The sequence below is a fragment of the Triticum dicoccoides genome, chromosome 3A (genome assembly GCF_002162155.2).
Source record: "Triticum dicoccoides isolate Atlit2015 ecotype Zavitan chromosome 3A, WEW_v2.0, whole genome shotgun sequence".
In the NCBI taxonomy this organism is placed as follows: Eukaryota; Viridiplantae; Streptophyta; class Magnoliopsida; order Poales; family Poaceae; genus Triticum; species Triticum dicoccoides.
Window position 1 is genome coordinate 362,292,169 of NC_041384.1, and position 72,089 is coordinate 362,364,257.

The following is a 72,089-nucleotide window of genomic DNA, read 5'->3' on the forward strand; positions in this document are numbered from 1 at the left end:
CGCTCAGGGCGGTCTCGAACCAGGAAGGTGAGTGTGCTGCCTTCGCCTTGTCGGTGGCCATCTGCTACAGGCTTGGGGGAGATTTCGGCACATCTAGGGCTCTCTGGGAAAGGAGGAGAAGGGGATCTGGAGCAAGATGACAGGAAGGCAATGAAAGCTCTCCAGCAAGCACCAGCCCTTTTGGCAGCTAGGAACGTTTGCCGACGCGGCATGGCGAAGCGGAGGCTCCCATGTCTCGTCAATCTCCATGTGTCGACCAAGGCCACAGGCGGTTGAGGCCCGCGGTGCTCTGCACTTGCCCTTAGGCTTCGCCTCGAAGCTAAGCTCGAGCGCGCCTTGGGCCCGGGGGCTACAATCGGCATCCTAGGAACGGGGGTACCCAGACTTGCCTGCCTGCAGCCCAAGGTGTGGCTCCATCAGCGGTGTGGTGCAGCCCAGTTTCGGCAGCAACAACACAAGACCCTCGCGAGGGACCAAGCCTCGCGTGGCGGACGACACGAAGACCTCCATGGGGGCGGCTTCACTAGGCTGGCTCCTGAGGAGCAGAATATATTAATGCAAGGTGCACCTCACGATGTTCACATCATGTGAGCCATGACGACCAAGGCCAGGCGAGCGCCAGCGGGCGCAGCGTACCAGTTTCCCCTTTGGTGCCAAGGAGGCAAGCGCAGGCGTGGAGTCCCGAGGAATGAGGCAAAGGTTTCCATATTGGTTCAACAAGACCAAGACCGCCACGATGGCAAGACGGAGGTCATCGCGGAGCCCACTACAGCGTCACCACCAGAGCCTTTGTAGTCGAAGACTACTTTTGTCAGGATAACTTGTACTAGTTATCTCCCTTTGAATTTGGCCATTGTGGGATCCCTTCTCGCCTAAATTTGGGGAGAGGAACAAGACCACTATAAATAGGACTTAGCCACGACTCGAGAGAGGGATTAGATCATTCAGACCATCCTCACACCCACTGGCTCATTGAGCTCAAGACCACCCCACCTCCTGAGGTTGTTCAAGCAATGTACTAGTTCATCCTCAGCCCCTCGAGGCAATCCACCACAAAGCTGGCGTAGACTATTACACCACAAGGTGGCCCGAACCAGGGTAAACTATTGTGTCACTTGTCCCTTGGGTTCGTTGAGCTAGGCTATGGAATCATTGGGCCAGCAGGTTGGGGAAAAGGAGTTCTTCGTACGCACCCAAGTGTTTGAACCTCTCAAGGGTCTGCGGAGCCCAGCATCCGACTAAGATAAGTGCCCATGATGCCTTTGCCCTTGTCCATCTCCTTCAGGATTTTACAGGGAGGGACCAAGGAAGTAGGAGGCAGGCCCGGCTGGGATTCGGCGCCTCCCCAGGATCAGGATGGCGTTGTCCCCTAGTTGGGAGGAAGGAACCGAACGGTAGGGGGACGGTGGTACTGAAGGAAGCCCAGACGGGGGCGGCAGAGTCACCGGCAAACACGACTCGTCGGAACGGTCTCCCCATTATTGGCGCGTCGTGGGTTGCTGCTACTTCCTGTACCACTGCCGTTCGAAGATCCCATCACGGCAGCCGTGTCGGGCACCATGCTCTCCGGGCAACCCCACAAAGAGCATGGTCGTCCCCGATGGCCGTGATATTAGGAGCCACCATGCATCGAGAAGACACGTGTCGAAACAAAGAGCCCCCTGTACAACGAGCGGACGATGCCGGAGGAGATTAGGTCCACCCTTTCAAAAGTGAACCCATTCTGCGACCCCCTCGCCAGCGCCGCAGGAGAAGGAGGAATGGGCCACGATCGACTACCGCGCCCTGCGTCCATCACGAACCTTGGCACGGTGTCGCCTATGTCACCCCCACTAGAATTGAAGTCTCGGGTGGCTCAGCAACAAGCAAACCAGAGTTGCCACCTCCTGTGCTACCGCTGCGCCGCCCGCACATCCTCCTGAGACTTACAGGGAGATGGGGAAGAGACCCCGCCCCAACAAAGGCACAACCATGCCTCCTCTAGAGTAGGACTAGACTCACTCCCCAAGCATCAGCACGAGCATTAGACACAGCCGACCTCAAGCTACCGCCTGGGGCCTAGCCCCAGGTTCTCTTCTTCAGCATTATCAGCAGGAAGTAGAGGATCGAGGAGAAGGGAGGCAAGGATGAACGACTTCGCTCCTCCCCCGCCCCTCCTTTTATAGGCGGGTTGGGGGAAAAGAGCCGATCACTTGGTGGGTGACCGCCGCCCTCCAACACCAATTCGAGAAGACATGCCCCCGCCTTGATGCTCTCCCATGCCACGCGCCTCCGTTACCTACCCCGCGCGGTGGATGCAGCATACATGGCTAAGGATAAGGGCGTGGTGGGAAGAGTGAATTGGCAGTTACTCCCTCGTGCGCTAAAGTCATTCACGGGCCATTACAAGAGTGGCCCCACCACGATTGGCTTTGCGCAACACGCGGAAAAATCAGAAACTGGCCTGGACTCAAGTAATGAAGAAGCGAAGAAACCTCAAGGGGCCAGCCATTTCCATGCCCGTGCATCTGCACTTGTTAGGACATACCCCGACAAGGCCTGGCAGCACATTCGGGCCAGGCCCAGGGGACTTCTGTCGGTGCAACAAACCCTGGGTCCATTTCCTAGACTGTGCACAGGCACGGGAAGAAGACCACAACTCCAAGATTATATTGAAGCATGAGTGATCAGCTCTTCGAAGGACCAACATGCCGATCAAGAAGAACAAGGAGAGCCAGGGAAGCCTTCCTTGCCGGGCAAGAGGGCCTGGCGAGGACGGGGTTACCCTTGGAAGCTAGCTTCCAGAGCATCCCTGAAGACCTGCCAAGACTAGCGGGGGCGAGCCATGCCACCGCTCCACCACACCACAACCCAAGTCATTAATCAATGCGATGTCAAGCTCTAAGGTGACTAAGTGGCTGTTATTCGCCACTTGGTAGCCACTTCCTATAGAAAATACCTCCAAGTGACACATGTCCTACGACGTGTCAAGCAAGCAGGTGTGGAGCTGGCAAAATAGCCTGGCAGGGCCTGCTAGGCAAGCTGTGATGTGACGTCGAGCGGCGCATTTAATGCGCTTTGTCAGCCTACAGAGTTAGGTATGAGCGCACTGTTTACTATCTAATTAGTGTATAATGACTGATTTTCCACTGTGGTGACCCCTTAATCTATGAAAGGAGGCCCAAGGCAACCGTAGAAGGGGTTGGACACTTGGGTAGCTCATCCACCCCCTAGCATATCCATACGCGCAACCGCTCCGGCCTCATGGTAACCCTGCTGGGCAAGCGCGCTGCACTCACCACCATTTTTCCACCATCAATCCACCAAATCAGGAGTAGGGTTTTACGCTCGGCGGCCCAAACCTGGGTAAAGATTTCCCGTGTGAACCAGAAAGGGACTCTCGGTCCCATAGGTGTCCGTGGTTTTCCACGACAGATAGCCAGTCTATACTACTTTCCCTCCCTCCTTTCCTCATTGAACCACGTCCTAGATTCATGCTCCACCCCACCCCACCCTTGTTTCCTCTTTGAACCAAGATCTAGATTCAACTACATAATCGAAAAATATCTGCATGCAGCTAGAGCAATGACGGTTTCAAAGAAAGTTATACCTTAGGGTCATCAGGATGTGGCTAGGCGTGCAGCAAGAGGCCGGATCTGTCTACACTACGTATGCCAGTGAGGAAGAAGGGGTCGGAGCCCCTCCCGCACAGGCGCTAGGTGAAAGAGAATAGCGCAGCCGGCAGTGGATTGCCTCCCTCGCCGAAGGAGATAGAGTGAACGCTGCACCTCGTTCCCTTCACGGTGCGATGGGATCCGAACGGCTCCTTCACCAGTTGTGAGGGGGGAGAGAGACAGAGGCCAACGCAGTCTTTTTTAGATCTGGTGAAGAGGGTGAGTGACTTTGAATAGAGAAAACCCTAGCAAAGGAATGTTGAGCACCAGCATGTATATATATATATATATATGTAGTGCAGTGAGAGTGCGAAGAGTGCAAACCCTAGCGAACAAGTGTTGAGGCTCCAGCTTATATAGTACTCGTGTATAGAACTAATATATTGGAGTGGTTTTCTTTTTCTCTCCATAGCAATCGTTTTAAATTGTGTATGAAATGGAACTCTTTATTTAACATACCAGTGAAGAAAACTACTACGATCAACTAACGATCCACGCGTCCTGATCGCACTTCTTTTCCTTCACAGGCGGTACACTACACTCTGTTAATTGAACAACCACACACATGACAAATTATCAGAAAGGTGTGAGAGTGTGTATGAATATTTCAATTATCGGAATGTGTGAGATATGTATAGTTTGCCTCTCTCGATTATGATGGTTTGTTGTGTTTGACCTAAACTTGGTCAAACTTAACAAAGTTTAACTTCAGTCAAATCTAATATGCAGAGTAAATAAAAACGGAGGGGTACTACCTCCATCCAGGTTTTCAGTCCGCACCATGTTTTTATCAAAGTTTGACCACATATTTAGTTAAAATTTGGATAAACAAATTTACTAGGTAGCTGAAGACAAAGTTGTGAGAGGCTTAGAAATCAATACCGAACTTTTGCTCTTAGTATCAACGTCGATGCTTCTTCGAGGAAACATTTGGTTCACATCCAATTGTGTGATAAAATTGCGCCAACGTAAACAACTGCTCCAAGATGAACTGGTGATGGATATTGTCTTTGTGGTAACAAGCAAAGGGCATTGATGAAGAGAGCCCGTTCTTCATTGGCCATTGATCAGCTTCACCAGCCCATGCAACAATGAGACGCAACCATGAGCATCGATAGCTCATCATGGTGTGATGCATCATCAATTTTGGCATCATGTTTGGGTCAGGTACCAATGAAGTTTGATAATCCTCATTGTGGTTTGTTTCTTCTCGATAATCAAGCTCGAGAAAGAAAGAACTGAGCAACAGTGGCCATCCAATTTTCCGCAGTTCCACTAAAATTGAGGAGGACATGCTCGGATATGGAAATACGCATCCCTGTTTCAAAAATATAAAAAAAATGATATTTAAGTAGTGTCATTTCTTTGTTTTAGCAGTTGAACAAGATTAACAGCGACATCTTAATTGTCAATAAGAATTAATGAAACATACACCAAAAAATAGAAGCATCATGATTATGTTGATGGGAACTAAAGTAGGATACCCAAAAAAACTAAAGCAGGACAGAAGCATTTATCGACGCCTCTGCATGGGCATTGCTTCATTTTACCAGTGGTAGTTTTAGATTACCAGACGCAATAGGAGCATATGGATAATGACCGTGCAACCACCATGTACTTTTTGTCGAAAAAAACGTGTATACCTCCACCGATGCATAAATGATAAACCAGGACAACTTTTGGAGTGTCCTTTCCTCTATAATAGTAAAAAATATGTGATGTTGGACCAGCTGACGAACCCTAGCTACCGTACATGGGGAGCTGGGGAGTAGTGGTATAGAAGGAAACCCGATTGCAGAGTACAATGAAGCATGAATCCAAAAGAAGATATACCTCACGTGGGCGAGATGTGGCTTAGGTGGGCGGGTGGGATCGGCCCACATGACGGTAGCGATCAAGGGCACGGAGGACCTTCGTCCGCGGCGATGCCGGCTTAGAGAGGACGGTGCGCATCGGCTTCCTCCATCGCCGACGGCGACAACGTCAACGCTGGAACTCCTCACCTACCACACCGAATGGGATCCGGCCGGATATGTGACCACTGGTCAGGAGAGAGATAGAGTGGACACTGTCATCTTGTTCAGACTAGCAAGAGGCCCATGCATTCCACGGAACATCAAGATGCATTTATACGAGTTGTCTATCTTGTGGGAGACAAAGATGAACAAGGGAAGGACTTATTTACAAATGTGCAGAGGGGTGCGGGTATCTTTTTACAAAATTGCCATAATTTGCTTTCTATCCCTCAGATATAGATCGGACGGTCTATATTGCAGGATGGCAGGCACACCAGCATCACCAACTCGTTTTTTATAAGAGTATATAGTAGTAGAGATATAGTAGAGAAGTAGAGATAGAGATATGGAGAGGGTGAGACAGCGAGACGCAACAAACCATATCAAACAAGAGGATATATATATAATGGAGTAAAAAAATCTCTCCATACTAGTGGTTTTAAATAGAATAGTAGTGGTTTTAAATAGAACTCGATCAATAACACGCCCTCGCTTCCAGGTCGCAGTTTGTATCACTCACGTGTGGTCCCCGACCCTCCATTATTAAGTGAACAAATTAAAGGGTCAAATTATTACGTACATAAGCTGCCTCTTCGTGTACAAATGTGCTCCATCGTGTACTCGTGGGTATGTCGGAGGCAGAGTGAGTGTGTGTACATTTCTTCTTGTATGTGGTACTCCATTTATCTCACTTCATATTGTTTCCCACTCCTATGATATTCCTATCCTAGGAACAAAATGAGGTAGTACTAAGTTTGTGTGTGTAGGGAGAACGAGACATCGATGTTGTGTACGAGTAGTCGCTAGAGTCGTCACTATGTGTGTGAGCGCACACACACACATAGACATGCATATCCATGTTTACGTAAAATTCTTACTTTCATCTCCATCTCCATCTCCAATCATATTTGTCCAACTGGCACATTATTTACGTTATTAATTACGTACAAATATTTACGTACATCTAGCCTGACTGCCCTGGCCAACCCGAACCCTCTTAGTCACCCACGCGCGGTTCCTGCCCGAAATGGTTAGTGCCGCATTCATGCCCGGCCAGAGCGAACGCGGCCTCTCACTAGTGCCGGCATTGAAGCGGTGTGCCGGTCGAGGGAGCGCCGCCCGCGCCGCTTCCTGATGAACGCGACTGCTCCGCGTTCAAATGTCACCATGGTCGGCCACAACAATCATGTAAAAAAGTTCATGGGAGTCTGTGATACAGCTAGCTGTCCTCCCCCTCCTCGTCTATCTCTTCTAGTGGTGAAAATAATACTTAAAATACGGTATATAACTAAGAAATTGAGATGAGCCCAATAAACCAGAAAGGAGGAAGTACATTTTACAACATGACCCACCAGGCCACCATACACTCTCACATACTACCTCCGTCCTGGTTTATTAGTCCCCTATGTAATTTATGCATGATACTAGTATATGATACTCCCCACTATTAGTAGCCTTATACGCATACAAAAATGGACTGGAGGGAGTACGAAGCCTTCTCAGATTTTGTTTCATCTATGTATCCTGACTCCAAGATTTCCCAGTTAAAACATTCCATCAAATACAAAGGAAAACTAACATGCATGCTGATGCATCTCAATGATTCATAGATCATAGCCAATATTTAATTAACAACTAAAGAAAAAAGTTGTGAGAGTGTGTACAAAAAAACTACTGATGGGTCTCTATGACTTAAACCCTAAACATGATTTTATTTCCTGGCTAGGTACAAACTTTCAAAGGAAAGAAGCCTAGCACCCTCGAATCATACGATGCTTTTGTGCAGTTCCACTAAAATCGAGCTGAGCATCCCTGTTGGCAAAGATATTTGACGAAGTGTGATTACAATAATAGTAGTGGCACTAGTTGATGAGACATAAACTCATCACAAATAGAAACCGTTAGAAGTAGAGAAAGATCCACATGGAGTTGGAGCTACGTGGGGACCTGCGGCAGTGGAGCAAGCCGGCTCCAAAAGGAAGTTGTACCTAGGACATCAGGGTGTAGCTAGAAGGCCAGTGGGAGGCCGCATCAGACCATACCGCGGGGTGGCGTAGGATGAAGGTGGTCTCTCTCAAACAACCCTGCAGTCAAATACAAGAAATATCTTGTGTCCCCAACACACCCAATACAATGGAAAATTGTATAGGTGAACTAGTTTGGTGAAGAGATGGTGATAAAAGTGTAATATTGGTGGTAGAAATATATTTTTATAATCTGAATAAATAAAAACAACAAGGTAGCAAATAGTAAATGGTCACAAAAACGGTATTGCAATGCTTGAAAATGAGGCCTAGGGTCCGTACTGTTGCTAGTGCAATCTCTCAACAATGCTAATATAATTGGATCATATAATCACCCCTCGAAGTGCGACAAAGAATCATTCCAAAGTTCCTATCTAGCGGCAAACATACGAAGAAATCGTTTGTAGGGTACGAAACCACCTTGAAGCTATTCTTTCCGATCGATCTTTCCAAGAGTTCATACTAAAATAACACCAAATAATTTCAGATTCATAATACTCAATCCAACACGAAGAACCTCAAATTGTTCCCCAATATTTCTACCGGAGAAACAAAGACAAGAACATGCATCAACCCCTATGCATAGATTACCCCAATGTCACCGCGGGAATCTGCAAGTTGAGTGCCAAAACACATATCAAGTGAATCAATATGATACCCCATTGTCACCACGAGTATTCATAAGCAAGACATATATCAAGTGCTCTCAAATCCATAAAAGTATTCAATCCGATAACAATGAAATCTCAAAGGGAAAAACTCAATTCATCACAACAAGATTGAGAGGGGGGAAATCCATATCATCTGACTATGTTAACAAAGCCCGCGATACATCAAAATCGTGACATCTCAAAAACACGAGAGATAGATTAAACACATAGCTACTAGTACAAACACTCAGCCCCGAGGGTGGACTACTCCCTCCTCATCATGGTGGCTGCCGGGATGATGAAGATGGCCACCGGTGATGATTCCCCCCTGCGGCAGGGTGCAGGAACAGGGTCTAGATTGGTTTTCGGTGGCTACAGAGCCTTGCGGAGGCGGAACTTCTGATATAGGGTTACCCCTAGGGTTTTTAGAATATTTGGTAATTTAAAGGGCGAAGAGGGGGTGCGGGAGGCCACCGAGGTTGGCACAACCCACCTGGGCGCACCTGGGCCCCCAGGCGTGCCTTGGTGGGTTGTGCCCCCTCAGGGCACCACCCAGGTGCTGCTCTGGCCCATCGGGAGTCTTTTGGTCCATAAAAAATCCACCAAAAGTTTCGCGGTGTTTGGACTCCATTTGATATTGATTTCCTGCGATGTAAAAAACAAGCAAAAACAGCAACTAGAACTAGGCACTGGGTCAATAGGTTAGACCCAAAAAATGATATAAAATGATTGTAAAACATCCAAGAATGATAATATAACGGCATGAATATTTCAAAAATTATAGATGAGTTGGAGATGTATCAGCATCCCCAAGCTTTATTCCTACTCGTCCTCGAGTAGGTAAATGATAAAAGAAATAATTTATGAAGTGTGAATGCTAGTAAAGTGCACAAGTTTGATCAATGACAATTTCAATCAGTTTTCCTAGCATCATAATAGCAATTCTTTCTTATAAAACTCATCATGACAAAGTAGCAACCAATTCACATGTTAAGGTTCAAATAATGAATTCTCTTGAAACTCAACAACCTACATTAGTCACCAAACAATTGCAATTCAACTTATTCAACAGAGTCTAAGTAAGAGCTCCACATACTCAACCATCATATAGTCCTCTATGATTGCTAACACTCATCGCATACACATGAGCAAAACGTTTCAACCGGACACATAGAAAGATAGGGCCTTAAAATTTCGCCTCCCAATGTATTCACCTCAAGGGTGATGTCAAAAATAATAACTCATGCTACCCATATCCTACTGGATATATGTGCCTAGATATTTCCTCACCACATCATGCTTGGCAAAAGAGAAAAATAAAAAGGAATAGAGAGAAAAACTTTGACTCTTTGCATAAAAGTAAATACTGAAAAGTAAAAGATAGGCCCTTCGTAGAGGAAAGAAGAGTGCCATGCACTTATTTGTTTGTATGCTCAACCCCTTAGTGCAAAAGAACATCACGTTATATTGCCCCTTATGATAGCAACATTTATTATGTCGTCGGTCGCTTCTATTCTTTGCCATCACAAGTTCGTACAACGCTCAATTTTCTCTTACATTAAATGATCTAACACTTTTAGAAGCAATTTTTTTTGCCTTATTGCACCGATGAAAACTTACTTGAAGGATCTTTCTCAATCCTTAGGTAGGTATGGTGGACTCTTGAAAATAAGTTTTGGGTTTAAGGGTTTTTGGATGCACAAGTAGTACCTCTACTTGGTGCAGAATTTTTGGCTAGCAAAGATGGGGGGCAAGCACCAAATTAATTTTGAAGGATCTTTGACAATATAACTTCTATGTGAATATGAACAAACATAAACCATTACGTTGTATTCCTTGTCCAACGTCAACAATTTTGGCATATAATATTTTGATGGGGGCTCACAATCACAAAAGATTTCCATGACAGTGTATTTGCATGTGAAAGTTCTCTTCCTTATACTAATTATGCGTGAATTTCTTGTATGACCAATACTGTGATTGTGAAGCCTGAAAAGATTCACTTTCTAAACCCAATGTGAAGCTACCACTAGGCATGATATAATTTCAACTTCATGATATTCAATTCCTTCAACATTTACTCATAGGATAAAAGTGAAGCACAAGAGTAAATGACGAGCTACTCCAAAAAAGATATAAGTGAAGATCAAGAGAGTAGTTAAGTAAATAGGTAGGTATTTGAGGACTCTCTCTTATTCAAAAAATTTCAGATCTAAGCATTTTATAAAAATAGCAAGCAAAACAAAATAAAATGACATTCCAAGAATAGCACACATCATGTGAAGAAGCAAAAAACTTCGGCTCAACCGATACTAAATGATAATTGTTGAAGAAGGAAGGTAGGATGCCACAAGCTTAGATGCTTGAGACTTTTTGAAATATTACCTTGGGATACCTTGGGCATCCCCAAGCTTGAGCTTTTGCGTCTCCTTAATTCTTCTCATATCACGGTTTTCCTAAATCTCAAAAGCTTCATCCACACAAAACTCAACAAGGACTCATGAGATAAGTTAGTATAAACCAATGCAAAAACCTTATCATTCTCTACTGTAGAAAATCACTAAAATTATTCTTCAACATTGCACACTAAATGCCTCTGCATATTTAATACTCCTATCCTCAAATGGAATCATTAAACAAGCAAACATATGCAAACAATGCAAACATAACAGCAAACTGCCAAAACAGTATTGTCTGTAAAGAATGCAAGAGTATCAATACTTCCCTAATTCTAAAAGTTATGTAAATTTTCCATACTGTATAAAATTTAGCAGATCTCATATTGCAAAAAGTTTCAACATTTTATCGCATTCTGACTTTTCTAGGGATTTTTTGCAACAGCGGTAAACTTTCTGTTTTCAAACAGCAACATGTATACTTGCAAAATAAGCATGGCAAAGGCTATCATTGCCAATTTTATTGAAATAAAAGATGCGAAACATTATTATGAATAACAGCAAGAAAATCCTAACAAAATAAAATGACGCTCCAAGTAAAACTCATATCATGTGACGAATGAAGACATAGCTCCAAGTGAGGTTACCGATAATGTTGAAGATGAAAGAGGGGATGCCTTCCGGGGCATCCGCAAGCTTAGTTGCTTAGATATTCCTAGAGTATTACCTTGGGTTGCCTTGGGAATCCCCAAGATTAGGGTCTTGTCACTCTTTATTCTCCTCATCACACCCAAAACATGAAAACTTCAATCACACAAAACTTAACGGAACTTTGTGAGATAGGTTAGTATGATAAAGAGCAAACCATTTTACTTTTGGTACAGTCAAAGACAAGATTCATAATTGTTCTCCCACAATGCATACTGTAGCATATCATTTCCACAATTTATATTGAGAAATATAAGCCATGGAAATTAGAAAACAAGCAAACTATGCATTGAAAACAGAATCTGTCAAAAACAGAACAATCTGTAGTAATCTTTACTCCAACCATACTTCTACTACTCCAAAAATTCTGAAAAAATAGGAAAACCTGTGATATTTGTATATCAATCTTCCGAAAAAGAATAAGATTTTATCACGCTTTTGTTAAAAGCGATAATTGTTTTCCTGAGCGAAAAAGTTTTTGTTTTTCTGCAAGATCAAATCAACTATCACCGTAAGCCATCCCAAAGGTCTCACTTGGGACTTTATTGAAACGAACACAGCAAAACATGATTACTATAATTGCCTAATCATGTGAACACACAAAAACAGTAGGTAAAAGTGTTGGGTTGTAGGATCGAAAGTATGTCTAGAGGGGGGTGATTAGACTACTCGACCAAATAAAAATCTAGCCTTTTCCCAATTTTAGTTCTTGGCATATTTTAGCAACTTTGGACAAGTCAAGCAATCTTAACACAATTCAAGCAAGCATGCAAAGAGTATATGAGTAGCGGAAAGTAAAGCATGCAACTTGCAAGAATGTAAAGGGAAGGGTTTGGAGGATTCAAACGCAATTGGAGACACGGATGTTTTTGTCGTGGTTCCGATCGGTGGTGCTATCGTACATCCACGTTGATGGAGACTTCAACCCACGAAGGGTAACGGTTGCGCGAGTCCACAGAGGGCTCCACCCATGAAGGGTCCACGAAGAAGCAACCTTGTCTACCCCACCATGGTCATCGTCCACGAAGGACTTGCCTCACTAGCGGTAGATCTTCACGAAGTAGGCGATCTACTTGCCCTTACAAACTCCTTGGTTCAACTCCACAATCTTGTCGGAGGCTCCCAAGTGACACCTAGCCAATCTAGGAGACACAACTCTCCAAGAAGTAACAAATGGTGTGTTGATGATGAACTCCTTGCTCTTGTGCTTCAAATGATAGTCTCCCCAACACTCAACTCTCTCTTTCACAGGATTTGGATTTGGTGGAAATAAGATTTGAGTGGAAAGCAACTTGGGAAGGCTAGAGATCAAGATTCATATGGTAGGAATGGAATATCTTGGTCTCAACACAAGTGTAGGTGGTTCTCTCTCAGAAAAAAAAGTGGAAGTGTAGGTTCATTCTGATGTCTCTCTCCATGAATGAAGAAGTGGTGGAGGGGTGAGGGAGTCCTGGATTAGGGGGTCTCCGGACAGCCAGACTATCTCCATTGCTCAGACTGTTAGATTATGAAGATACAGGATTGAAGACTTCGTCTCGTGTCCGGATGGGACTCTACTTGGCGTGGAAGGCAAGCTAGGCAATACGGATATGTATATCTCCTCCTTTGTAACTGACCTTGTGTAACCCTAACCTCTCCGGTGTCTATATAAACCGGAGGGTTTTAGTCCGTAGGACAACATAAAATCATACCATAGGCTAGCTTCTAGGGTTTAGCCTCTCTGATCTCGTGGTAGATTTACTCTTGTACTACCCATATCATCAATATTAATCAAGCAGGACGTAGTGTTTTACCTCCATCAAGAGGGCCCGAACCTAAGTAAAACATTGTGTCCCCTGCCTCCTGTTACCATCCGGCCTAGACGCACAGTTCAGGACCCCCTACCCGAGATCCGCCGGTTTTGACACCGACATTGGTGCTTTCATTGAGAGTTCCTCTGTGTCGTCGCCAGAAGGAAGGATGTATCGTCTCGTCTTTAAAGACGGTACTACTGTTGGGGGAGCTTTGGCTGCCGGCCAAACTCTCCATTTAGGCGGGTTCATCTTGACCGCCTCTTCGGCTGCCGTGCCGACGATGAGCTCTCAGGTCATCGAAAACAGCCTCCACGTCAAATCAGCACTCGGTGAACAGATGGATCCAATGTAGCTCTCCTCCTTAAACGAGCTCTTGGATCGTACCGCCGCCTTGGGAGTTGCTACGGACTATGATCGGATAGGGCTTAAACCAGATCAAAGGGAGATTAACTCTCCACCGGTCACCCATCATATTGCAGTGGTGGAGGAACAATGCGACGACTTTTCCTCTATCCTGAGGACCAAATATGTTCGGATTCCCGAGCTCTCCGAGCCGGACACCCGTTCGCAGGAGGACAACATCCAATCCTTGAACTTAGAGTCAGACAGCGGACCAGGATTAGCGGGTAACACCTTAGAACCAGAACTTCCAAAATTGGAAACTCCTCGGCCCCTGGATCCCAGATCGGGTAGGGGTTCGGATCTAATTCCACCCACCCACCCAAACACAAGCGATCTTTCCCATATCAGGCAATAGCCCCACGAAACAGTACATCATTACTGGGCCAGATTCCTCCTTGCGATGAACAAGGTTAAGGACTGTCGCGAGGAAGACGCAATCTTATTTTTCTGCAATAATTGCACGGAGAAGGGTATCCTTAACGCCATAAATCGCCGTGAGATAACACGCTTCGCTGACTTGGCATCCATAGTATGAAAGTACTATGCGATGGAAAGTGCCTGGAAAACCGAAGGAAACTTTTGGGATAATCTGACCTTGAACACAAACCTAGTCCGAAATAAAAGGGTGCATTATCACAATACAACCGGATCAACTACCAAAAAGCAAAAACCCTCTACAGGGCAAGGAACCGTACTGGAGGGATGGCTCAACGGACCCTGCAAAATTCATAGCACGGCGGATATAACACCAACACACAGCCTTAGAGCATGTTGGATACTCCGGTAGGTGGCCAAAAGTGGTGAGGATCTTCTTATCCCACATACCACAGAGCACAATCCAGTGGATAACACTACGGTGTTAATAGTGTTCGAGACCTTTGCGTCAAATAATAGGCGCAAACGAACACTCCGCAGCACGGCTGAAATCTGCCACGTAGCCGCAACAAATCCATGGAGTGATACAGCTATTACCTTCAATGCCAGTGATGAACACAAATTCCGAATAGCCCAAGCACCAGCCGCACTGGTCCTCAGTCCAATCGTGGACGGCTTTCGACTCACCAAAGTACTCATGGACGGCGACAGCGGACTAAACCTCATCTATGAGGAAACTCTTCAAAAGATGGAAATAGACTAGAACCGCTTCGAGCAAAGTAGCACAACCTTTAGAGGAATTATCCCTAGTCGGGAAGCACGCTGTGATGGGAAAATCACACTAGATGTGGTATTCAGCACGCCAGACAACTACATGTCCGAAGAAATTACATTCCAAGTGGCCTCATTCAGCAGCGGCTATCACGCTCTCTTAGGATGGGAGGCGTTCACAATCTTCCAAGCCGTACCCCATTATGGGTACATGAAGCTTAAAATGCCCGGGCCGAATGGAATCATCACTATCGCCAGTGATCCGGACATAGCACTCCGCGCCAAAAACACAACAGCGGCATTGGCCCTCGAGGCATTATCCGAAGCCTTCTCGGCCGAGGAGTTAACCACACTACGCTCCACAGTGGACAGGGACGATGTGATACTCGACAAGAGATCCAAGTCCACCTCTTTTAAGCCAGTGGATGAAATAGTCAAATTCCAAGTCCACCCAACGGACCCTACCAAAACAGCCTCCATCGGGGAAAAGTTAAACCCCGCCGTGGACGACGCACTATGAGAGTTCCTGCGCGAGAATTGGGACATATTCGCCTGGCATCCCTCGGACATGCCAGGAATCCCACGCAGGCTGGCTGAGCATAGCCTCAATATCATAAAAGGATTCAAGTCGGTCAAGCAAGCTCTTCGGCGTTTCTCCGAACCTAAAAGACAGGCCATGGGAGAAGAACTAGCCAAGTTATTGGAGGCTGGATTCATCAGAGAAATAAAACATCCGGACAGGCTAGCAAACCTGGTGATGGTACCAAAGTGTGACACTCCAAAAAATTTATTTGGTTTTCAGCAAAAACTTTGTTGGTTTTTGAAAAGAGGCCATTTAAATTTTTTCCAGAAAACCTTCCTCTTAAAAACTTCTTTGGCAAAGATTTTTATTTTTGTATCTTCTTCAAACTATGGTGTTTGTCTTTTAAAACTCCTTCTCTGATGGTTCCCTTCTCAAAGTATATTTTTGGAAATTATTCTTTTTCTTATAAAAAGAACTCTATGAATTTTGAGGTTTTTCTTATCTTGAAACCACCCATGGTTTTACCATGTCTCCTGCAGTAAATCTTCTCAAAGTCCCTCCCTCCACCTTTGAACAATCTAAATTCTCTGTCTCAACAAGTCCAAACAAGTTTTGGATTTTATTTCAATTATTTTATCTCTCAAATCATTTCTGCCAATTATTTTGAGCCTAAGTGATTTTCAAAGCAAGTACCTCATTGCCTTTGAGTTTTCACCTCAAACCAACTCCCCTGGATTGTCTTTAGTACCCACAACCTAGAACCATCTTGATCCACTCTTCTTCTTTTAAAAAATTTCAAATTTCACTCACTGCAAGTTTGGACCAGAGTTGCCAAATTTGGTGAAATTCATATCTCCTATTCTCCAAAAATTCTACCAAAATTCAGGCAGCCTCCTGGTGCAATGAGAGGCCACCCCACCAAAATTCAGCTCAAGGAAATTCTCCACATGCCAAAATCATTTCGTCGAACACCTGGCCGGCACTGTTTCCGTAGACTTTCAGAAAAATTCAGATTTTCAGAATTCAGTCAGTGTCGTTTTTCGTCAGTGACTTGTCATCCATCACCAGTGCCCCCTGGCGCGTTGCGCACGGCCTCTCCTCCCTGGCCAGAGCACCGCACGCACGCTTGGCCAATTCCTGGCGTCGGTGGCGACGAGCCTCGCCGGCGTTGGAAGCTTCTGCGGTGGCTGCGCCTCCCGTGGCGGCCAGCGAGGGCCCGAGCCCGCTCGCCACGCCACCCGGCGCCGCCCAACGTCCCCTGGCTCTCCGCGTGTCCCTGCCATGCCAGCGCACGCCCGTGGCACCGTCGCCGTGGCCCGGCAAGCACGGAACGTGCTCCCTGCCGCCGACGGGCCCGCGCCGCCCCGTTCCGTCGAGCTCGCCCAAAGCACCCTAATCCAAGCTTGTTTAGCACCTAAATGGAACCGGTGGACCTCCACGATGACGCCCAACTCCCTAAACCTCCCCGACCAAGCTCTGCGCCGCCGTAACCTTCGCCGGAGATCCCCGTTCACGGCCACCGCCTCGGATCGCCTATAAAAAGGACCCCAAGCTCGCTCACGAGCACACACCTTCACTGCACCTCTCCAGGACCCTGCCAAGCCACCAGGAGGACCTCGAGGAGGTCTCCTCCCCCAACTCCGGCCGCCCCGATCCGCCTCGGCCACCAGCTCGATTCGCTCCGGTGAGGCCGTCCCCGGCGCCCAAATCTCGTCTATAGCCTCCTCTAGCACCCAGTGAGCTAACCCCAGCGTCAATTTGGCCTTCATAGCTCTCTCCGACGAGGCCCTCGACCACCCGAACCGCCGCCCGCCGGAGCAAGACTCGCCGTCGACGTGGTACTCGCCGGCGACCACCACCACCACCAACCGACGCGGAATGGCGCCCTGAACATGGAGGTACCCTCCGATCTCCCTGCCTCGCCGTGGATCACCGCCGGCGACCACCGCGGCTCTCGGGTACCGTCGAGCTCTGCCGCCCCGTTTGAAAATTCAAACCTGATGTGCGGGACCCGCCTGTCAGCCTCTCTCTCCTTTCTAAGCGAAACGTTTTCTGAAAACGTCTTCTGCCAAAGTACGTCACCCCTCTGGGCCGGCGTATTCTTTATCGAATCGTTTTCTGTTTTTATAAGTTAGCCCCTGGAAGTTTTCTGTTTCATTACAGATGGGTCCTTGGGTTAAAACCCTTATAACTTTTTAACAGAAAAGTATTTTTGATTGATTCTTTTTCTGTTCTCCTTAAAATTTTGTCTAGTTTTTTATCATATTTATTTGGAAAAATTTGGAGAAATTTTTGTGCACCTCACGGTATTCACGATAGCGCGTATAATTTCTTTATGCCATAGATACCGAAGGAAGTGACGGGACCGCAAACTTCACCGAGCTAGGCTCCGACTACTCTGAAACAGGCAAGCATGTTTGAACTTTTGATATGATGATTGTCTTGGCATGTTTGCATTAAGTAGTTTCATGGCATGTTGATGAGCATACCGACGGATGTCATGTTACATGCAACAATGAGACAAGTGAGTTCCGAAAATCCATAAGTGGATGAATGTGAGTATGCATGGCCATGTGTTGGCATGAGGATGGGTAAGATGGCAGTGTTGTAGCATGCCAGTCTTATGCCAGGCTATATGACTTCAGTGTCAAACCGTATCATTCCAGTTCCTTCCATTCTTCCTTCCCTGTACTACAACATGTTTTCCACAAGGAATATGGCTTAGTAAGTTGTAAACCGCTTTCCTGGTACACACCAAAAAGGAGAGGCCGTGATGATGGTTCCATGGCCCTGGATTAAAGCCAGTCATCCGGTCAGGGGGCATGGGTGTTTCGGATTGGGACCGAGAGGGGGGCACCCCTTAGAGCGCGCGTATATAAATTTGATCCCATGCTATTCGAGATTGTCATCTCCCCGTCTCAAAAGTTTTTCTTGGACGATGTCTAGGGTGATTCCTAGCATCGAGAGGTAGGATGGGTGTGTACTGGTTAGCTGTGTTTTCTTCCGAAATACCATAAACGGAACTAGTCCTTCATGACTACGGAAATCCGTTGGCTGTGGGAAAAATTTTCGTACAAACTCTGCAGAGTCATATATTTCTTTGAATCATCTATTCCATGTCCAAGTTCGGTATTATCTTATCCTGACAAAATGTCAGTTTTGATGACAGAGACTCCGGTGAATCACATGAGTGCTAAGTCCGGTTAAATGTTTATTCCTGTGGATGGACTAACCCGTTTATTCTCATGAATTGAATATTTATTATGAGTATTATTTACTTGTGAATAAAAGCCCTTTCTGTGATGTCGCTCAGACGTCCGACTGTGGCAGTGTTATATTTTACTTTCAATGAAAGCCCTTTCTGCGATGTCGCTCAGACGTCCGACTGTGGCATTTCTTTTAAAGCCCTTTATGTGGCGTCGCTCAGACGCCCGACTGTGGCATTTCTTTTAAAGCCCTTTATGTGGCGTCGCTCAGACGCCCGACTGTGGCATTTCTTTTAAAGCCCTTTATGTGGCGTCGCTCAGACGCCCGACTGCGGCATGATTTATTTATTTATTTTCCTATCGAGGTGTTGCTTCAGACACCCGATTGGGTTTACAGTTATTTTGTTGGGTTTCCGAGCGGACTACCGCCGACCCCCTTTTTACCTGTCTCGTTTTTACGAATTAATGTGCCACTGTTAATATACTCATGACGCATCCATGCATGCATTTGTTATATCTTACGTCCGAACTGTCTTGCGAGTACTTTCAAAGTACTCACCTGGCTTGTTGATTTGGCCAGATGCTGACGAAGGCGATCTCATGGATGAAGAATTTGATAGCGAGTCCGACGCCTAGAGGAATCCCAGTCAGTCTCGTGCGACCCTGGATTTGGTCACTGTATTATCTCCGCTTCCGCTACCAAATAAATTCATCGAGCCTCACCTCGACGCTCGATGAGATGCCAGTTTTAGAGTCATGTATCTCACTCCCCGCTGTGTTTTTCCACCACCGCCCTATCCTCGAGTCAGTAGTATGCCTCCACACCACTGTGTCATGTCCGCCATTATGTATAATTATTGGCGTGCTTGTAATAATTTGGTTGAGCAACCGTAGCTCGACCCTGTAATATATTTTATGCTACTGGCTTATTGTATCAAGAATTTGTCTACCGATAAGGAGGATTTTTCTCATACTGGATTCAAAGATTGGTTTTGTCAATAAACATTTTTATTGAAAAACCGGTCGTGACACAAAGAAGGACAAATCCTGGCGCCTTTGCGTCGACTTCAAAGACCTCAATAAAGCTTGCCCAAAGCATCCCTTCCCTCTCCCACACATCGATCAGATCATCGACGCTACTGCAGGACACGAGTCATTGTGTTTCCTCGACGCATACTCCTTTTAAAACCAAATCAAGATGGCGGAGTCCTACCAAGCCGCAACGGCATGCATCACACCATACGGTCCCTTCTGTTTCAACACAATGCCTTTTGGGCTCAAAAACGCCGGCGCAATGTATCAGCGCATGATTCAGACATGCTTAGAGAAACAAATTGGCAAAACAGTAGAGGCATACATAGACGATGTGGTCGTCAAAACCAAACACGTCGACTCTTTGATAGACGACTTCAGGCTCACATTCGACAACCTCCGAACATATGACATCAAGCTCAATCCGGAAAAATGCGTTTTCGGCGTCCCAGCCGGAAAGCTCCTGGGATTCATTGTCTCTAGTAGAGGTATTGAAGCTAATCCGGCCAAAATCTGAGTGTTGTCACAGTTGGCTATCCCAACAGACCTCAAACAAATCTAGAAGTTAACTGGATGCGTGGCGGCTCTAAGCCGCTTTATCTCCCGCTTAGGAGAAAAGGCTTTACCCCTTTATCGCCTCCTTCGGCGCACCGAACACTTCGAGTGGACGGACGCGGCCACAGCTGGATTGGAAGAAATAAAGGCCATCTTGGCAACCAACCTGATCCTGGCCGCGCCAAACATCGGCGAACCAATGCTATTGTACATTGCGGCAATTCATCAAGTTGTAACCGCGATGCTCGTTGTCGAACGGTAAGCGGACGGACACAAATTCCCTCTTCAAAAGCCGGTATACTATGTATCCATTGTCCTTACTCCATGCAAATCATGGTACCCGCACTACCAAAAGATAGCATATGCGGTATTCATGGCATCATGGAAACTACGACACTACTTTCAAGAGTGTTCGATTACAGTAGCCTCGGAAGTGCCACTTAATGACATTATCAACAACCGCGACGCTACGGGCCAGATTGCCAAATGGGCCATTGAGCTCATCCCATTCGACATAACATACAAACCTCTCCGAGCCATTAAATCGCAACTACTGGCCGACTTCGTCGCCGAATGGACGGAGGCCGAACTCCCTAAAGAGTACGGCACATACTCCAATTGGATCATGCACTTCGACGGCTCTAAAATGCTGGCCGGTCTAGGGGCTGGCGTCGTTCTGACGTCCCCAACCGGAGATACTGTTCGGTACATACTGCAAATATTGTATACAGACTCCAACAATGCAGCCGAATACGAAGCTCCGTTGCATGGTCTTCGGATGGCAGTCTCCATGGGCATTCAACGCCTGGAGGTATGTGGGGATTCAAACCTCGCAATATCCCAAATAAACAGAGATTTTGACGCCAAGGATCCGAAAAGGGCAGTCTATGGAAACGCCGTCTTAAAAATGTCAGCTCGGTTCGAGGGACTCGAATTTCACCATGTGGCTCAGGAAAACAATCAGGCGGCGGATATCCTCGCCCGCATCGGTACAAAACGCGACGCGGTCCCCCCCCCCCCAACATATTTTTGCAAAGGATTTTCAAGCCATCCGTAGTATTGGAAGGGGACACCGGAAACAACAGTCCGGACCGGCCCAAATACCCGATACCGAACTCTCTAACACAATCGGGGGCTCTGCCACCGAAATAGCACCGTCAGCCCACGAAATAATGGCAATTATTGCCCCATGGACAGAACCATTCCTGGCTTACCTAACTAAATAGGAACTTCCGGATGACCAAAATGAGGCACGCTGCATAATGCGGCGATCCAAAGCCTACAAGGTCCACGAGGGAGAATTGTACAAGAAAAGCACTACCGGAGTCCTTCAAAGGTGCATCTCCAAAGAGGAGGGGCGGAATCTTTTGGCAGAAATTCACGCCGGACTCAGCGGTCATCACGCCGCAGCCCGGGCTCTTGTAAGCAAGGCCATCCGTACATGATTCTATTGGCCAATGGCCCGGGCAGATGCACAGGACTTGGTCCAACGTTGTACCGGTTGCCAGCTCTTTGCAAATCAAAGCCACATGCCACCCACCGCTCTCCAAACAATCCCCATTACATGGCCCTTTGCGGTCTGGGGGCTTGACATGGTTGGACCCCTTAAAGGGGGAACCCACAAGAAAAAAAATACTTATTGGTCATGGTGGATAAATTCACCAAATGGATAGAGGCCAAACCGGTTAAAATAGCCAAATCCGGACCAGTGATAGATTTCATATCCGGGGTTGTACACCGTTATGGCATCCCCCATAGCATCATCACTGATAATGGCACGAACTTCACGGCCAACGAGGTAAAACTCTGGTGCAGCAAAATGGGCATCAAGCTCGATTATGCCTCAGTCTATCACCCACAAACCAACGGTCAAGTCGAGCGAGCAAACGGTCTTATAATGAGCGGCATTAAACCTATATTAGTGCGCTCCTTAACGGAGTCTAACACGCACTGGGTAGAGGAGCTCGACTCCATACTCTGGGGGCTGCAGACCATGCCGAATCGTAGTACCGGGTATACACCCTTCTTTATGGTGTATGGCGCAGAGGCAATCTTGCCCTGTGACATAATTCATGACTCACCTAGAGTGCGCATGTACGAAGAAAGAGAAGCCAAGCTCGATCGGCAGGACAGTCTGGACACCTTGGAGGAGGAGCGCAACGTAGCCAAAGCCCGTTCCGCATTTTATCAGCAACATGCTCGCAGATACCAAAGCAGAGAAGTACAGGCCAAAACTTATAACGTTGGCGAACTAGTTCTACGCTTGCCGGATAAGAAGAAGACAAAGCTCGAGCCCAAATGGGAAGGTCCCTCCATTATAGACCAAGTTCTGACTGGTGGAGCTTACCGACTGCGGGAGGCATTGACTAGTCGACTCGAGCCAAACCCATGGAACGCGGCCAGGCTCTGACGATTCTATGCCTACCGCCGGACTCTATGTTAGTCCCCTCCCTTTGTCCATTTTTCACAAGTACATTATCTGTCTTGTTTTCCTTTCTTTCTTTCTTTTTTATCTCTCTAGGCCTTCAAAGGTCACCTTGTGCCTTGCTTGCACATCACAGATGCGCTAACCGCACTCTTCCTACCTGGGGGCTTCTTTCACAGAAGCTTAAATTATTTATCTGGGCTTCCTACCCAGCACATGTTTTATACTTCCGCATGTACCTTTTTTCACCATTATATGCATCGATATGACTTAAGTTTTGGCCAAGCTGGGTTGCCTAGCTCTTGTATTTATGTCGTACGTTCTCGTTAATTCGGCTAGGGCATAAGGGGAGCACCTCTGCGATTGTTACCGCCGGGTCAGCCGGATGTGTACCTCAGACTGGGTGAAGCCGAAATCTAGCGTTCTTAAGGGAATATTCTGTCGGTGAACAAAACATGATTTTTATTTTTCATATCCGCCCCCAGATATTTTTTCTGTGTTTCCTATCGCAGTCCGGACATGCACTTTAGGGCATGCCTACCTAGGGAAAGGAACCCTTAACGGAACTATTCTCCCTGGAAGATCTTTCTTGCTACCCATGTAATATAACATAACTAGTTGGGCACTTGTCTGATAAAGCACTCATGACCCCTACGCCTGGTCTCCACGCATACCCCTATTCTTATATAACTGAGCGGGTATTCAGATACACTCCGGACTATTAGGCCCGGAGGCTGAAGCGAAAAGGTCTGCAATGACAAATGATCTACAATCCGGCTAGAAGGCATTATACATGTCACTTTAAATACATAGTCATGCAGACTGACTAAATTCTTCCTCTATACCATCCAACAGGCGGTCTAGCTTACAATCCTGTTGGGAATACTTGGCGGCTAATTCTACTTGCCCATACACTAAGCTAACAGGAATCTCTTTTCCGTCGGGCCCCACAGGTCCGACCTCGGCCATGTGATTTGGGTTTGCTTTGGTATACCGCGTCTTCACCATGGCCCAGGCTTCTATGGCACCCTGTCGGCAGGCTGATATCTTCCATAATCGGAAGCGCCGCCGTGCTCCTTTGAGCTTCTCCACAAGCTCTGTAGCGCCCTCGGGCAGGGAGACAGATGGCCACAAGGCCTAGGCAACACCCTGCATCACCTGCCGAACTTGTTCGTGCAGATGTGATAGCTCGGACAGAAGATCACCCGCAGACCCGGGCATTTCCTCCGCGGGACGACCAATCAGCATACCTACAGACATAACGCTGTTAGTAGGCTTCTTCGCCGAATACCTTTAAAGGATTCGCTCAAGCACTCACTGAAAATGCCGCACCGAAGCATCTTATTCTCCTTCTCGGAGTCTGCAAGCTGGCTCCAAACGTCTTTTAGTTCCACGTTCAGCTTTATATTGGCGTCTTGGAGATTGTTTTTCTCCCGCCTCACCTCCATCAGCATGCGTTTGCCAGCCTCTAGCTGTCGCATAATATGCTGGTCCCCCAGATTCTCTCCGGACTCATCTGCAAAATCTATTGTTAGATCTGCAGCCAGGCCGTACACTATATGGTACCCATCATTCTTTATAGTAAAACTTACCAGCAGGAGGCTTTTTCTGTTCCTACAATGCAACAACAGCGCCCGTAGTTGGGTCTTGCATTCCTCCAGCTCCTGGGACAGCTTGGTATTCTTCTCTGTAAGAACCTACACAACAAAGATGATCCTTAAATCAGTTCTGCTAACTGCTTCAAGTCTCAGGGGCTACCAATCCATAGAACTCGTCAGATTCACTCACCTGTACATCCTTTACATATTTATCTGTGGCTCTGGCCAGACCATCTTGAGCAGCACGGAAGTACGCTTCTCCAGAGTTGAAGGCGTCAAACACCTCTGGTGAAAAACAAGCGTCGCGGAGTACGGCCCGGCGGCACCTATGATTCAAGGCTCTCTCCACTTCTGAGTTTGTAGCGGATAATCTATCTGCATCCTCTGTCGAGGGATTATCCGACGCCTGCCACATATCGGCTTCTGCCTCTGTGTCCGGCCCTGGTGCCCGACTAGTGGAAGCGTGACCGGTGACCTCGCCGGACATATTACGGCGAGCGTTTTTTCTGTTAAAGAAACACGGGCGTCATTATATTTTGAAAAATACGACAACCACGGAGCGGGGTTTGTTGTACCTTTGCGCCGGCATCTCCGTCCTAACCGCCTTCCTTTTTGGCCTACCCTGCCTCGATGCCTCCTATTGGCGCGTTGTTGCAGGGTGTCCCGAATGCCTTCCCTGTAAAAGAAAGACCATGCATTATGGTGGGTGAGGTATCTAAAAGGGGGATCCTACTTTTTGAGTTGGGACTTTTCGGTTTTTCTTACATGCGATGCAGGGAGCAGTCCGGGGTAGTCGGCCATAATGGCCACCATGGCATCATCGCAGCTTAGCTGAAAGAGCTGCTTGTTTATCAGCTCGACGGAAATAACCGGATCTTCTTCAAGTCCGGAGTCGAGGGCCCGGTCCGGGTCCTCCGGCTATGGAGAAGGGCTGCTGACCTCCCTTATGGCCTTTCGCAGTTCCTGCCGTAAATTGGCAAGGTGAATACTTACAAAGAAAAATGCAGGAAGGTGGAAGTGAAGGGATATAGCTTACCCAGCTCGGAGGATTGTACATGGAGAATCCGTCTCGTGGTTTGATGCGGGCGAACTCCTCCTCCTCTCCCTTGAACAGTTTGGACAGCATTTTGGTTAATGCGGCAGCACCACCCGGACCCTTACGTCCATAGCGGGTGGCGTCATCCTCTCCGTTGAAGCCCCACAAGGGGTGCCCACGATATTGAAGTGGTTGCACTCCCCGCATTATGCAAATTGACATAACTTCGATTATTGTCAATCCTGACTGAGCCAATGCCTTAATCCGGTTCATCAGATGAAGGACTTCTCTGTCGTCTTCCACCTAGGGGCTCCGTGGGCGCCAACTTCAGCGCTTCTTCAGAGGAGTATTGTTGAACTCAAGAAGACCCTGCCGAACAGGGTCCGGAAGGGAAACGTCCTCCATATAAAACCATTCTGAAGGCCAGTCTTTGGACGACTTCTTCGCGGTACCGGGCAGATATCCGGTATCGGCGATGCGCCATACTTCGGCTCCGCCCACTTGATAAAGTGATTCCCTCTGTGTGCGAGGGACAAGGAAAAATAGCCTTTTCCATAGCTCGAAGTGAGCCTCGCATCCCAGGAACAACTCATAGACGGCAACGTAGCCGGTGATGTGTAGGATGGAGGCAGGGGGTGGGATTATGTAGTTGGAGGCCATAGAACTCCAGGAGCCCGTGGAGGAACGGATGAATTGGAAATCCAAGTCCCCTTAGTAAGTAAGGAACAAAGCAAACCTGTTCCCCCATGGAGAGACAGGAAAAGCTCTCCGCTTGCCCCCCGCCATTGTAGGTGGCGAGCCCGGCTTGAACGGGCACCATGTATGCCGGAGGAAGAAATCCTTTGGTCTGCAGCTCAACCAATCGACTATGTGGGACTGAACACCTCTCCCAATCACCAAGCTTAGGGCTACGGGGGTGGGAGGAGGAGCTTTGGAGGTCGGCCATGCTAGAATGGATCTTTCCGAAATGCGCTCTGATGGATTCTCGCTGAGGGGAGGGTGTGGATCGGATCTAAGAATCCCAATCCCTTTAATAGACGATTTATTTATCTGGCTAAGGGGGTGAATGAAAAAATGCCCTAACGCCTCGTATTCGTCGATGCATGAGAAATTGCCCTTATTGGGCGCAGAAGCCAAGAGGATCAACATTTATGGGGCCGGATACTATTTACGAACACTTGGAAATTGGAGAAGAACCCGCCTTGCAATGCCGAAGACAATACTGCGTGCCGGACTCATCGTCATTGAAGCCTGGTTCGGGGGCTACTGAGGGAGTCCTGGATTAGGGGGTCTCCGGACAGCCTGACTATCTCCATTGGCCGGACTGTTAGATTATGAAGATACAGGATTGAAGACTTCGTCTCGTGTCTGGATGGGACTCTACTTGGTGTGGAAGGCAAGCTAGGCAATACGGATATGTATACCTCCTCCTTTGTAACCGACCTTATGTAACCCTAACCTCTCCGGTGTCTATATAAACCGGAGGGTTTTAGTCCGTAGGACAACATACAATCATACCATAGGCTAGCTTCTAGGGTTTAGCCTCTCTGATCTCGTGGTAGATCTACTCTTGTACTACCCATACCATCAATATTAATCAAGCAGGACGTAGGGTTTTACCTCCATCAAGAGGGCCCGAACCTGGGTAAAACATTGTGTCCCCTGCCTCCTGTTACCATCCGGCCTAGACGCACAGTTCGGGACCCCCTACCCGAGATCCGCCGGTTTTGACACCGACAAGGGGTATATATAGCCTCCACACAAAATCTAACCGTTACACATAACTTCCCAAAATCGGTGGGACCGAATGGTTAAACTCGGTGGACCAATTCAGCAAAGCTAGTGACCGTTAGGGTTTTCGGTGGAACCGACATGCAACTCGGTAGGACCGATAGGGTTAGGGTAATCTCGGTGAGACCGATTACACAAACTCGGTGGGACCGACTTTGGTAATAAGCTAACCAGAGAGTTGGGCAGGTAAACTCGGTGGGACCGATCACTCATTTCAATGAGACCGAAACGTTACGAAGGGAAAACAGAGAGTTTACATTGCAATCTCAGTGGGACCGATCGCTCATCTCGGTGAGACCGAAATGTTACGAAGGGAAACAGAGAGATTACAACCCCATCTCACTACTAGGGAAAACCCTAGCAGTAGCGCTGGTTTTGTGCTCACTAGTAGCACGGGGGGTGCACTACTAATAAAGCGCTACAGCTATTGCTTAGCAGTAATGCATGCCCGCACGCGCTACTGCTTGGACAAATAGCTGCGGCGTTTGTTCGCTCCCACGCTACTGCCAATGTAACTAGTGGCAGCGTGTTTTCTCTCCATCGCTAATAGTATTCTTTTTTTAGTGTATTGATGCGCCATCGTACAAATATTTGTACAATACCATTTATGAGGTTTACATCATTATGTCCATAACAGTGTGTCAAATGAAGGTGGATTAGGTTCAAGTGGAGGCAATATGTGGTGCATGTCAAAAGTATACTACTAATCCAAACATGATCTAATTTGGACTAGTAGTACTTTCGATGTGCACCACATGTTGCCTCCGCTTGAATCTAATCCGCCAGCACAAACTACTTAATCATCATCATAGTCATTACCACGAACAGTATTTATTTAATCACCACTAACAGTCATGGTTTTAAATAGCGCCCGCTATGACCGCTATTGCGGCCGCTATTGCGGTAGCGTGGCCTAGCCGCTACAAGTTAAACGCTGCGGTAGTATATAGCGTGATTGGCACGATGCGGCTGCAATAGCGACTGTCAGAGCGCAATAGCGGACATTTAGGTGGTGTTAGTTGCGGTCATAGCGGGCAAATTTCAGACGCGCACCCAACCGGACAACCCTAAATCCACTCACTCCCTCTCCTCTCCGGTTGGCGGCTGGCGACCGGCGCCTCCCCTAGATCCAGCGGCGGCACGGCTGACGCCGGACAGAGAGGCGGAGAAGAGATCATCGAATGGCGCTCCCGTAGCACTCACTGTCTCCCTGTTCGTTGACTGGGTGGCCACTTCTTGCTCGGCTCGATGCCCTTCACCGGTCGACGACGGGTCAACACAGCGAGTCGTGGGCTCGTGGGTCGTGGCAGACCCTCGGTAGGATGGCGGCGACCACATCCGCTCCGCTGTCCCCTTCCTGCGTAGCTGCTCAACGCCCTACTTCTCGACGTCCCAATCCGGCTGCCCGACTTCCCAACTGCTTCTTCTCACCACGCTTCACCACCTCAAGGAGTCAAGGTATAGGCTCTCTCTGTTTTTAGTTTATACTGATCGATGCATAGCCTAGTAGACAAAATTGAGGGAAGCCAAGATCCTAGATCAGTACGTCAGTACATAGTCTCTGCTTTTTATTTGTACACAGCTCACTGCTCACCGTGGTTCTCGGCTAGAACAAGCAGCAGATGCATCACTGAACAAATTTTAGTTTATACTGGTAAATTCGTCCGGTAGATAGTACTCAGTACATACTCTGTACATTTTATCTGTACTGTTAAATGTTGTTTATGAATTCAGTTTGTACTGATAAACTTGTAGTCTTTGCCTTCTGTTTGTACTGTTAAATTTTGTTTTATATATTCAGTTTTTACCGATAAACTTGCACAATACAGTCTTTTTCTTTTGTTATACTGATAAATGTTCTTCTATATATTCAGTTTTTACTGATGTACAGTCTTTTCCTTTGTTTATACTGATAAATGTTGTTTACTTATTTTTTCTACAAATAGCTTATGTTTATTTCTTTCTTTTTGCAGTAGTAGGCTACTAGCACAATGTCATCAGTAGGATCAGGGGCTTCTTCTGCTGCCGCAACCGGAAGAACACGAAAAGATCCAGCCTGGGAGCATGCTTTACCAATTATTGATGAATTCAGAACCAAGAACAGAGTTGGATGCAGATACTGCTTGAACTTTTTTAATGGTGGCATTACCAGATTTAAGAAGCACTTGGCTGGAATAAAAAAAGATTCTGTATGTTGCCGACAGGTTCCTGATCATGTTAAAGAGCAGATGCTTACATTGATAGCTGAGAATGAGAAAAAGAGGGATAAATCACTGAAGAACATGTTGGAGTTACAAGAGGAGGTCAGAGAGATGTATGGTCAGAGTGGGAATGAGGATTCAGATTGCGCAATCGTTGATTATCTTGCTACTACAGCAAGTGGAAGCTCTCAAGTTCCTAAGAAGCCTCAGACCAAGGGTCCAATGGATAAGTATCGAGCACGGCCAGGATTGGGAAAGCAAACTACAGTGAATGCACATTACAAGGTCAAAGAAGCAAAGATAACTTATGATTATATCTGTGACTTCTTTATTGAGGGTGCCCTTGCTCATAATATTGCTAGTCTTACATCATTGCTCGAATGGTAGAAGCAATGGTTGTACTTTTGGTTATTAGGCGATGGTCTAATGGATCATGGACTACGAATGTTTAAATATATGATATTACTAGCTCTTGGTTGTACTTTTGAAGTCTGAACTTATTTATGAAATGATGAAGTAGAATGCCTATGAAACAAATCTGTTTGTGTTTGGTGTTTAATAATAGTATTTGTTTGCATGGTTACATGCTTGAATATTGTCCAGATGGACCAATTTTTTGTGTAGATGCTTATATAAAAGACAATTATTCAAGATTCAATAGTTCTATTGTTTGTCAACAGTTTGTAAATATACATAACAATCTCAAATTTGCAAGTGTTTTTAAAAATCCGCTATGCGGACATAGCGTCCGCAATATCACCCGCTATCCGCATTCCGCTATGCTGACCTCAATCCGCTATCAGCCCGCTATCCGCTATTTAAAACCTTGCTAACAGTAGCTAATAATAATGATCATAGTCATTACCACCAACACTAGCTATTTTATCTCATAGTAATAGTGTAGCACATCACCATCCTCAAACTCATTTCTAGCTAGCTAATCACTCCTGCTGCTCTCTCTTAGGTAAAATAACATAAAACATGTGTAGATCTCCTCCTTGATCAAGTTGGAGCATGCAGATGAACCTGTCTCCTAATCGTGGGTAGCGCATCTGTTTGCTGCCCCTAGTACTTCTCTATGCTTCCCCATCACATATTTGGTCCAGTCTTGCACTATTAAGCATCCGTCGCTAATCTTGAATGCACTAAAGTAATCTGTAGGATATCTTGGCTGTAAGCTAATAATACTCATGGTACCTTTAGTCTCGATCCCATAAGGCACAACACTCATCTGGAGTCCCTGTTGAAGAACATCGTATGGTAACATACTTAGCAATGAAGTTTAGCTTCGAAAATAATGTATGGAAAATATGCACTGAGGACAAATAGTAAAAATCTTACCATCCTTCCTAAATAGATGTGACCGTAGTTCATTACGAACACTATTGGTCGCACGTTTTCAGTACTAACATTTCTAAATGCAGGAAGAAAATTTGTCTTGACAGTATCAAGATCCGCAAGCCATGAAACATAATGACTGAGCTCCTCACAGTTTAGTTCAGCCCCGGGACAGTAGTAGGTCCTGTCTACTAAGCACTGGACATGTTTTCTTGCACTGAAATAAGCTGACAATACAAATTAGTTGTCAAGTATTTTTGAATAAACAATATCAAGACATAAATATGGTTGAGAAACTTACATAATGGTATAACTGGAGGCGTCTGCACATCGACCCAGATGTCGGTATTACCTCCAATATCATCTTCCAGACGAATATCAAAGGTGATAACCATATTAGGCTCAAATGCATAAGTCTTGCATAGTGCTCGCCATGTTTTGCATCCAAAATAGGTGTAGTCATCTGAATTGTATAATTTTGCATGGAAAATATAACCATGCTCGGTCTTCAATTAAACTTTCTCTACCTCCATAGTATGACTGAAACCTATCTTATCCAATACAAAAACTCTTGCATGGCAGGGGATACGCTAGTAGAATAGTAAAAAAATTATAAGTTGAAGCAAATGAAGCAGATGTCATGCTTAATTACGAAAAAAGACATGTCGTTGTGACTTACTGTATCCACTTCGAAGTTCTCATCCAGCTTGATGCTGAAGCGCCTATCATCATCTCAGAAGATTCCCTTTCACAGGTCGCGCTCGTCTTTGCAGTATTTGCAAATACCGAAATCCTTTTCGTCATCAGACATTTCCTATGTTCATAGTTAAAACATTAATTGAAAATCGATCGAAGACAACTACCAGGATACTCAACACACAAATCCAGGGCACTCGATATTTCCTACATATTCTGGCACTAGTCATGCCAAAATTCACGGAAAAATCTGGCATGGCCTTTGCTAAAATAGGACATATCGAGCGCCTGAAATTTGCCGGAACGGAAATGAATCAACACTCCGGCAAAACATAGGCCACTCGGAGGTGTAACCTGCAAACATGACCGGCCACTTGGGCAAGCACATATCCTATTTGAGCAACACAAGATATACATTTCAAAATATCTTATAGGACTCAAATTAGCATGCATTCAATAAGCAAAAGTAAATCATCTCATGCATCCGTACATCGTCGAATATTATCACTAATACATCCCAAATAGTGTCATACATATAACATCACTAATACAACTAAAACCCTAGCACACGACGGGTATCGGCGCGGGCGGTGGACACCCACAGAGAAGGAACCATCACGGGATCATAGCTCCAGTGAGATCCCTGGAGAACCTGCCAGGTATTGGAGAACATGTGCTCCAATGCAAACAAGTACCGACGGACGTGCGTGTCCTCCTCACCGATACGGTGACGCACCACCTCCGCGGGGTCCTCGAGCCTCTGGACTGTCACTAGCCCACGCGACCGCCACCACAGAAGGTTCGGGTCAACGATAGGCTGGCTCCTCACCAACCTGCGCCCCCGGTAGGTAGCGCATCCTAGTACCACCCCGGCGGAGCCCAGTCCTGGACATGGCCCATCTGGTCAAGCAGGTGTCGTCCTCCGCCGACTCGACGACGAGGATGCGGGATAGGCATCGTCCACGTTGATGAGGGAAAAATTGCTTTAACTAAAAAATAGCAACAAATTCTTACTAACTAGTTCTATTAATTCAACTAATTCTTACTAAAAATAAACTTACTATAAATAAAAATAAACTAGTACCTAATTAGTACCAAGTTCTTACTAACTAATTAGTACATAGGAACTACTGCCCTAATTACCATCTAACTTGATGAAGCTAGGGGTGGAAAGTGGTAGCGGATATTCCAATTATCCAACTATAAAGTGAAATAAGTGGTCAAATTTTACTCGTTTTATGATTCATCTTAGAATTTTGATTCGTTTCCACCCTTACATGAACCCTAACTCATTTGAGACGCATCCGCATCCGATTCGTTTCCACCCTTACACGAACCCTAACTAATTTGATGCAACTAAAATATAAAGAAGCCCTAGGCAGAGGTAGGGGAGAGGGAGGAGCAGGCGTGCTCACCTCAGGTGCCTGTGACAAGGGAGGGGCAGGCGGCGTCGAGGTGGGGTTCGGGGCTCGGGCGCGCGGTGGATGGCGGCGTCGAGGTCGGGGTTGGGGGTGGCGTCCGGGGCGGCGTTGAGGTCGGGGGCGGCGTAGAGGGTGTGCGGAGAGCGCGCGGCGGCCGACGGGCGACATCGGCGGCGAGAGTGGAGAGCTGGATTTGGGGGAGGTGGCCGTGGGGAAGGACGAACCCCGTGGTTAAGTCAGAAGTAGTAGTAGCGCGTTCCAGAAAGCGCGCTAGTGCTATGTTAGCTACAGCACGTTCTGGGATACACGCTACTGCTACTCCTCTCTCTTTTTTCCCCTTTTTCATTTAGTTTTCTTCACATTTTATTTTTTTCCTTTCACCTTAATCTATTTCTTTCATTTTCAATTACCTTTCTATTTGCTTTCCATTTAATTTTATATCCTTTAGCAGTAGTGAGTTTAGATTAAAACGCGCTGCTACAAAGGAAGTAGCGGTAGCGCGGTTCGATATAGGTCGCTACTACTATGTGTAGCCTATCGGCTAAGCCGTGGGAATTTTAGTAGTAACGTGTTTAGAATAAGATGCGCTACTGCTAGAACTTTATCTGCAGCACGGTTTGCATAGGCGCGCTACTGCTACTTAGCACCATCGTGCTTTTTTGACCCGCTCTACTGCTAAAGTTCTGTGTATAAAGTTTTCCCTAGTAGTGTCTCGGTGAGACCGAGATCCCTATCGGTGAAACTCCGTGGCGCCGGATAGGAAGAATCGGTGGGGCCGAGTTTGACTTTTGGTTTATGTCATATGTGGATGTGAGAAAGTAGTTGAGGGTTTTGGAGCATATCACTAAGCATTTTGAGCAAGAACCTCATTAAGCAACCCCTTATCCCTCCTTGATAGTATTGGATTTTCATATAGACTCAATGTGATCTTGGATCACTAAAATGGAAAATGTAGAGTCTTGAGCTTTTGAGCTTGAGCCAATCCTTTTGTCCTTAGTGTTTTGAGGGGTCCACTTCTCATCCATGCCATGCCAATCTTTGAGCTTTCCTGAAATATTAGTCTTGAAATAGCATTAGCTCAATGAACTATATGTTGTTAGGAATTACCAAAACCACCTAGGGATAGTTGCACATTCAATCTCCCCCTTTTTGGTAATTGATGACAACATATAGATCAAAGCTTCGACAAATGATAATAAGAGTGAAAAACATTGTCGCTTTGGGAAGTATGTGAAAAGAAAGAGCTCCCCCTAAATTTGTGCATAGTTTAAGATTTGCTTTGGACTGCAAATGCACAAAGAGTTAGGATCATGGGTTACTCTTCCATGTCACATACATCTTGGTGGAATGCTCAAAATGATAATAATTAAAATACATGCACTCATCACCAAGCAAAGTGAGTGATCATATGGAATATAAAAGGAGAATGTCATCCAACAAGCATAAAGGTAGTATATGATCGAACACATGATCATCCAAGTATCACACACAAGCATAAAGTATCTCAAACGAGCAGATAATAAAGTTCAACCACCAAGGAGAAACGCAAGAGAGAACAAAAGCAACAATCTCTCTCGAAGCCTATAATCTATACATTTTCTCCCCCTTTGGCAACAAGTTACCAAAAAGTTCATAAAAATGCAAGTTCATAAAAATGCATAGTGCTAAATCGACTCTCAGGCTTGGTCTTCAGGTGGTGGTGTAGACAGAACTCCAAGGACGAAGGCGTCAGTTGATGTAGATGGATCTGGTGGATTAGGTGTTGTAGCTGGTGGCACTGAAGCTGTAGCTGGTGCAGATGAAGTTGCTCTGGTGTCTGGAACAGGCACTGCAGCAGATCTTTGTCCTCTGGGCACTCTAGCAAAAGCATCAATGGTAGACTTGCCCTTCTTCTCCTGCATTTCATCCTGAAGTTGCTCAACGACTGACTGGATCTCAGTGACCTTCACATCTAAGTCATAGAACTTCTGCTCCATGATCCTCTCCAAGCTCTCCTGGTTTTGAGTCGGGGTAGCCAATCCCTTATCAATCCTTAGATTGGAGGCAATCCAGTAGCCAAGATGATCTTGCTTGCTCTTCACAAGATACTGAGATGCCTCTTCAGTGGTTGGCATCTTTGCAGCCTTTTCAGCCCTGGCCTTCTCCTTCTTGGCTTGTGCGTGTAGAGAAGATGGTTCATTTTCATCCATCACCACAGTGTTGTCCTCAAAGTCTGAGTAGATGGGCAGGTGCTCCTTGTACAGCAGATATGTGCCAGTGCCCATCTTGGAGATGATCAGCTCCTGGATCTGTGGGGCATACCCACAACTCCTCTTCTAATCTGCAGTTGTCCTCTTTATGGTTTCCACAATTAGGCTCATGACCTTGAACTTCTGTGGAACATAAAAAAATGTGTAGCAAGTTGATGGAGTGACCTCTGATCATCTTGTGATCACTTGACTTTGGCAAGCGAGTGTGCCTAAGGATCTAGTTGATTGTTGGAAAGTCTGACAAAAGGTAATGTACTGATCCAAACTTCTGTGTCTCAAGAGCGCAGCATCTGGGATCTCTATGTATATGTGTGTCATGGTGTTGTGATCCTTCTTCTTCTTGGCATAGACATGCAAGTCATCTTCTTGTTCTTGTGGGGCATTGATCAACTGAGCCCATTCTAAAACTGTTGACTGGTACCTAGTGCCTTCAGACATCCAGACAATCCTTCCATCTAGGTAGAAATGAGATGTGGAGTAGAACTGCATGATGAGCCCATCATTCCACTTTGTGAGCTTCTGATCCACAAACTCATCGACTCCACACGCGTTGAAGCTGTCATATACACCAGGGAAGTGATCCTCATTTTCCTCAATGAATTTCCAATCAACCCATCTCATGTCACACACTATGGGCTTCTTGTCAAGTAAGATAGTCTCATAGAAGTCCTGCTGTTCCTTGGTATGGAACCTGTAGTCCACAATAGTTCTTCTTCTGGTGGCATACGGATCTGACTCTCTCCATAGCCTCAATCTTGAATCCTTCCTTATCTTCATGTTCTCAGCTACTGGATGTGCATCATTGTGATCTGGAATTTTCGGCTTCAACTTCCTCAAGACATGCGACTCATCATCTTCTTCTTCCATTGCAGCTTCAGGCACTGGGGCCTTGTTCTTTTCTGCTGCTGGGATGTTCCTGGTGCTCCTCTTTGGTGCAGTTTTGGGTTTTGGAGCAGCTGCCTTAGGAGTTCCTTTGGGCTTAGATGGAGCAGCCCCTGATCTTATGGCATCTCCCATAAGCTTTTGAGCTTTGGGTGTTGGTGCTGCATCCTCTTCCTATTCCTCTTCTTCAGAGTCTTTCATTATTGAAGATCTCCCAAGCACTCTGGCAGTGGTCTTCTTGACACTCTCTTTCCTTTTTCTTTTCTGCCACAACCTGCTCTTTGGGTGCAGATCCCAAAGTCTCTTGAGAGGATGTTCTGGTTTTTTACATGGGATCTCTCTTGGCAGGAACCTTTTGCTTCATCCTTGGCTTAGTTGCAGCAACTGTGCCATATTCCTTTTTCAAGACTTTCCTCTTTGAGGTTGCCTCTTCCTCAATAGCCACATAGTCCTCATCCTCAGAATCTAAGGTTTTCTTCTTTCTGGTCCTGGTGGCTGCCTTAGGCAAGTTGCTGGGTGTGCTCCTGCTTCCATCATCTGAGCTACTGGAGGGACTAGTACCCTCACTCATCTGAACCTGCTCCTCAGATTTGTTCTGACTGTCACTCTGATCTGACATGATGCAAACACTGACAGCAGACCCTGTGAATAGATTATAGATGAGGTAGAGTGGGTGAGCATCACAAAGGGTAGTGGTTTTTGCAAAAGAATGAATCAGAGACTTAGTTTTAGTTTTACACAGAAAGCATTTCGGATCTACCGATTTGATATCTCGGTGATACCGAAGCAGCTGTTGGAATCTAAACTAGTGAACTCGGTCAGACCGAGTCACAGTTCGGTGGCACCGAGACTGCTAGGGTTTCACAAAGACTCAAACTCAGTCACACCGATTTGCAATTCTCGGTCAGACCGAGAATCACATGTGCAATGGCCTGAGCCAAATCGGTGGAACCGATTTCAACAACTCAGTTGGTCCGAGATGGTTTCGGCGGAAACCTAACCCTAAATTTTCAATCCACAACTAAACTACGGAGTTTTTTATTAGATAGAGTGATCTCAATCGTGGCAAGATACATGGCAAAACAATGTGCTAGAGAATCAGAGTGAGAACATCACAAAGATCAAGTCCATACCCTACTTCGGCGATGGACTTGCTACGGCGGCAACGGCGGAGACGATCCCGTTGACGGCGGCGGAGACCAATGACTGGAGGCGGCTGGCGATGAGGAGGACGATGCGGAGACCCAGTGAGGCAGAGCAGGCTGAGCGCGGCCGAAGAGGTTCGGAAAGTTTTCCAAATTTGGCCCCTGGGTATATATAGCCTGACCCTGTCGATGTGACCGAGTGGAATAACTCAGTGGCACCGAGATGCATAACCGCATGCAGTTACTGCAACTCGGTGTGACGGAAAAGTTCAAATCGGTTGCACCGAGATTAAAAACCTAGATCGACTTAGTGATCTCGGTATGACCGAAATGGATGAATTAGTCAGACCGAAACGCACAAAGAAGTTTTGGAAGTTTAAGTCTATGACAAATCGGGGACTTCGAGTGCTCCTCACACGGAGTGGTTTGAATCTGACTTGATCAAACTTCGTGATGCAACATGAATAGAGTTTGAGATGAGAAGAGCATAAATATCTAGAGAATGTTCTTAGGCATTCTTGTCCATCCACTTGGCAAGAGAAAAGGAAACCAATCAATCAAAACAACAAGTGGATGTCCTCGAATGAGTAAATTATGCAACCAACATAATAAAATGACAAGTGAAATATGTGGCAAAGCTTGCACAAACAATTCTAGCATCTATCAAGCAATTGGCGATGACTAGGTCATCTATATATGAGTATATTGACTTAGGAGTCAAATGAGAACATTTTATCATAGGTCATACTCATCATTTAAGCACAAGTGGGTTACCACTTTACATAAAGCATTGTTGTGTTCACACCATTAGAGTTGCTTGAGCTCAATTTTTAGAGTAAAGCTCGCCCTAGATGTGAGATCCCCCTAAGAGGGATGAACTAACCTTGGGTTTTGTCAATGATGACTTCATGTAGGTGTTGAAGATGTGGATGCTCTAAGTTGATGTAGATCATTCGGAGCTATCCTTTGGAGTGAGTTGCACTTTCAATACCTACACGGGTTAGTCCCACAAGGAACAAACAAGGATATCCATAGACATAGAGTGATGCACACACAAGATGATGTCTATGAGAGCATTGGGTTACCTTGTCCCTTGTCTTACCAACAAGAGAGTTTGTGACTCCTTGAACTAGTGCAAGATGTGGAAGTTGATTGCACTTGTTCTTGCCAAAATGATAAGAGTGAAGTATGTTGGCGGAGTCACCCTCAAGAACTCTCTAGTTCTTCTTCTTCGGGATCCACACCATCTTGATGAGAATCCTCAGAGTTGTAGTTGTACTTGATGAAGTGGAACTTGATGTAGTCTTGGGAACCCACTTGACCAAGGCCTTAGGAGCTTCTTCAAATGCATCAATTTCCTCTTGAAGCTTGTCCTTGCCTTTTTCCTTGTGGTCTTGTGGTGGAAGATCATCTTCAGCTTGTGTCCATTTGAAAGAAGTAGGATCATACTTCTCTTGTTGAGGAACTAACTTTGTCTTGGGGTATTGATCTTCTTCCCACACAACTCCATTGGCATTGAACTTTCGTTCAAAACCAATACCTTGATTCTTCCGGTGCCTTCCTTGCTTGCGTACAATTTACTCGAATTGCTTACTCTCGGCAAGGCTCTTGTAAACACCTTTCTCTATGATTCCCTTCAATAAGATATTTTCTTGCTCAAGTGTAACTTGGCTAAGAGAATAATTAGTGGAATCAAGAGAACTACTAGAAGCAACAATATTGGATTTAGCATGATTATTGTTACTACTAGAGGAAGAATCCTTCTTGTTCTTGTTACTAGACTTGACTTGAGGTATGTAAGTGGATAAGAGTAAACACTTGGCAATGTAAGAAGAACTTTTTTGGCGAAGATCATCATTAATTGCCTTTAAGAACTCATGCTCTTTCTCATGATTGAGCTTCTCAAAACGTAATTTCTCATGAGTCCTTCAAAGTCTCGATGATCTCCTAAGATAGTTCTTTAGTTAGAGACTCAATCATAGTATGTTTAGTTCTTTATCATTGTCATAGTATGTTTAGCTCGATGATCTCCTAAGATAGTCTCGATGATCTTCAAAGTCTTCATGCTAACTTAAGAGTGTTTAGCTCTTTAGTTAGAGACTCAATATTCTCCTTATCATTGACATTCGTTTTATCTTGATTAGCATGATTAATTGAAGTTTCATCATAGTATTCATCACTAGAGTTGTCAACAAGTAAATCATCATCACCTAACAAGCCATCTTCATCACTATTGAAATCAACATACTCGGGGTGTGATACCTTTGGACCTTTGGCCATGAAGCATCTTCCAATTCCTTCATTTGGTGAATCAAATATGTCGTAGGAGTTGGTTGACACAAGTGATAGACCGGCAACACCTTCATCTTGAGAATATTCAGAGTCAGAGTGATAGCTTCTCTCGGAGTGATTATCAGAGTCGAAGCCGGATACGCATTCACCAACATGAGCTTGATGTCTTCATTTTGTGTAGCTCCTTGATGACTTGTCCTTCCTTTCCGAATCCTTGCTTCTCCGAGAGGGTCTTCGTTCATAACGATCATCCCTACTCCTTCTCTCCCTCGATGGTGATTCTTCTCTTCTACATCTTCTTTTGGGAGAATCTTCTCTTCTCTTGTAGGGGGTCGTACACTCATTGGAGTAGTGTCCGGATCTTCCACAATTGTAGCAGTTTCGCTCTCGACTAGAAGATCTTTTGTCATTGTAGGACCTGGACTTGGAACTTCTCTATTTTCTTCTACTCTTGTAGAACTTGTTGAAGTTCTTCACCATTAGGCTCAATTCTTCATTGAAGGTTTGTTTCTCACTTGATGATGTGGGAGCTTCACATGAGGCTTTGTAAGCACCACTTGACTTGTTATGGAGCTCCTCCTCATCCTTGAGTGACATCTCATGAACAACAATTCTTCCAATGACTTCTGTTGGCTTGAGATCTTTGTAATTTGGCATCATTTGGATCAATGTGCATACGGCATCATATTTTCCATCCAAGGCTCTTAGGATCTTCTTGATGATGAATTTGTCGGTCATCTCTTCACTTCCTAAGCTGACAATCTCATTTGTGATAAGAGCAAGGCTAGAGTACATTTTAGAGACACCTTCACCAACCTTCATTTTGAACTTGTCAAGTTGACTTTGAAGCACATCCAACTTGGATTCCTTGACGGAGTCGGTACCTTCGTGCATATCAATCAAAGTATCCCAAATTTCCTTTCCATTCTCAAGATGGTTGATTTTGTTGAATTCTCTGGGGCACAATCCGTTGAAGAGGATATCACAAGCTTGAGCATTGTATTGTAGCATATGCAATTCTTCAGCGGTAGCTTCACGGTTCGGTTCTCTCCCATCAAAGAATTCACCTTGCAAGCCAATACACACAATAGCCCAAACGGCAGGGTTATGTCCAAGAATATGCATTTTCATCTTATGCTTCCAACTAGCAAAATTAGTGCCATCAAAGTAAGGACCTCTACGGTGGTAATTTCCCTCGCTAGACGCCATACTCTCCTAGGTTGTGAATCCAAGGCTATGACCACCAAAAGCTATGGAAATCAAACCAAATGGAGACCAAAGATCTGTTACCACTTGTAGGATCGAAAGTATGTCTAGAGGGGGTGATTAGACTACTTGACCAAATAAAAATCTAGCCTTTTCCCAATTTTAGTTCTTGGCATATTTTAGCAACTTTGGACAAGTCAAGCAATCTTAACACAATTCAAGCAAGCATGCAAAGAGTATACGAGCAGTGGAAAGTAAAGCATGCAACTTGCAAGAATGTAAAGGGAAGGGTTTGGAGGATTCAAACGCAATTGGAGACACAAATGTTTTTGTCATGGTTCCGATAGGTGGTGATATCATACATCCACGTTGATGGAGACTTCAACCCACGAAGGGTAACAGTTGCGCGACTCCATGGAGGGCTCCACCAATGAAGGGTCCACGAAGAAACAACCTTGTCTATCCCACCATGGCTATCGCCCATGAAGGACTTGCCTCACTAGCGGTAGATGTTCATGAAGTAGGCGATCTCCTTGCACTTACAAACTCCTTGGTTCTACTCCACAATCTTGTCGGAGGCTCCCAAGTGACACCTAGCCAATCTAGGAGACACAACTCTCCAAGAAGTAACAAAGGGTGTGTTGATGAAGAACTCCTTGCTCTTGTGCTTCAAATGATAGTCTCCCAAACACTCAACTCTCTCTCACAGGATTTGGATTTGGTGGAAAGAAGATTTGAGTGGAAAGCAACTTGGGAAGGCTAGAGATCAAGATTCATATGGTAGGAATGGAATATCTTGGTCTCAACACAAGTGTAGGTGGTTCTCTCTCAGAAAAAAAAAGTTGGAAGTGTAGGTTCGTTCTGATGGCTCTCTCCAAGAATGATAGTCTCCACACAAAATCTAATCGTTACACATAACTTCCCAAACTCGGTGGGACCGAATGGTTAAACTCAGTTGGACCGATTTAGCAAAGCTAGTGACCGTTAGGGTTTTCTGTGGGACCGACATGCAACTCGGTAGGACCGATATGATTAGGGTTAGGTCATAACGTAATCTCGGTGAGACCGATTACACAAACTCGGTGGGACCGATTTTGGTAATAAGCTAACCAGAGAGTTGGTCAGGTAAACTCGGTGGGACCGATCGCTCATTTCGGTGAGACCGAAATGTTACAAAGGGAAAACAAGGAGTTTACATTGCAATCTCGGTGGGACCGATCGCTCATCTCGGTGAGACCAAAATGTTACGAACGGAAACAGAGAGATTACAACCCCATCTCGGTGAGACCGAGTTCCCTATTGGTGAGACCGATTTGCCTAGGGTTTGTGGCAGTGGCTATGACATTTGAAACTCGGTGGCGCCGGATAGGAAGAATCGATGGGGCCGAGTTTGACTTTTGGTTTAGGTCATATGTGGATGTGAGAAAGTAGTTGAGGGTTTTGGAGCATATCACTAAGCATTTTGAGAAAGAACCTCATTAAGCAACACCTCACCCCTCCTTGATAGTATTGGCTTTTCCTATAGACTCGATGTGATCTTGGATCACTAAAATGGAAAATGTAGAGTCTTGAGCTTTTGAGCTTGAGCCAATCCTTTTGTCCTTAGTGTTTTGAGGGGTCCACTTTTCTCATCCATGCCATGCCAATCATTGAGCTTTCCTGAAATATTAGTCTTGAAATAGCATTAGCTCAATGAACTATATGTTGTTAGGAATTACCAAAACCACCTAGGGATAGTTGCACTTTCATGGGTGGTCTCCCAACAAGCGCTTTTCTTTAATGCCTTTTAGCTAGGCATGGTGATTTCAATGATGCTTGCATAAAAGATAAGAAATGAAACATAAAGAGAGCATCATGAATCATAAGTTTGTATCTCATAATAATTTTCAGTAGCATAATGAATAGATTCATCAATATAACCATCAGATAAATCATTCTTTTCATGATCCAAAAGCATAGAAATTTACATACTCTCCAGATAAGGAAATTTATTCTCATTCATAGTAGTGGGAGCAAACTCAACAAAATAACTATCATGTGATTGAAAATTAAAATCATGATTACACGGTTCATGGTTATCATTGTTCAATATAGCATACATGTCATCACCATAATCATCATAGATAGCAACTTCATTGTCATAGTCAATTGAAACCTCTTCCAAAATAGTGGATTCATCATTAAATAAAGTCATGTCCTCTCCAAATCTACTTTCATCAATATAATCATCATAAATAGGAGGCGTGCAATCATTATAACAAATTTGCACATCAAATCTTGGGGGACTAAAAATATCATCTTCATCAAACATAGGATCCCCAAGCTTATGGTTTTGCATATCATTAGCATCATGGATATTCAAATTCATACTAACAACGTTGCAATCATCCTCATCATTTATGCCAAACATTTTATTGAATTCTTATTCTATCAATTGAGCACACTTTTCCTTTCCATCGTTTTCTAGAAAGCCATGATAAAGATGAATCATATGATGCAACCTCAATTCCATTTTTTGTTTTATTTTATAAACCAAACTAGTGATAAAACAAGAAACTAAAAGATTCAGTTGCAAGATCGAAAGATATACCTTTATGCACTCACCTCCCCGATAACGGCACCAAAAAAGAGCTTGATGTCTACTATGCAACTTTATTCTCATAGACACGTGTTGGGCCTCCAAGCGCAGAGTTCTGTAGGACAGTAGCAATTTTCCCTCAAGTGGATGACCTAAGGTTTATCAATCCGTGGGAGGTGTAGGATGAAGATGGTCTCTCTCAAACAACCCCGCAATCAAGTACAAGAATTCTCTTGTGTCCCCAACACACCCAATACAATGGAAAATTGTATAGATGCACTAGTTCAGCGAAGAGATGGTGATAAAAGTGTAATATTGATGGTAGACATATATTTTTATAATATGAATAAATAAAAACAGCAAGGTAGCAAATAGTAAATGGGCACAAAAACGGTATTGCAATGCTTGAAAACGAGGCCTAGTGATGCGGAGCATCCATAGGTCATCCCCATGGACCTACCTACGTCTCCCACGACACCACTTGGACTAATGACAAGAGCACGAGCAAGAGCTATCGAAGATAAGGTGAACTCGCTCCTCTCTGAACTACCCCTTTCTATACATGAGACATGGCTGCTACCTCAAGCGGAAACACTATGTGTGATCAGGTACATGGAGGAGAGCCATGGAGCAGCTACATCCATCGGACAAGACGGCGAGGACACCAAGCATTAAGCCCAATGAAATCTGGCCGAAGAAGACTACATCAGTCGGACATCCGACCAGGACCGGACATCCGACGACTCCAAGGCCACGGACGACCGTCCAGCTCCGGACGATCGGCGCCCCTGCAACTGAACGGAAACTACGGAAGTCCGAGGAAGACCGGACGACCGACGACTGGATGACCGAACCCCTACGGACGTCCGATGCATGGAAACCGAGCGTAATCTATGGACGTCCGGACTGTCCCGAGCCTCCAGACGTCGGACGTCCGACGCCCACCGGACGTCTGGCCCCTAGCTGTGTCCAGTTGCGGGCAGAGGCCCATGTACCCCTTCACTTTACCCACTTTTTGTACTATGACTATAAATAGACCTCCGCCTCCTCCTAGCTAGGGTTGGCAAAGGATTGCCTCATTTTGCGTGAGAGCTTTTCTCATCCACTTGGTTACCTTCTCCTCGGAGATCGTGCCTCCTCGCAGAAGATCCCCCAAGCGGATTCAAGACCTCTTCACAGGAAGAACCTCAAGACCTCCTCACAGAGAAGATCGTGCTACTTGTATCGTTCCTAGTTGACTATGGATCTTGTATCTCTTTTGTGTTCGAGGATCTAGCGCACGTGTGACCATTCTTGTTGGTTTTAGTGTTTCTCGTGTTTCCCCTCATGTTCTTCGTGTTCTTCGCGGGATCCATTGCTTTGATAACCCATAGCCTTACTTTTTGTGTAGCTTACCCATTGAGACTAGCATTTCAGTATTGCCGGAAACACCATCGAGACTAGCCTTTGAGTATTACCCATCGACACTCCAACTACACCATCTCCGGCTCAAGTACACCAACATCGAACACTCTTCGTCGTGCCGCACGTCAAGATCGTCATGCAAACCGCAATCCTCTACACAACAACGACTCACAAGAGCAAGCTCGTGCGCAAGAACATCGACATCGTCAAAACCAAGCTACTCTCGCCCAATCACAAGAACATCAACGACAATGCCAATGACAAGAGTAAAAGCGAGCACGTCTATACCAAGATGCACAAGATTTCGAGGCAGAATACCAAGAACAACAATTGCGAGAAGCTAGAGCACTTGAAGCTCAACGTGCACTCTACGACACGAATCACGCCGTTGCCTAACGCAACCGCCATAGGCGCGAACAAGAAGAGGCACTTCATGAATAAGTTCAAAAGAGGAACTACCAATCATGTGTGTATCGTCAAGTTCGTCAAGCTCGTCCACAACCTCGCCATGAACCTCAAGTTCAACAAGAACAAGTTGGGAGAGACGACCCTCCTCGTCAACGATGTCATCATCCCTAACCCCAACACGATGAAGAGCAATGCTACGGCAAGCTAAAGTTCACCATGCCAGCGTTCAATGGAAGCAATGATCAAGAAGAGTACCTTTCATGGGCATTGAAGGTCGACAAAATCTTTCGTTTGCACAACTATGAATAAGAGAAGAAGATCGCGATGGAATCCCTTGAGTTCCACGATTACGTCCTCATTTGGTGGGAACAAGTCATTGAGCATCTAGAGGCAAGATGTGAACCACCCACCACTACTTGGGCGCGAATGAAGGATATCATGAGAGCACGCTTCGTGCCAACCTACTACAACTGCGACCTCTTCAAGAAACTTCAACTACTCAAGCAAGGAACCAAGAGCGTGGAAGAATACTACAAGGAAATGAAGATTTAAATGATACGAGCCAATGTCATGAAAGATGATGAGCAAACTATGTCACATTTCTTGAATGGACTCAATCATCCCATCAAGAAGATCGCCGACTTCCAACCATACTCGAACCTCATCGAGCTAGTGCATCAAGCTACCAAAGCGGAACGTCAAGTGCAAGATGACTTCAAGTATGCCAAGTTCTCATCCAAGTTCTATGGTTTCTCCAACACCCAAGCTTCAACGACGCCAACACATTCTACATCAACCAAGCCTTCTACAAAGCAACAATGACAAGTCGAGTTACAAGAAAACTTCGACAACTCCAAGTCATCATCCTACTACAAGCAAATTCAAGCCGAGAGCTTCATCATCATCTACCCCAACCGATGAGACCATCAAGACAAGTTCCTTCAGATGCTTCACATGCGGAGGCCGATGCCACAAGTCCTTTGAGTGTACCAACAAGCGGACCATGATCCTCAACGACGATGGTACATACGACTCCATGAGTGAAGGAGAAATGGAAGCCCTTGAGAAAGTGGCAATGCACCGGCAAGTGAACGAAGATCAACATGATCAAGTCTTTTGTGATGAAGATTAAAGCCCCGCTCTCGTTTTCTCTAAGGTCTTGACTCTTCAACATCAACAATAAGAAGACCAAGGATGTCATATCTTTCATACCAAGGCCGGCATCAATGGAAGGTCCGTCAAGGTCATCATCGACGGAGGGAGTTGCCATAACTTAGCAAGTGAAGAACTTTTCTCCAAGCTACAATTGGTCAAGACGAAGCACCCACACCCCTACAAAGTTCATTGGCTAAGCGACTCCGGCACCATCCAAGTCAGGCTTAGAGTGCAAGTTTCCTTCAAAATCGGAGATTACGAACACACTTTGGATTGTGATGTCATTCCAATGACCGTTTTCCACCTTCTTCTCGGACGACCATGGCAATTTGATAGAGGTGTAATCCACTACGGCCGAACGAACCACTATATGTTCAAGATGAAAGGAAAGGAGTACATGCTTCCCCTATGTCTCCAAGCCAAGTGATCGCCGACAAGCAAACCACCCATCGTGGAGAGAATAGTGAGAGAGCGAACCACCAAAATGAGAGTGAGCACCACAAGCCCAAATCAAGTGCCTCCACGATGAGCGAAAAGAAGAACTTAGTTCTATTTGTCACCGAAAGTGAGATAAGAGAAGTGTGTGAGAACCCATCAAGTGTCCTACACTATGTCCTTTTGTGCAAGGACGAGGCACAAAAAGCTAACGCCTCTCACACTCTAAATTTAGTGTTGTCTTCACTTTTGCGGGAATTCCTAGATGTTTTCCCCGACGAGCGACCCTCGGGTCTACCTCCACTACGAGGCATTGAGTACCGAATCGACCTCATCCCCGGAGCTCCCCTTCCTTACAAGGCCCCCCACCACGTCAACCCTGAAGAAACCAAAGAAATACAAAGGCAAGTAAAACATCTCATAGACCATGGACATGTGCGTGAAAGTTTGAGTCCTTGTGCCATTCCGGTCATTCTTGTGCCAAAAAGAGACGTTGGCTTTCACATGTGTTCCGATTGTAGACCTATCAATGCGATCACCGTTCGATATAGGTACCCCATTCCATGCCTTGATGATATGCTAGATGAACTTAGTGGTGCCACTATTTTTTCAAAAAATGATCTTAAAAGTGGTTACTATCAAATACGCATACAAGAGGGTGATGAATGGAAAACGTCTTTCAAAACAAAGTTTGGTTTGTATGAGTGGTTAGTTATGCCTATGGGTTTATCGGAAGCACCCGGTACTTTCATGCGTCTTATGCATTATGTGTTTCACCCTTATATTGGTGAATTTGTCGTTGTTTACTTCGACGATATTATTGTGTTTAGCAAATCTCTCAAAGAGCATGTCACCAACTTTGCACCATGCTACAAACTCTTTGAAAAGATCGTCTCTATGCTAATATGGAAAATTGCCTTTTCTGTGTTGACAAGCTTGTTTTCTTGGGTTTTGTAGTATCTTCTAAGGGTGTTAGTGTTGATGAATCTAAGATTAATGCAACTAAAACTTGGCCACAACTAACCAACTTGCAACAAGTGCGTAACATCCTTGCTTTAGTCGGTTTCTACCGTAGATTTGTGAAGAACTTTAGCACCATCACTTCACCTTTGCATGCTTTGAGAAAGAAAAATGCACCTTTTGATTGGGGACAATCCCAAGATACCGCATTCAATGAGCTTAAAAATTGGCTTACTCATGCTCCTGTGCTTGCATTACCCAACTTTGACAAACCCTTTGAGATTCATTGCAATGCTAGTGGTAATGGCATAGGAGGTGTGTTAACACAAGAGAAGCGCCCCATAGCATACCCCATCCATGACAAAGAGCTATATGCTCTAGTGCGAGTTTTGCATGAAAGGGAACATTACCTTCAACCTCATGAGTTTGTCATCCACACTGACCATGAAATGCTTAAGTACCTTAACGGTAAAACAAAGTTGAACAAGTGTCATGCTAAGTGGAGTGAGTTTATTGAGCCTTTTCCTGATATCATCAAGTACATTAAAGGTAAGGAAAATGTTGTAGCGGACGCTCTTTCCAGCATATGCATGCTTGTTACTCAACTTGAATTGGATGTCATTGGCTTTGAGCACATAAAAGTCTTTTATGCGCATGATCCTACTTTTGCTATTCCTTATGCCAAATGTTTGACGCATACATCTTGGGAATGCTATTACATCAAATATGGTTATCTTATGAGAGCTAACAAACTATGCAACCCTGAGTCTTCTCTTTGTTTGTTACTTTTGCAAGAATCTCATGGAGGAGGACTAATGGGACATTCTGGACGCAACAAGACTTTCGCTACGCTCTCCAAGAACTATTTTTGGCCCAATATGTTCCGCAACATCAAGCGCTTCACCAGCCGATGTTCGACATGTCGCAAAGCTAAGTCCAAAGCTCAATCTCCTGGTCTATATACTCCTCTACCAATCCCATACCAACCATGGGAAGATATTACCATGGATTTTGTGCTTCATTTGCCTAGAACTAGAAATGGAAAGGATTCGGTATTTGTTGTCGTGGACCAATTCTCTAAGATGGCACATTTCATTCCTTGCAACAAGATAGATGATGCTTCACATGTTGCCAATCTCTTTTGTAGGGAAATCTTACGACTACATGGAGTGCCAAAGACGATAGTCTCAGACCGTGACATCAAGTCCCTAAGCTACTTTTGGAAAACCTTATGCGCCAAGCTCGGAATCAAGCTACTCTTCTCCACGGCTTACCGTCCTCAAACCGACGGCCAAACGGAGGTGACCAACCGCACACTCTCCGCTACTTCGCTTGCTAATCAAGAAGAACATCAATGAGTGGGAGGAGTGCCTACCTATCGCCGAGTACACCTACAACCGAGCAAGACACTCGACTACCGGCAAGTCCCCCTTCGAGGTCGTCAATGGTTTCAACCAATTGTCCCCAGTGGATATCCTTCCTCTACCACTACAAGAGCGCATCAATATGGATGTGAGTGCCCGAGTGAACTATCTCAAGAAGATACATGAAGACACAAGGCACACCATCGACTACAAGTGTACAACAACTCACGACCAAGCCCAACGTCAACAACCAACCCATGATATTCAACGTCGGAGATCTTGTGTGGCTACACCTTCACAAGGACCGCTTCCCCACCGAACGCAAGGCCAAACTTCTACCACGAGCAGATGGACCCTTCAAGGTGCTTGCACGCTACAACAATAGTGCTTAAAAGATCGACCTCCCGCGCGACAAGTACACCATGAGCGATGTCTTCAACGTCGGATCTCTCGTCCTACCATGGTGATGCAGAATTCGATCCGAGGTCGGATCTTTCCCAAGGGAGGCGAGATGATGTGGAGCATCCCAAGTTCATCCCCATGGACCTACCGACGTCTCCCAAGACACTACTTGGACCAATGACCAGAGCACGAGCAAGGGCTATCGAAGATAAGGTGAACTCGCTCCTCTCTGAACTACCCCATTCTATACATGAGACATGGCTGCTACCTCAAGCGGAAACACTATATGTGATCAGGTACTTGGAGGAGAGCCATGGAGCAACTACATCCATCGGACAAGACGGCAAGGACACCATGCATCAAGCCCAAGGAAATCCGGCCAAAGAATACTACAGCGGCCGGATGTCCGACCAGGACCGGACGTCCGACGACTCCCGGGCCATGGATGATCGTCCAGCTCTGGACGACCGGCGCCCCTACAACCGAACGGAAACTATGAAAGTCCAAGGAAGACCAGACAACTGACGACTGGACGACCGTACGACCAGACCCCTACGGACGTCCGACGCCACGGCAACCGAGCGTAATCTACGGAAGACCAAAGATCTATGGACGTCCGGACTGTCCCGAGCATCCGGACGTTCGACGCCCACTGGACGTCCGGCCCCTGGCTATGTCCAACTGCGGGCTGAGGCCCATGTACCCCTTCACTTTACACCCTTTTTTAACTGCGACTATAAATAGACCTCGCCCTCCTCCTAGCTAGGGTTAGCAAAGGAATGGCTCATTTTGTGCGAGAGCTTTGCTCATCCACTTGGTTAACTTCTCCTCGGAGATGGCGCCTCTACGGAGGAGATCCCCCTAGCGGATTCAAGACCCCTTCACGGGAAGAACCTCAAGACCTCCTCATGGAGAAGATCGTGCTACTTGTATCGTCCCTTGTTGACTATGGATCTTGTATCTCTTTTGTGTTCGAGGATCTAGTGCATGTGTGACCTTTCTTGCTGGCTTTAGTGTTTCTCTCGTGTTTCCCCTCGTGTTCTTCGCGAGATCCGCTCATTTCGTGAAAGACCGACCATCTAGGAACCACCCTACATCACCTAGAGTCAGAACTTTCGCTAGTGCAATCTCTCAACAATGCTAATATAATTGGATCATATAACCACCCCTCGAAGTGCGACGAAGAATCACTCCAAAGTTCCTATCTAGCGGAGAACATACGAATAAATCATTTGTAGGGTACGAAACCACCTCGAAGCTATTCTTTCTGATCGATCTATCCAAGAGTTCGTACTAAAATAACACCAAATAATTTCAGATTCATAATACTCAATCCAACACAAAGAACCTCAAAGAGTGCCCCAAGATTTCTACCAGAGAAACAAAGACAAGAACGTGCATCAACCCCTATGCGTAGATTACCCCAATGTCACCTCGAGAACCCGCAAGTTCAGTGCCAAAACACATATCAAGTGAATCAATATATTACCCCATTTTTACCATGAGTATTCATATGCAAGACATATATCAAGTGCTCTCAAATCCATAAAAGTATTCAATCCGATAACAATGAAATCTCAAAGGGAAAAACTCAATTCATCACAAGAAGATAGAGAGGGGAAAACTCCATATGATCCAACTATATTAACAAAGCCCTGGTACATCAAGGTCGTGACATCTCAAGAACACGAGAGAGAAAGAGAGATTAAACACATAGCTACTTGTACAAACCCTCAGTCCCGAGGGTGGACTACTCCCTCCTCATCGTGGTGGCCATCGGGATGATGAAGATGGCAACCGATGATGATTCCCCCTCCAGCAGGGTGCCGGAACGGGGTCTAGATTGGTTTGCAGTGGCTATAGAGCTTTGTAGTAGCGGAACTTCTAATCTACGGTTACCCCCAGGGTTTTTGGAATATTTGGGAATTTATAGGGCGAAGAGGGTGTGCGGGAGGCCAGCGAGGTGGGCACAATCCACCTGGGCGTTCCTGGGCCCCCAGGCGCGCCCTGGTGGGTAATGCCCCCCTTGGGGCACCCCCCAGGTGCTGCTCTAGGACATCGGGAGTCTTATGGTCCATAAAAAATCCACAAAATGTTTCACAGTGTTTGGACTCCGTTTGATATTGATTTCCTGCGATGTAAAAAACAAGCAAAAACAGCAACTTGCACTAGGTCAATAGGTTAGTCCCAGAAAATGATATAAAGTTGCTATAAAATGATTGTAAAACATCTAAGAATGATAATATAATGCCATGAATACTTCATAAATTATAGATATGTTGGAGACATATCAACCCCCGATCGGCACGCACGAACAATGGGTTTTCTTCCTCGCTGTTGTCAACCGCGTCTACGCAGAACGCCATCTGCTTCCCCCGGCGGCAGGATCAGGCCGGATCTATGACCAGCGGTGTGGCTACCGTTGTTCTATGCTTGTGAAGAAAGCAGCCCAAACAAGCAGGCTTGTAGCTTAGGCTCCTGGTAGTGTATATATAGTGGACCAGTTTCCTTTTTCTCTCCATATCAACCTTTTTATATTGTGTACGTGTCATTGAAGACTAAAATGATGGTTACTTCATCCAACTAACTTACTGTGTGATTTGACTGCTCCTGAGTGGCCCCTGTACGTACTCCCCCTACATATATGACCATTCCTGAGTCTCACATGTACTTATCTCTATTTTCTTGCATGAGACGTAGACAGGATGCGCATAGAGGAATTTTGTTATTCCACGTTGTTACATATCTACTCCCTCCTTCCAGTTCACTACTAGTGCACCCTCCATCCTGGTTTATTGGTCCCCTTTGTACTCAATCCATGGGCTCGTTTTACTCAAGAAATTGAGTTTACCAACATATTAATATCAGGAATGCATGCGTGAACAACAAAAGATTAAACCTTGCATGCAATGTTTTGGCAAAGCATTGACATATGAACATGTGAATGTGATGGACTACAGCCTTGTGCATGCATGTGTGACCATTCTTGTTGGTTTTAGTGTTTCTCTCGTGTTTCCCCTCGTGTTTCCCTCGTGTTTCCCCTCGTGTTCTTCACGAGATCCTCTCCTCTCGTGAAAGATCGGCCATCTAGGGATCCAACCTACATCATCTTGGTATCTATAGCCATGTTAATCATGATTTCAGAGCCTCCCCGTTGTGTTTTCTAGCCTTGTTTTGTTGATTTTTCCCTAATTCGAAAATTCCCCACAAAAATAGCCCTAATTTTTTTGTGATTTGTTGGTGTGATGAAATTTTTTTGGATTTGATCCGTGGATTTGCTTTGCCACGAGTGGATCTAGCTTTCCCTGATCATCCCCACCTTTTCCATCCACAAAATCACCCGGATTCGACGGATTTTGACCTCTCCAACACGAACCCTAGCCGTTCATCCTGTGCTCGAATTTTGCGAAGGCACCGGACGTTCGACAGCCTCCGGATGTCCAACGACCGGACGATCGTAAACCCCCGGACGTTCGTAAAACCCTGACGAAACTGAATCCCACCGAACATTTCAGCCACCGCCCCACTTCCGCATACGCATCCCCATACCACCACCACTTTCCGCAACCACCATTGCTTACTCGTTTCGCACTCCGATACGTTTTTGCCACATTGTGCTTTGAGAATTTGAGTTGCGGTTCCATGTCCTATTGTGTTTTGGCTATTTAGGTACGGTTCGACATCAACATCACCGCTGCTCATCTTCGCACGAGACACGTCATCGACAACAACCACTTCCCATTTTGACACCGTCAACCAATTCTTGCTTACAAACAACCAACATCAATCGGTAACCTCATCTTGGTATCATGATACATCATTCTTGCCATTGCTTTGATAACCCCATAGCCTTACTTTTTGTGTAGCTTACCCATCGAGACTAGCCTTTGAGTATTGCCGGCAACGTGACTTGTGCACATTAGTGATCATACTTCCCATAGCATGCATACCATATATCATTGGTGCATATCTTGGTATCATCGTTTGTATCACAAAGTTGTCATCGCATACACAATTGCTTTCTTGGTTCGTGACGCATTGCATGAGAAAAGAGCTCAAAAGAGAAAGAGCCAACCAAGCTTTTAAGCAAAAGGGAAAGATAAGAAATGAGCTTTTAGGCAAGAACCATAGCATCATACTACATTAAGATTGTCATACTAGATCTTCTTGAATCATATCATCGGACTACCATACATAGAGCATACTTGGGAGAGAAACCATTGCATTTTTGCTTAGTAGGTTGTGCTCAAGTCATTGTACCCGCCTATTGTGCAATCGTGCTAGCGTCTCTCTGGTGTTGTGCAACAAGAGCATTTTCATGGATTCCACATTTTGGCTCATCCTTGGTTGCACGACCCCATTTATCTCTTTGCGTGTGTGTTTTCGTGTACCATATTTCGCTATTGGTATACTTGTTGCATTGCAAACTTGCGAATCTTTTCCAACATTATTGAAGCTCACTAACAATTGCATAAAATTTTGTGCCACCATCCTAACCGAGCTCCACCATAAGCTTTTACTTGTGTAGGTGTGAGAAGCCGACAAGAATTGGTACCAATTTGTGCTATTTCATTGTTCCACATTGGAGTGATCATTGATCCATCTTCAACTTTGGTCAAGGTACATTTGGTATTGTTCTTCTCCTTCTACCACTCACAAAAGTGCTTGCTATGATGGATAGGCCAAGTACTTCTACCAACCCACTCTACATCGAGCAAGACGACGACATGTCTTCTTACGTCACAAAGAGCCACCTCTTTGGTGCACAACGTGCTTTGCATCAACAACAACAAGCAATGAGTGAACGCATCGAAAACCTTGCCACCGACTTGCGACTCTCCGAGCAACGTACAAGAGATTACTTTGAAAACAAGCTCGACGAGCACAAGCAAGAGAATGACGCAAGAATGGACGAGATACATGCTTTGTTTCTCAACCGCTCTTCTTCCACTTCGTCCCCATCAAGACAAGCCACTCAAGTCGACACTCCGATTACACCATCTCCAGCTCAAGTACACCAACATCGCACACTCTTCGTCGTGCTGCGCGTCAAGATCGTCACGCAAACCGCAACCATCTACATGACAACGACTCTCAAGAGAAAGCTCGTGCGCAAGAAGATCGACATCATCAAAACGAAGCTACTCTCGCCCAAGCACAAGAACGACAACGACAACGCAAATGAGAAGAGCAAGAGCGAGCGCGTCTATACCAAGATGCACAAGATTCTGAGGCACAATGCCAAGAAAAACAATTGCGAGAAGCTAGAGCACTTGAAGCTCAACATGCACTCTACGACATGAATCACGCCGTTGCCCAACGCAACCGCCATAGGTGCGAACAAGAAGAGGCACTTCATGAAGAAGTTCAAGAGAGGAACTACCAATCAGTGCATCGTCAAGTTCCTCAAGCTCGTCCACAACCTCGCATGAACCTCAAGTTCAACAACAACAAGTTGAGAGAGACAACCCTCCTCGTCAACGATGTCATCATCCCCGACCCCAACACGATGAAGAGCAATGCTACGGCAAGCTAAAGTTCACCATGCCCAAGTTCAAAAGAAGCAATGATCCCGAAGAGTACCTTTCATGGGCGTTGAAGGTCGACAAAATCTTCTGTTTGCAGAACTATGAAGAAGATAAGAAGATTGCTGTGGCATCCCTTGAGTTCCAAGATTACGTCCTCATTTGGTGGGAACAAGTCATTGAGCACCGAGAGGCAAGAGGTGAACCACCCATCACTACTTTGGTGCAAATGAAGGATGTCATGAGAGCACGCTTCGTGCCAACCTACTACAACTGCGACCTCTTCAAGAAACTTCAACTACTCAAGCATGGAACCAAGAGCGTTGAAGAATACTAGAAGGAAATGGAGATTGCAATGATACGAGCCAATGTCACGAAAGATAATGAGAAAACTATGGCACATTTCTTGAATGGACTCAATCATCCCATCAAGAAGATCGCCGACTTCCAACCATACTCGAATGTCATCGAGATAGTGCATCAAGCTACCAAAGCGGATCATCAAGTGCAAGATGACTTCAAGTATGCCAAGTTCTCATCCAAGTCCTATGGTTTCTCCAACACCCAAGCTTCAACGACGCGAGCACCTTCTACATCAACCAAGCCTTCTATAAGCAACAACGACGATGCGAGTTACAAGAAAACTTCGACAACTCCAAGTCATCATCCTACTACAAGAAACTTCAAGCCGAGAGCTTCATCATCATCTACCCCAACCGATGAGACCGTCAAAACAAGTTCCTTCAAACGCTTCACATGCGGAGGCCGAGGCCACAAGTCTTTTGAGTGTACCAAGAACCGGACCATGATCCTCAACGACGATGGTACATACGACTCCATGAGTGAAGGAGAAATGGAAGCCCTTGAGCAAGTGGCAATGCACTGGCAAGTGAACGAAGATCAAGAGGATCAAGTATTTTGTGACGAAGATTCAAGCCCCGCTCTCATTTTCTCCAAGGTCTTGACTCTTCAACATCAACAAGAAGAAGACCAAGGATCTCATATCTTTCATACCAAGGCCGACATCAATGGAAGGTTCGTCAAGGTCATCATTGATGGAGGGAGTTGCCATAACTTAGCAAGTGAAGAACATTGCTCCAAGCTCCAATTGGTCAAGACAAAGCACCCACACCCCTACAAAGTTCATTGGCTAAGCGACTCCGGCACCATCCTACTAAGGCATAGAGTGCAAGTCTCCTTCAAAATCGGAGCTTACGAAGACACTTTGGAGTGTGATGTTATTCCAATGACCGTTTCCACCTTCTTCTCGGACGACCATGATAATTTCATAGACGTGTCATCCACAACGGCTGAACGAACCACTATATCTTCAAGATGAAAGGAAAGGAGTACGTTCTTTGCCCTATGTCTCCAAGCCAAGTGATCACCGACAAGCAAACCACCCATCGTGGAGAGAATAGTGAGAGAGTGAATCACCAAAATGAGTGTGAGCGCAACAAGCCCTAATCAAGTGTCTCCACGATGAACGAAAAGAAGACCTTAGTTCTATTTTCCACCAAAAGTGAGATAAGAGAAGTGTGTGAGAACCCATCAAGTGTCCTACACCATGTCCTTTTGTGCAAGGACGAGGCACAAAAAGCTAACACCTCTCACACTCTACCTTTAGTGTTGTCTTCTCTTTTGCAGGAATTCCTAGATGTTTTCCCCGACGAGCTAACTCCGGGTCTACCTCCACTACGAGGCATTGAGCACCGAATCGACCTCATCCCCGGAGCTCCCCTTCCTAACAAGGCCCCCTACCGCATCAACCCTGAAGAAACCAAAGAAATACAAAGGCAAGTAAAACATCTCATAGACCATGGACATGTGCATGAAAGTTTGAGTCCTTGTGCCATTCCGGTCACTCTTGTGCCAAAAAGAGATAGTAGCTTTCACATGTGTTCCGATTGTATACCTATCAATGCTATCACCGTTCGATATGGGTACCCCATTCCACGTCTTGATGATATGCTAGATGAACTTAGAGGTGCCAATATTTTTTCCAAAATTGATCTTAAAAGTGGTTACTATCAAATACGCATACAAGAGGGTGATGAATGGAAAACCGGTTTCAAAACAAAGTTTGGTTTGTATGAGTGGTTAGTTATGCCTATGGGTTTATCGGAAACACTCGGTACTTTCATGCGTCTTATGCATTATGTGTTTCGCCCTTATATTGGTGAATTTGTCGTTGTTTACTTCGACGATATTCTTGTGTTTAGAAAATATCTCAAAGAGCATGTCACCCACCTTCGCACCGTGCTACAAACTCTTCAAAAAGAGTGTCTCTATGCTAATATGGAAAAATGCCTTTTCGGTGTTGACAAGCTTGTTTTCTTGGGTTTTGTAGTACCTTCTAAGGGTGTTCATGTTTATGAATCTAAGATTAATGCTATTAAAACTTGGCCACAACCAACCAACTTGCAAAAATTGCATAGCTTCCTTGGTTTCGCCAGTTTCTACCGTAGATTTGGGAAGAACTTTAGCACCATCGCTTCACCTTTACATACTTTGAGCAAGAAAAATGCGCCTTTTGTTTGGGGACCATCCCAAGATACCGCATTCAATGAGCTTAAAATTTTGCTTACTCGTGCTCCCGTGCTTGCATTACCCAACTTTGACAAACCCTTTGAGATTCATTGCAATGCTAGTGGTAATGGCATAGGAGGTGTGTTAACACAAGAGAAGCGCCCCACAGCATACCCCATCTATAATAAAGAGCTATATGCTTTAGTGTGAGTTTTGCGTGAATGGGAACATTACCTTCAACCTCATGAGTTTGTCATCCACACCGACCATTAAATTCTTAAGTACCTTAAGGATCAAACAAAGTTGAACAAGCGTCATGCTAAGTGGAGTGAGTTTATTGAGTATTTTCCTTATATCATCAAGTGCATTAAAGGTAAGGAAAATGTTGTGGTGGACGCTCTTTCCGGATATGCATGCTTGTTACTCAACTTGAATTGGATGTCATGAATTGGATGTCATTGTCTTTGAGCACATAAAAGACTTGTATGCGCGCGATCCTACTTTTGCTATTCCTTATGCCAAATGTTTGACGCATACATCTTCGAAACGCTATTATATAAAAGATGGTTATCTTTTGAGAGATAAAAAACTATGCATCCCCGAGTCTTCTCTTCGTTTGTTGCTTTTGCAAGAATATCATTGAGGAGGACTAATGGGACATTTTGGACACGACAAAACTTTTGCTACACTCTCCAAGAACTATTTTTGGCCCAAGATGTTCCGCAACGTCAACCGCTTTACCAACCGATGTTCGACATGTCACAAAGATAAGTCCAAAGCTCAATCTCATGGTCTATATACTCCTCTTCCAATCCCATACCAACCATGGGAAGATATTAGCATGGATTTTGTGCTTCGTTTGCCCGGAACTAGAAATGGAAAGGATTTGGTATTTGTTGTTGTGGACCGATTCTCTAAGATGGCACATTTCATTCCTTGCAACAAGATAGACGATGCTTCACATGTTGCCAATCTCTTTTTTAGGGAACTCTTACGACTATATGGAGTGCCATAGACGATAGTCTCGAACCACGATGTAAAATTCCTAAGCTACTTTTGGAAAACCTTATGCACCAATCTCGGAATCAAGCTACTCTTCTCCACGGCTTACCAACCTCAAACCGACGGCCAAACGGAGGTGACCAACCGCACACTCTCCGCTATTTCGCGTGCTAATCAAGAAGAACATCAAGGAGTGGGAGGAGTGCCTACCTATCGCCGAGTACGCCTACAATCGAGCAAGACATTTGACTACCGGCAAGTCCCCCTTCGAGGTTGTCTACGGTTTCAACCCATTGTCCCCATTGGACATCCTTCCTCTACCACTACAAGAGCACATCAATATGGACGCGAGTGCCCGAGTGAACTATCTCAAGAAGATACATGAAGACATAAGGCACACCATCGAGCGCCAAGTACAACGACTCACGACCAAGCTCAATGTCAACAATGAACCCATGATATTCAACGTCGGAGATCTTGTGTGGCTACAACTTCGCAAGGACCGCTTCCCCACCGAACGCAAGTCCAAACTTCTACCACGAGCGGATGGACCCTTCAAGGTGCTTGCACGCTACAAAAACAATGCTTACAAGATCGACCTCCCGCGCGACAAGTACGATATGAGCGACGTCTTCAACGTCAAGGATCTCTCGCCCTACCATGGTGATGAAGAATTCGATACGAGGTCGAATCTTTCCCAAGGGAGGGGAGATGATGTAGAGCATCCCAAGTTCATCCCCATGGACCTACCTACGTCTCCCACGACACCACTTGGACCAATGACAAGAGCACGAGCAAGGGCTATCGAAGATAAGGTGAACTCGCTCCTCTCCGAACTACCCCTTCCTATACATGCGACATGGCTGCTACCTCAAGCTGAAACACTATGTGTGATCAGGTACTTGGAGGAGAGCCATGGAGCATCCACATCCATCGGATAAGACGGCGAGGACACCAAGCATCAAACCCAAGATAATCTGGATGAAGAAGACTACAGCGGCCGGACGTCCGACGATTCCCAGGCCATGGATGACCGTCCAGCTCCGGACGACCAGCGCCCCTGCAAGTGAACGGAAACTACAAAAGTCCAAGGAAGACTGGACGACCGACGACCGGACGACCGAACCCCTACGGACGTCCGACGCCACGACAACTGAGCATAATCTACGAAAGTACGAAGATCTACGGACGTCCGGACTGTCCCGAGCCTCCGGATGTCCGACGCCCATCGGACGTCCGACGCCCACCGGACGTCCGGCCCCTGGCTGTGTCCAGCTGCGGGCTGAGGCCCATGTACCCCTTCACTTTACCCCCTTTTTTACTATGACTATAAATAGACCCCCTCCTCCTAGCTAGGGTTAGCAAAGGATTGGCTCATTTTGTGTGAGAGCTTTGCTCATTCTCTTGGTTACCTTCTCCTCGGAGATCGCCCCTCCTCGGAGAAGATCCCCCAAGCGGATTCAAGACCCCTTCACGGGAAGAACCTCAAGACCTCCTCACGAAGAAGATCGTGCTACTTGTATCGTCCCTAGTTGACTATGGATCTTGTATCGCTTTTGTGTTCGAGGATCTAGAGCATGTGTGACCATTCTTGTTGGTTTTAGTGTTTCTCTCGTGTTCTTTGTGTTCTTCGCGGGATCTGCTCCTTTCGTGAAAGATCGGCCATCTAGAAACCACCCTACATCACCTAGGGTCCGTACTTTCACTAGTGCAATCTCTCAACAATGCTAATATAATTGGATCATATAACCACCCCTCGAAGTGTGACCAAGAATCACTCCAAAGTTCCTATCTAGCGGAGAACATACGAAGAAATCATTTGTAGGGTACGAAACCACCTCAAAGCTATTCTTTCCGATCGATCTATCCAAGAGTTGGTACTAAAATAACACCAAATAATTCCAGATTCATAATACCCAATCCAACACAAATAACCTCAAAGAGTGCCCCAAGATTTCTACCGGAGTAACAAAGACAAGAACGTGCATCAACCCCTATGCGTATATTACCCCAATGTCACCGCGGGAATCCGCAAGTTGAGTGCAAAAACACATATCAAGTGAATCAATATATTACCGCATTGTCACCATGAGTATTCATATGAAAGACATATATCACTGCTCTCAAATGCATAAAAGTATTCAATCGGATAACAATGAAATCTCAAAGGGAAAAACTCAATTCATCACAACAAGATAGAGAGGGGAAAACTCCAAATGATCCGACTGTATTAACAAAGCCCGTGGTACATCAAGGTCGTGACATCTCAAGAACATGAGAGATAGAGAGATTAAACACATAGCTACTGGTACAAACCCTCAGCCCCGAGGGTGGACTACTCCCTCCTCATCGTGGTGGCTGTCGGGATGATGAAGATGGCCACCGGTGATGATTCCCCCTTCGGCAGGGTGCCGGAATGGGGTCTAGATTGGTTTGAAGTGGCTATAGAGCCTTGCGGCGGCAGAACTTCTAATCTATGGTTACCCCAGGGTTTTGGAATATTTGGGAATTTATAGGGCGAAGAGAGGGTGCGGGAGGCCACCGAGGTGGGAACAATCCACCTGGGCCCCCAGGCGCGCCCTGGTGAGTAATGCCCCCCTCGAGGCACCCCCCAGGTGGTTCTCTGGGCCATCGGGAGTCTTCTGGTCCATAAAAAATCCACAAAATATTTTGCGGTGTTTGGACTCCGTTTGATATTTATTTCCTGCGATGTAAGAAAAAAGCAAAAACAGCAACTGGCACTGGGTCAATAGGTTAGTCCCATAAAATGATATAAAGTTGCTATAAAATGATTGTAAAACCTAAGAATGATAATATAATGGCATGAATACTTCATAAATTACAGATACGTTGGAGACGTATCAACCCCTGGTCGGCACGCACCGACAGTGGGTTTTCTTCCTCGACGTTGTCAACCGCGTCTACACAGAATGTCATTCGTTTCCCCAATGGCAAGATTAGGCCAGATTTGTGACCAGTGGTGTGGCTACCGTCATTCTAGGCTTGTGAAGAAAGCAGCCCAAGCAAGAAGGCTTGTAGATTAGGCTCCTGGTAGTGTATATATAGTGGAGCAATTTCCTTTTTCTCTCCATATCAACCTTTTTATATTGTGTACGTGCCATTGAAGACTGAAATGATGGTTGCTTCGTGTGACTAACTTATTGTGTGATTTGACTGCTCGTGAGTGGCCCGTGCACGTACTCCCCCTACATGTATGACCGTTCTTGAGTCTCACATGTACTTATCTCTATTTTCTTGCATGAGACATAGACATGATGTGCATAGAGGTATTTTGTTATTGCATGCTATTACATATCTACTCCCACTTTCCGGTTCACTACTGTTGCACCCTCCGTCCAACTTTATTGGTCCCCTTTGTACTCAATTCATGGGCTCGTTTTACTCAAGAAATTGTCTTTACCAACATATTAATATCAGGAATGCATGCGTGAATAACGAAAGATTAATCCTTGCATGCAATGTTTTGACAAAGCATTGACATACACTATACTAGTACCATCATTGTTTGTCTTCCTGAAGAGGCGATGTTTCTCAAAGTTTACTACAGCAGTACTTATTACTCTGTATACAGGTACTACTAGGAACCGCATGGTGGAGCGTCTGCACTGTTATGTCTCCTTTGGTTTGTAGGAATTTCATAGGATTTCTATAGGATAGGATTTTCAAAGGAAAATTTCCTTTGAAGCCCTTTGGTTTGTAGGAATGGATTCCTATTCCTATGTAGGGTAGGAATAATCCTTCACAATTTGGAGGAAAAAACATTAGCTAAGACTCGATGGAAAAATTCCTATCCTATGCATCAAAAATGACATCTCTTTCTCAATAAGAATTGAGATGCATGTCATCTCACTTCCTATGATTTTTATATTCCTATAACATTCCTACCCTATGAACAAAAGGAGGCCTTATTTTATTTTCATCTGTGATAAAGCAATCTTCAACACAGTTGCTTCTCTTCGAGGGTTCTCGCATGTTATAATGGATGTTGGTTGCATGGAACACTCGCCACAATTCTCGCTTAATTTTGGTTCCTATCCTGTTAGAAACTGGAGTGCTTAGTAATATTTTCTTTCCTTTTGTTATTCAGCATGTAAACAGGTTAGCAAACCTTGTTGCGCATCTTTGTGTGAACAGTGCTTGCTGCACTTTGAATGTGACCGAGAGCTGGCTTGATGAAACACCTCGCTTCCTTTCTTGCGGGGTACCTCCCTTCCTAGTGACTACTCTCTTGGTTGATTCTCCTAAGAATGCTTATATATGAATAATGCTCTCTCATTTACCCGCAAAAAGATTAAGCCATATTAACAAGAAAGGAGGGAGTATGGACTACCACTACTTTGGTGTGTCCCGTCAACTCGTAGAACGAGGAGAAGCTTGCAGGACAAGGTGAAGCTGATGCGGCTTGAACTAAGTCGGTATTTCCCCAAAGAGGAAGGGATTATGCAGCATAGCTATGGTAGGTATTTCCCTCAATGATGAGACCAAGATTATCGAACCAGTAGGAGAACCACGCAACACTACATGAACGGCACCTGAACATAAAGAACAAATACTTCCTACCCGACGTAAAAGAGGGGTTGTCAATCCCTCCAGGGTAAAAGATAGATAAAAATTGTAGTAGATTGGATAAATAGATCTCGCGGGAACGCAAGATATGATAAATAAATAAAAATTGCAGCAAGGTATTTTTCGTTTTTTGGATTAATAGGTATGAATATAAAAAGCAAATAAAAATAGATCTCGAAGGCAAATATGATAAAGAAGAAACCCAGGGGCCATAGATTTCACTAGTGGTTTCTCTTGAGAAAAATAGCATATGGTGGATAAACAAACTACTATTGGTCAATTGATAGAACTTCAAATAACCATGCCGATATCCAGGCAATGATCATTATATAGGCATCAAGTCCAAGATTAGTAGACCGACTCCTGCCGGCATCTACTACTATTAGTCCACACATCGACCGCTATCCAGCATGCATCTAGTGTATTAAGTTCATGGAGAAACAGAGTAATGCAATAAGAATGATGACATGATGTAGACAAGATCTACTCATATAGGAGTAGACCCCATCTTGTTATCCTTAATAGCAACGATACAACGTGTCGTTTCCCCTTCTGTCACTCGGATCAAGCACCATAAGATTGAACCCATCACAAAACACCTCTTCCCATGGCAAGAAAAATAGATCTAGTCGGCCTAACTAAACCAAAGATTCAAAGAAGAAATATGAGGCTATAAGTAATCATGCATATAAGAGATCAAAAGACTCAAATAATTTTCATGGATAAAAACATAGATCTGATCATAAACTCAAAGTTCATCGGATCCCAACAAACACACCGCAAAAAGAGTTACATCAAATAGATCTCCAAGAGGCCATTGTATTGAGAATCAAGAGAGAGAGAGGAAGCCATCTAGCTACTAACTATGGACCCGTAGGTCTACAATGAACTACTCACGCATCATCGGAGAGGCACCAATGAGGATGACGAACCCCTCCCTGTTGGTGTCTAGATTGGATCTATGGTTTCTGGAACTTGCGACGGCTGGAATTGATTTTCGTCGACCCCCCTAGGGTTTCTGGAATATTGGGCTATTTATGGATCAAAGAGGCGGTGCGGGAGGCCACCGAGGTGGGCATAACCCACCAGGGCGTGCCTGGGCCCCCAGGCGCACCCAGGTGGGTTGTGCCCTCCTCGGGGCTCCCCTCTGGTACTTGTTAGGCCCATCCTGTGTCTTCTGGCCCAGAAAAATTGTCCAAAAAGTGTCGTTGTGTTTGGACTCCATTTGGTAGTGATTTTCTGTGAAGTAAAAAGCAAGCAAAAACAGCAACTGGCACTGGGCACTATGTCAATAGGTTAGTCCCAAAAAATCATATAAAGTCGCTATAAAATGATTGTAAAACATCCAAGAATGATAATATAGTGGCATGGAACAATCAAAACTTATAGATACGTTGGAGACGAATCAACATCCCCAAGATTGATTCCTGCTCGTCCTCAAGTCGGTTAATGATAAAAACAAAATTTTCATGTGGAATGCTGCCTAACATTTTCATCACATATTCTTTTCTTTGTAGCATGGACATTTGGACTTTTATATGATTCAAAGCAATAGTCTAGTTTTGACATGAAGATTTCAATACTCAAGCATATCAACAAGCAACCATGTCTTTCAAAATATCAACACTAAAGTAAGTTATCCCTAGCCCATTATGCTCAACCATTGATCCATTCATGAAACACAATCACATATTAGCTATACCCAATGCTCAAGTACGAACATAGTTCCCCTTAGTTGGTTCTTTATAAGAGAAGGTGGAGACTCAAATAAAAATAAAAACTGCATAAAGTAAAAGAAAGGCCCTCCACAGAGGGAATTAGGGATTTGTAGAGGTGCCAGAGCTCAAAGCGAAAAAGATAGAGATAAAAACATTTTGGGTGGCATGCTTTTCCTGTCAACGAAAACGATCGAGTAGTTCCCAATACTTTCCATGGTAGATATATCATAGGCAGTTCCCAAACAGAAAACAAAGTTTATTCCTTTTTCCACCATACTTTCACATTCCACGGCTAACCAAATCCACGGGTGCCATCCATACCAACACTTTACAAGGAATTTATAATTTCACAACATAAAGTAAATTCATTTTCATTTCGGGACTGGGCATCCCTAATACCTTTGTCGTACTATCGTGCAATGACAAGTGAATAAACACTCATCCTGAGAATAACACATCTAGCATGGAAACATATCAGCCACCCCCTACCGTTCCATGAGTGGTACGAGCACACAAAAGAGAAGTTTATTTTGAAAATTAGCACATACAAATTTCCTTAGAACGGCAAAAGAATACCACATATAGGTAGGTATAGTGGACGCATATGGTAAAAGTGGTTTTAAGGATTTTGGATGCACAAGTAGTGATCATACTTAGCGCAAATGAAGGCTAGCAAAAGACTGAGAAGCATCCAACCAAAAAATGAAAAACTCTCATAAGCAAGCATTAAGCATTACTAACACCGCATAATGCACCCCAAGTAGGATATAATTTCATTGCATAACTATTGAGTTTTGTGCTTGCATAGGGAATCACAAACCTTAACACCAATATTCTTACTAAAGCATAATTACTCAGCAACATGACTCACATAGTATATCATCATATGGCAAAACTATTACAACGAATCAAGTTTATTTTATCGTATGATCTTCATGAAAGTTTTTATTATATCCCTCTTGAATATCTGTCACTTTAGGACTAGTTTCATATGTTGCTTTTGACAACTCAAAAAAATCTAAGTGAAGAACATGAGCATAAAAAAATTATTCTCTCAAAATAATTTAAGTGAAGCATGAGAGAATTTCTTAAAAAAATACTAAAGCACATCATGCTCAAAAAGATATAAGTGAAGCACTAGAGAAATTCCATAGCTCATAAAGATTTAAGTGAAGCACGGAGACCAATTCTAAGGAATCATAGCATAATTTTGGCTCTCTCAAATAGGTGTGTCCAGCAAGGATATATGACTTAAAATAAAATGCAAAACAAGCAAACACTCATATCATACAAGATGATCCAAGCAAAACTCATGATATGTGACGAGGTTGTTATAAGAAAGAGGGGATGCCACTCAGGCATCCCCAAGCTTAGTTGCTTGTTTCTATTTTAGATAATAGCATGGGATGCCATGGGAATCCCCAAGATGAGGCTAGTCTCACTCCTTATTCCTTCATCCATTGTGATCTCACCGAAAACTTGAAAACTTCAATCACACAAAACACAACAAAACCTTCGTGAGATTTGTTAGTATAACAAAGCAAATCACTACTATAAGTATTGTTTTAAACCCATTCATATTTTATTTTTGCATGATATCTACTATATTCCCACTTTGCTATAGCTTATACCCTCCAATACAAAGAATAGAATCATCAAAATAAGCACACAACACACAGAAAACAGAATCTGTCAAAAACAGAATAGTTTGTAGTAATCTGAAAACTTTTAATACTTAGGTAACTCCAAAAATTCTAAAAAATTAGGACAACGTGGGAAATTTGTATATCAATCTTGTATAAAAATTCATAGCAAAAGCATGTTTCTATGATTTATTAAAATTGTTTTTCTAAGAGCAAAAGTTTTTGTTTTTCAGCAACATCAAATCAACTATCACCCAACATGATCCCAAAGGCTTTGGTTGGCACAAACACTAATTAAAACATAAAAACACAATCATAACAATAGCGTAATTGTGCACACACTTAAGACAAGAAAGAAAAAGACAAAAATAAATTTTATTCATTATGTTGCCTCCCAACAAGCGCTACCATTTTATGCCCCTAGTTAGGCATAATGCAAAGATCTAAGTGTTGTCATTTTTAGTTTTTGCAACTTTTGTAAGGGCCTTTTCAAACTCGAGAGGTTCTTTACGCTTCCCAAGATCTTTAGGAAAAGATACCATTTTGAGATCCAAAATATCCAAACGCTTATTGCAAAGAGTAATCAAGGTATTCATTTGATTGAGGTTCCCACTGATATGTTTCAGAGGTTCATGGAACTTTTGTAACTCAACCAAATGTTTATGCAAATCACTCAACTTACCCAACATTTGGGGTCCTTCTTGAGTAAAAGAAATCCCCTTTTTGGTAGGCGGAATCCCCAAAATCCCTTCTAGGATCTCATAAGCGGTATTAGCATCAATCTCAATAAAATTTCCTTTAGCAGCAAAATCCAAAAGTTGTTTATGATGCAAGGCTAAACCTATATAAAAATTCCGAAGCAAAAATTTTGCATCCCCTTTTAGATTGCAGATGCGATAGGATTCCATCAGCCTACACCAAGCATCTTTTAAATTTTCTCCTTGTCTTTGTTTGAAGTATAAAACTTCAAAATCCGGTGACGAAGGAGGAGTGGTCATACTGGCCATGGCAACACGATCACAAGCAAATGGCCAGATCTGAAGAGAAAACGGCGAACGAAAAAGAGGACAAATGAAAACAACAAATTTTTGTGAATTGGGGAGATGGAAATGAGAGGCAAATGGCAAACAATGTAAATTGCAAGGATATGAGATTTATGATTAGGAACATGGTAGATGTTTATGATGTCTCCCCGGCAACTGCACCAGAAATTGGCGAGTTGTCGGGAGACTATCTTGACTTGATCCTCCCTGACAATAGCGCCAGAAATTCCTTTTGATGCGGCCTGAACTAAGTCGATATTTCCCCAAAGAGGAAGGGATGATGTAGCACAGCTACGGTAGGTATTTCCCTCAGTGATGAGACCAAGATTATGGAACCAGTACGAGAAGCACGCAACACTACGTGAACGGCAGGTGCACACAAAGAACAAATACTTCCTACCCGACGTAAAAGAGGGGTTGTCAATCCCTCCCGGCTAAAAGATAGATAAAACTTGTAGTAGATTGGATAAACAGATATCGCGGGAACGCGAGATAAAATAAATAAATAAAAATTGCAGCAAGGTATTTTTGGTTTTTTGGATTAATATATCTGAAAATCAAAGCAAATAGAAATAGATCTCGAAGGAAAATATCATAAAGAAGAGACCTGGGGGCCGTAGATTTCACTAGTGGCTTCTCTCGAGAAAAATAGCAAACGGTGGGTAAACAAATTATTGTTGGGCAATTGATAGAACTTCAAATAATCATGACGATATCCATGCAATGATCATTATATAGGCATCATGTCCCAGATTAGACCGACTCCTGCCTGCATCCACTAATATTACACCACACAGTGACCGCTATCCAGCATGCATCGAGTGTATTAAGTTTATCAAAAAATGGAGAAATGCAATAAGAACGATGACATGATGTAGACAAGATCTACTCATATAGGAGTAGACCCCATTTTTTATCCTTAATAGCAACGATACATACGTGTTGTTTCCCCTTCTGTCACTGAGATCGAGCACCATAAGATCAAACCCATCACAAAGCACCTCTTCCCATGGCAAGAAAAATCGATCTAGTCGGCCTAACTAAAGCAAATATTCAAAGAAGAAATATGAGGCTATAAGTAATCATGCATATAGGAGATCAAAAGACTCATATAACTTTCATGGATAAAAACATAGATCTGATCATAAACTCAAAGTTCGTCAGATCCCAACAAACACACCGCAAAAAGAGTTACATCAAATAGATCCCCAAGAGACCGTTGTATTGAGAATAAAAAGAGAGAGTGGAAGCTATCTAGGTACTAACTACGGACCCGTAGGTCTACAATGAACCCAAGCGCGCCCAGGTGGGTTGTGCCCACCTCGGTGGCCTCCTGCACCCCCTCTTCGCCCTATAAATTCCCAAATATTCTAGAAACCCTGGGGGTAACCCTAGATCAAAAGTTCCACCGCCGCAAGGTTCTGTAGCCAATGAAAACCAATCTAGACCCCATTGTGGCACCCTGCCGGAGGGGGGAATCATCACCAGTGGCCATCTTCATCATCCCGACGGCCATCACGATGAGGAGGGAGTAGTCCACCCTCTGGGCTGAGGGTTTGTACCAGTAGCTATGTGTTTAATCTCTCTCTCTCTCTCATGTTCTTGAGATGTCACGATCTTGATGTATCGCGGGCTTGGTTAATATAGTTGGATCATATGGTGTTTTCCCCTCTCTAACTTGTTGTGATGAATTGAGTTTTTCCCTTTTAGATTTCGTTGTTATCGGATTGAATACTTTTATGGATTTGAGAGAAGATCAGAGCTAATATTTACATCACAAATGAAGACAAAGTTGTGAGAAGGTGTCAAATTAAAATTGATACATGCTTTCATTTGTAGCAACTTCTCCCCAGCTCTGTCTAAATTAACAAGGCATGTTGGGAAAAAAGTAGTTGTCAGGAGTATGCAACATTCCGATCATTTTGTGCAATTCTACTAAAACAGAGCTGAGTTTCCCTGTTCCAAAGATATTAAGTGTGATTACAATATTAAAGGATTGTTGATGAAACAATAAATACACAAATAGAAGTCGGTCACCTTTGCACTCTCTCTTAAGACTAACTAGTTGGAGAAGATTAAGAACATAGTTGGAGAAGATTAGGCTCGGAGTTTGATGAGGAGGATAGAGAGAAACCAATCTCCCTTTGTGCAGTCGTACTAAGATGTAGAGATGTTGCCCGTGTGACATTTGAGTAGAACTGCACAAAACACGCTTAAGAAAAAAGTGATTTGTGCAGTTCAATAAAAGGTCGCAATAGCAACGAGGTGAAATGGATAGCCCTGTTGGCAAAAAAGAGGTAGAAAGGAAAAAATTACTAGACAATAGTAGTTGATGACACAAACAATGACCAAAAAGAAGCATATTCCTTGTCCTAAGGGAAGATAACAACATGGTTGTTTATCTAAAATGGTGTCAGGACGAGATTGGAATATGGAAAGTACGTCGGAAGAGCTACGTTTTAGGCAAAGAACTAGGGAAGATCCACATGCAGCGACGTGGGAAGATGGACAGTGGAGCAAGGCCCGAGGGGAGGAAGTTGTACCTAGGGGTCGTCAGGATGTAACTAGGAGGGCGGAGGCGGGCGGGATCTGCCCATACTGCGGTAGTGAGCAAGTTGCGAAGGCCCTACCGCGCCTGAGCTTGGTCAGAGAGAACAACGGGTACCATAGATCGGGACGTGCTGCCTCGACGACATCGAACGGAGAAATGATGCACATCCCTGCTTTCCGCCGGTGGACGGGATGCGGCCGGATCAGTGACCAACGGTGAGAGAGAGAGAATCCACCGCTACCTTGTGTGAGATAGTGTAACAAGAGACAAACCCCGGCAGGCAGGCTCCATTGTATATAGAGGAGCGGATTTCTTTTTTCTTGATGACAATCGTTTTATATTCTGTACCTGCCATTGTGGAATATAACTTTATTTAATACTAACACGTCAAGTCAAACATGGTTCTGTGTACCCGTGGTACACGACCCTCCTTCAAGTAAACAACCGCTACACACGTCAAATTATCACGTGGGCTGCCTTTTCGTACAGAAATGAGATCTACCGTGTACCCGCGCGGGTGTGGCCGGGAACGAGATCTTAGTACGTGCGTCGTGCGTGCGACTCTTCTTACGTGCATTACATGCAGGTACGTACGTGGGTGTGTGTGTGAGAGATGGTTTGTGCGAAACAGAGGCAATGTGTCGATGATATCTCAAACAAAAAATGAAACGTATGCAATGTTTGTGAAACAGAGGCCTGTATATATCATATATAAAGGGAGTGATCCATGAGAAGAGAGTGGAGGGATCATCGGTGTGAGATATTGATAGAATCAAATACAGGGATGAAGTGTCTGGGTGTGCGATCGATAAATTGTGCCATCAAATTTGTGTTTGCCCACGTCAAAGATACAGGGCAGCTGGCCTACTGGAATGTGAGAGGGCAGAGGTGCAGTTTGTCTTAGTGGCATGGATACCTACCTACAACGTTTGACTATTGGTGTGTTTGGCGGGGGGAGGGGGGAGGGGGCAGAGACCTAACTATAGAGAGGTAGATCGACGGGTATATGTGTGGAGAAGTAGAGAGACCTAGCTATGTATCGAGGGAGATCGATCGGCATCCATGCATATGTGTAGCAGAGGAATAAGGTTGGCAGAGAGACAAAGGTAGAGTGTCGGAGGGTTGGTGGTGGAGTTGCGTCTCACAAATGGTGGGAGAGGCCTTCTAGACAAATGGAGGGTACGAGTGCAATATCAATAAGAGAGGGGATGTCTGCCTGTCTATGCATGTGTGTGTGAGAGACGGGTCAGGAGGTTTGCGCAAGGATGATGAGGAGGGATGATATGGTCGTGGTAAGAAGATGTAACTACATAGGAACATCAATTGCCATGTGTCGAAGAAACAGAGAGACATAACTAGTGAGGTACATCGATCGGTGCGTGGGGAAAAAGACTTATAGTCGACCTAGCTATTGAAGGAAATATGCCCTAGAGGCAATAATAAAGTTATTATTTATTTCCTTATTTCATGATAAATATTTATTATTCATGCTAGAATTGTATTAACCGGAAACATAATACATGTGTGAATACATAGACAAACAAAGTGTCACTAGTATGCCTCTACTTGACTAGCTCATTGATCAAAGATTGTTAAGTTTCCTAACCATAGACATGAGTTGTCATTTGATTAACGGGATCACATCATTAGGAGAATGATGTGATTGACTTGAACCATTCCGTTAGCTTAGCACTTGATCATTTAGTTTGTTGCTATTGCTTTCTTCATGACTTATACATGTTCCTATGACTATGAGATTATGCAACTCCCGTTTATTGGAGGAACACTTTGTGTGCCACCAAACGTCACAACGTAACTGGGTGATTATAAAGGTGCTCTACAGGTGTCTCCAAAGGTACTTGTTGGGTTGGCATATTTCGAGATTAGGATTTGTCACTCCGATTGTCGGAGAGGTATCTCTGGGCCCACTCGGTAAGTGCATCTAGTGCCACCCCTAGTTGGTTTTGGAGTATTGACGACAAACCTAGTTGAGGGACTAATGTGTTTGTGAGAATTGCAGGATAACACAGGTAGAAGTCCCTCATTGATTCGGTTTTCCTACCAGAGATGACCCCTAAAAATGTATGAAGACATTGAAGCCAAAGGTGGTATAAGAAGATATTCACATTGAAGACTATGACAAGAGAAGACACCGCATGAAGCCAACGGAGCTCGAAGACTTAGACCTTCCGTAGTTCTTTTTCTTCTGTGTTGAGTCATAGGAACCACCGTACTATTAAGTGGGGTCCAAGAGAACCAGTCAGAATGACTGAAGTGATGCTTAAACAAAACCTATGTCTTCGAGTGAAGACTTTGAGAGCGAATCTTGTCCAGAGTCGGACAAGTCAGCTTTGCTTGTAGCTCAAGTAAAGTTGTCGTGTGAGTTTGAAATCTGACCGTTG